This window comes from the organism of the source record quoted next, unplaced genomic scaffold (assembly GCF_019419815.1).
Source record: "Pyrus x bretschneideri cultivar Hongxiangsu unplaced genomic scaffold, Pyrus_bretschneideri_v1 Contig47, whole genome shotgun sequence".
In the NCBI taxonomy this organism is placed as follows: Eukaryota; Viridiplantae; Streptophyta; class Magnoliopsida; order Rosales; family Rosaceae; genus Pyrus; species Pyrus x bretschneideri.
In genome coordinates this window covers 1,027,875-1,086,529 of record NW_025999784.1, presented here as the reverse complement: position 1 = coordinate 1,086,529, position 58,655 = coordinate 1,027,875, and the positions used below count along the sequence as shown (strand labels likewise).

General features: G+C 37.5%; 4 protein-coding genes, 1 non-coding gene and 1 pseudogene across 6 annotated transcripts in view; 2 read left to right on the top strand and 4 right to left on the bottom strand.

Annotated features, from left to right (window-relative positions):
- The first annotated feature begins 1,804 nt into the window (after positions 1-1,804).
- On the top strand, positions 1,805-3,673 carry LOC103929496 (UPF0481 protein At3g47200-like). Its single transcript, XM_009338704.2, has one exon. It carries the CDS (start codon positions 1,807-1,809, stop codon positions 3,373-3,375), a length of 1,569 nt encoding a protein of 522 aa, XP_009336979.2. The 5' UTR covers positions 1,805-1,806; the 3' UTR covers positions 3,376-3,673.
- Positions 3,674-17,480: 13,807 nt separating this feature from the next.
- LOC103929472 (heat shock cognate 70 kDa protein) lies at positions 17,481-21,508 on the bottom strand. 2 transcript variants are annotated; one of them, XM_009338679.3, is made up of 3 exons: positions 21,268-21,508; positions 19,867-20,091; positions 17,481-19,062 (listed from the first exon to the last, which is right to left on the bottom strand). In XM_009338679.3, the coding sequence occupies exons 2-3, from the start codon at positions 20,075-20,077 to the stop codon at positions 17,732-17,734; spliced, it is 1,542 nt and encodes a 513-aa protein (XP_009336954.2). In that variant the 5' UTR covers positions 20,078-20,091; positions 21,268-21,508; the 3' UTR covers positions 17,481-17,731. The 2 variants fall into 2 exon arrangements, with proteins under 2 accessions (XP_009336954.2, XP_048423863.1); XM_048567906.1 differs by lacking the exon at positions 21,268-21,508 and adding an exon at positions 20,302-20,499.
- Positions 21,509-24,709: 3,201 nt separating this feature from the next.
- On the bottom strand, positions 24,710-26,621 carry LOC103929497 (annotated as a pseudogene).
- A 518-nt stretch (positions 26,622-27,139) lies between these two features.
- TRNAM-CAU lies at positions 27,140-27,211 on the top strand. The gene has a single exon. It is a non-coding gene; the product is annotated as a tRNA-Met (tRNA).
- A 5,164-nt stretch (positions 27,212-32,375) lies between these two features.
- Positions 32,376-33,678, bottom strand: LOC125469880. Its single transcript, XM_048567935.1, has 2 exons — positions 32,547-33,678; positions 32,376-32,395 (listed from the first exon to the last, which is right to left on the bottom strand). The coding sequence occupies exons 1-2, from the start codon at positions 33,676-33,678 to the stop codon at positions 32,376-32,378; spliced, it is 1,152 nt and encodes a 383-aa protein (XP_048423892.1).
- A 24,197-nt stretch (positions 33,679-57,875) lies between these two features.
- LOC103929477 (putative polyol transporter 1) overlaps positions 57,876-58,655 on the bottom strand; it is a 2,592-nt gene continuing 1,812 nt past the window's right edge. The window contains exon 3 of the mRNA XM_009338686.3: positions 57,876-58,655. This exon is cut by the window's right edge and continues 548 nt beyond it. Within this exon, the coding sequence (XP_009336961.2) occupies positions 58,127-58,655 (529 nt within the window). The 3' untranslated portion in view covers positions 57,876-58,126.

Sequence of the window (58,655 nt, the reverse complement as noted above, 5' to 3'; positions counted from 1 at the left end):
AAACTTAATTTATGAATACCATAAAATTATAAATAAAGAAGAGAGAAATTGAATACATATACTGGCATAAAGTAGTCTAAGGACTAAAATCAATTTTTAATCTTATATAAGATATTTTTCTAAACTTATCTTATTTAAGAATTATAATCTAATTGACGAATTTTAAAAGAGCGCATTGCTTTTGTAATTGAATCTTGAAAGATAATTAAAGAAAGTACGTTGAAAAAGCACTGTATTAATCTAATGTTAGTGAATTGTTCCATCAGGCTTTTAATGGAACTTTCGTGGCCCTTGGCAATGGCATTCACTTGCAACGACAAGAGATGCATGGGAACTCCACAAAAGTCAACAATGCTATATATATATATATATATGGGCAAAAAACTGTTTATTACCCTTATGTTTCGTGGTTTTCAACATTTAGTACATCAAATTTTTTTCGTTTCAGAGTCATACCTAAAGTGTTAATTTTGGGACAGTCTCATACATCCGTTAGTCAAATTGTTAATTCTCCCATTAAGTGATGACCTGGTGCCCATGTGGACAATGGCTGGGCACCACGTGGCGTTACAAATATTAAAATAATTAATTAAATTAAAAAAAAAAAAAACAAACAAACCCCATCCCTTCTTCCCCGCGCCCCCAACCCAGAACAAGAACAAGAATCCAGAAGAAGAAGAAGAAGAAGGAAAAAAATAATAATAAAGAAAACCCTAGTCCTGGCCCTAACCCAGAAGAAGAAGAAAAAAAAAACAAACCCAGTTCGTTGTTTCCAGATCTAGTTCAAAAATAATCTCAAACTCAAACTCCCCATCTCAAAGTATTTTCGAAATTCACCCACACTGAAAATCCCAAAAATATGGAGTTCATTGTCTGGGTTTGTGGTCGTGGTCGCGCCCGGGGGGGGGGGGTGGGACGAACTGGATTTCTGCTTCTTCTGGGTTGCAGATTCGGTTTTTTTTTTTTTTTTTTTTTTTTGTTTTTTCTTCTTCTTCTTCCTCCTCTTCTGGGTTGCAGATTAGGTTTTTTTTTCTTCTTCTTCTTCTTCTGGGTTGGGGGCAGGGGGAGAAGGGATGGTTTTGTTTTTCCTTCTTCTTCTCTTCTAGGTTGGGGGCGGGCGTAGATGGGATGGTTTTTTTTTTTAAATCTTTTATTTAATTAATTAATATTTTTAATGCCACGTGGCGCCCAGTCATTGTCTACATAGGCGCCACGTCATAACTTAACGGGAGAATTAACAGTTTGACTAACGGATGTATGAGACTGTCTCAAAATTAACACTTTAGGTATGACTCTAAGACGAAAAAAACTTAATGTACTAAATGTTGAAAATCACGAAACATGAGGATAGTAAACAGTCTTTTGCCCTAGAGAAAGAGAGAGAGAGAGAGGGAGACTTTAAGGAAAAGAGATCTCTATTTTTTTTATAAAAATAGAGATTAGTTGTGGGGTCAAAAATCATTTATTTTTCAAGTTGTACTTCATAGATCATTCTTCCAAAATATTAGCCAAATTGGAAATGTTTAAAACATCTAATTGGGTTCAAAGAAATGAATATAAGAAACAATGAAATTTGATCTTGATAATTAAATAGGCGAATGGTTTCAGATTGAATTAAATTTTTGCAAGGATGATCTATGAATTGAGACTTACAAAACGGTTCAGATTGTTAAAATTCAATGTGGAGTGGGCCCCACACCTAATTCTTTTTTCTTTTTCTTTTTTCAAAAAATGAGGATCCTTTGCATAAAGGGCCTATATATTCTCGACTTAATAATTAGCCGTTGTGTGTGTGTGAGAGAGAGTATGGATACTGATCTTGAAAAAGGGCATGGATTAAGCCCTCCAGCTTCTGCGGGAAAGCACAAAGAAATAGAAGCAGCTCCCGATGATAGTAAAATAATAGATCACCCTGGCAATGAAAAAGAAGAAATTCCAATACCCAGGGATGGGACCTTGGTGTCCATATACAAAGTTCCTGCCAGCCTTGCCGGACTCAGTTCCAAAGCCATTGAGCCAGAAATGGTCTTCATGGGGCCATGCCACGGCGACAAGAGAACGTCGTCGGAATTTGAGAGCTACAAGCGTTGGTATCTTAGTGCACTCCTTACTCGATCAAACCGTCTTCAAACAGAGTACTCCGAAGCCATGAGAAGGTTGGAGGGAAATACAAGAAGTTGCTACTCTGAGGATCATCGTGAGTTCATCTCCAAGTTGAAGGGAGAGGAATTTGTAGAGATGATGATGCTTGATGGGTGCTTTATCATTGAGCTTTTTCATCGTATGAATATGGAAGATCTCACGGACGAAAACGATCCCATCTTAAGCAGGCCATGGTTGATTCCAATTGTCACCAGGGACCTCCTCAAGCTTGAAAATCAGATCCCTTTCTCTGTCCTCCAAGAATTACACAACATCTCCACGAATCAACGTCAAGAAGGCTACTCTCTAGTCCTTCTTGCGCTGAATTTGTTCAATAATTCGTTGCATCGGCCTATTGAAGTCCTTAAAAAGTCACAACCGTCAGAGGACCCCAAGCACTTGCTTGACTTGTTTTACTCTAGCCTTATTCCGCAAAATCCAATTACTGATCCAAGTGCGTTAGCGTGCAAGAGCTTGCTTCACTTCTGCTTCCGTTCCCCAAAACAAAGTACAAATCCAAGTGCACAAAGTATTGATCCAAGCGAGTCAGAAGGCAAGCGCTTCTGCTTCCGTCCCCAAAAACAAAGTACAGTTCCGAATGGTCCATCGACCCGAAAAAACAAAAAAAAATATCCAAATGACCCTTCTCAAAAGTACTGTCCATCCTCCGAGTCAATCCAGTGTACCGTACAACTAAGATCCTCCGGTATAAAGTTCAAGCCACAAAGAGCGGACAGCTTCTTGGAGATCAATTTCCAAGGTAGCGTTATTAGCAGGTGTAAGGAACTACAAATCCCACCTATAACAATCAACGATTTCACCACTACCCTCTTCATCAACTGCATGGCCTTGGAACAATGCCGCCAAAACAGTCACACGTGGTTCACCACCTATATTGCTTTCATGAGCAGTCTCATCACATCACCTAGAGACGTCACATTCCTTTGTTCTGATGGGATCGTCACTACTGGCTTCTCATACAACGACCAAAAAGTGGCAGAGCTGTTCAAAAAGTTGGGGGAAAAAGCTGGCTTCAACATAAGAGAATGCTACCTCTCCAAGCAATTCACAGATGTGGAAGCATATTACAGCAGCTGTCGGGCTACTTTCATCCGAAATTATTTTAGCAGGCCATGGTCCTTCATCTCAGTTCTCTACGCCGTCTTCCTTTTTGTTTTAACTCTGGGCCAAACTGTTTTCTCTATCTTGAGCTACATAAACGACCGCAGTTAGAATTGCACGAATGCATGTGGGTAAAGCCCCTCGCTTTGTTCTTGTCTTTGGATTTCGCTGGGAACCTTGTGAGTGTGTTTGATACGGCCTAGGGCCTTTTGTTATTTGCGTGTTGTGATGGTATATGTGACTCTTTTCCTTTTGATACTTATTGAGTTGTTAATATGTACCTATTAAGGTCCGTTTAATTTCGGATCACCAGAATTATAGAGGTGAGATTGGTAGTGGTGATGATGATATAAAGTGAAATCAAACTAAATAAATCTTAACGAGTACCCATTAATAATTCAATTAGCTGATTTGCCACCCCTACTGATAGCACTTACTACCTAGTTAATTAGGATTGTGAGCAAATTTGCACTCTGAGAAATAAAGGAGGTGCCAAGGCCTGATTCCATTTTTCTTCTTGGTTTTTTTTTGACATCGAGCCCCCATCCCGACAATCCCTTCCAATAAACGTTTATGTATACTTTAATGCCCTCAATCCCCCTTCCAGTTATAGGTTGCAACTCCCATCCTCACTAACTATATTTACTTTGATTATTCGGCGGCAACAAGTATTGTTTATGTTTGTGCAATGGTGTTAAGACCATCTCCAATGGTTGGGTTAAAAGCCAAATTTTTTAGTCCGGAAAATTTAGCTTTTAGCCCAGAAACATATTTTCTGCTCTAACCGTTCTAGCTTAAAATTTTAGCCTGAGATTATTAAAGAATGAACTTAGGCTTTTTTTTTTGTTAAATTATTTAAAAAAAATAAATAAATATGTAGACTATCGTAAATTAATTTTATGAACATTTTAATTTAAAAAAAAATTTAATTCCGATAAATATTGGGTAGAGTCCACTCCGATTTCTGGGCTAAATGTTGGGGGAAATTTGGCATTAGTTTAGCATTTAGCATTTAGCCCCTTGGATTGGAGTGGGTTTGGGAGGTAATTTGACTTTTAGCCCACCATTGGAGTTGGTCTAAGGCTATAAGGATCTGCACGTCGTTCTTTGATGAAGATGAGGTTCACAATAGTGTTTACATTAATTAGTCACATGAACTAATATACATTTAATTGTTTCTACCTGCTGTAGGTGCATAATTATGCTTAGGTACATTATGATGTTGTCTTTCTACAGATAGATAATGCTATTATGCCTATGCCAAAGGTTGATAATAGTATTCTACTTCTTTTTGAAGATACACAATTCCTGTAGCGTTGTTTCTTCTCTACGATAGTTAATTATTTACTTGTTTTGTTTTGTTTTTTTGTTTTTTTGTATTATCAATTTGTATCGTACCTCTTCAATGAATAGGTTTGATACATATGCATAGGTAACGTATATATATGATTTGTTTACTTGTTGATAATTTTCTTAAGAATTGAAGTTTTTATGGCAGCAATGCAAGGTTTCAAAATTTAATGTGCAAATAATGCATTTAATCAAGATATTCAAAATTATTTTCCTTATTTATCTAAAGGGTAAGTTCTTGAGTGAAAAAAAAACATTCAAAATAAGAAATTTAATAGACATTAATTAACAAAATAATTATTTTGAGCTTCCTCTAAAATGTTGTGTGTTGATTAGGTCTAAATGAAAAGACCCTCAGATTTAATTAAGCCTATTTCAAAAGAGGCACCTGACTAAATCGATCTGGCGATCCTAAAGTTGACATTACGAATCTAACGTCAAGAAAATAAGAGATTTTATATGTGTTTATAAGTAATTGAAATCATTATATATAATTAAGTAAATTACTTAAAACTAACTCAATTATAAGTCACACCGCAATCTCATATCTTATCTTTTAAATATTGTAATATCATACCTCGTCTTATGAATTCATTACAATGTTAAACATCTGTTAATTTTTCTGTTATTTTTTTTTTGTTAAATAATTATATGGCAAACAAGAAGCCCACTCCTTGCCTATAAAAAAATTAATTAAATATTAATAAACTAATAATTTTTTATATAAAAAATGAATAAAAAAATCTCTCCCTCTTCTCTCTCCTCACTTCTCTTCTCCCAGAACGTAGAATGTGCTTTTTCCCCGAGCCACCGAATGGAACTTGACCAGCTCCGAGCCCGGGACCGAGTCAGGCACGCCCGGCTCTTGCAGAAAGTAGTGGGCATTGTCGAATTTTCAGTGGAAGGAACCTCTGATGTCTGTAACGGCGTAGCAAGACGGAGATGGGGGTCGGGCGGTCGAAGGAGAATTGTGCGGAATGGGTGGAGGGGGCGACGTTGAGGTGCCCAGGGGGGGAAGAGACGGCGAAATCGGTCAGTTAAGCCATTGATGGCGAAGTCTGGAGATTGAAGGGGTGAATCGAGATCGAATCGATCACCTGCAAAAAAAATTCTGGGTTTTTTTTGTATCAAAATTTGTTTGTTTCTGGGAAGAGAGGAGAAGAGTGGGGGAGCGGGATGAGTAGCCGGGGAGGTGGGGTGAGGAGGGGAGGGGTGGGGATGTTGGCGCGGGTGGGATCTGGGTTTCTGGTTGTGAAGGAAGGAGGGAGGTAGAGGGGGGTGATGGAAGGAGTTGGGGAAAGTGAGGGTGATGGGTGGTAGGGGTGGCTCCCATAATTTTTTAATTTAAAAAATTTTAAATGTAGTCATTTAATTAATATAAAATTAATTTTTTTAAATTTGAATAGGTGAGGATGTGGGTCTTACACTTGCCACTTTATTACTTAACATTCAAACTGAACAGAAAATTTAACTGATATTTGACATTGCAATGAATTCATAAGATGATGCATAACATTACAATATTTAAAAGATGAGGTATGAGATTGTCGTTCGATTCATAGTTAACGTAGTTTTATGTAATTTACTCTATATAATAGGGTTTTAGAGCAGCATAAAATAATCAAGTATTCATTTAAGAACATTTTAGACAGTTTTGGGGAGACTAACAAGGCTTTAATACACAAATTGGAGATGTTAGGCGGCGGAATCAAATTGGCCCTTCTATTCGTTGTATTTTCCTTATTAATATCATGTAGTAAAGGCTTGAGGGAAGACTTTAATTAAAAAAAAAAAATTTGCTTTTCCTTATAAATATCATGTACTAAAGGCTTGAGGGGAGACTTGATTAATTAAAAAAATATATTTGCTTTTCCTTATAAATATCATGTACTAAAGGCTTGAGGGGAGACTTGATTAATTAAAAAAATATATTTGCTTTGTGCAATTGAATTGAGTAATTTCTTCTTTCTCAAATCAAACGTTTGATTTGGTCATATCATGTACTAAAGGCTTGAGGGGAGACTTGATTTATTAAAGAAATATATTTGCTTTGTGCAAAGTGAGTGATTTCTCCCTTCTTAAATCAAGCATTTGGCTTGGTCATTTTGAGTGAATTTCATGATTAACAATGTTGATCTTGCTCTATTGTCTCTGGTTGAGAGATTACTAGGTCATCTATCTCTCATCTACTCGAGACCCTTGGCTCTTCCTGCATCAAAATTGGATCAAAACATATGACTTCAAAATGACAACAAAAATGTACAATATATCCTTTCTTAGAACAACATATATCACGACCTTCTAACTGAAGGTCACATTACAAACTTCCGGACAGCTAAATGATGTCACAATGAACTTGGGGGTTTCGATCCAAGATCTATTTGCTCTCTTCTAGAAACAGTACCACCATTCAAAAGCAACGATCTAATTACGAAGAAGAACTAGAATTGTTAGTACAGCTGCATTGGGTCCCAACACTTCCACATTTTGGGCATGACTGAAGGTCACGTCTACATTCCGAACATGTCTGCATGAGGAAGATAAAGTGAATAGAAATAGCAAATAGTATTCTCCTCTAAATCCACGTGAAAAATTATTTGTATTTGAGATAAATATTAATTCAAATGAAACAAACTACCTGACGCCCACAACCAAGGGCCATGCCTTTTGGATTAGCAAGGCAGATGGGGCACCAAAACTGTTCAACAGTATAAAAAAAGTTAGCCCCAGTGATGAACAGTCGGAAACGCAACGAATAACAGTAGGAAGCATACAACTGCGTATGCATACAAGAGAGTGTAATTGGCCTATTAATTAACAAAAAACTTCAAGGATACCATATGCAAAATATGGTAGAAGAACATACCTTTTCATCCCCACAAATCAGTTTTTGTTTGGTAAGTATTGGGGTTTGACAACGTGGGCAATGATAAACCTTCTGTTCGTATGTGCTACATGTCTGCACCAAAAGATGAATTACCACACAAAAATCTAACCCCTCAACTTTCATTCGAAACCTAGGCTTTTTTCGGTCTCAGTTGGGAAAAAATGAAGTGGGAAAAATATAATTCAAATGAAAATACCCGATGCTTGCAACCCCCATTGGATTATCATATATAGCAGATCGTGCAAACCTGTTTAAGACCATATGAAATGTAATCCTAGTCATGAACACCCAAACCACGATAAATTGTACCACCAAACATAAGCATCAATGTAGCAAATACTCATAGTTACCACTTACCACACATAAGTTTAGGTTCTTAATTTCTTGCTCAAAAGTACCATTTTCATGTTCACCCAAAAAAAAAAAAAGAAGTACCATTTTCATAAACAAATCAAAATATTTTATTGCCTTTAGTAAGGAGTTATGAGGCCGGCCCTTCACTTCTCCTAACTCTCTCCATTCCCGTTGGAGAATCCCCATGTTGAAAGTAACTGCGTTACCGTTATAACTAGCATGGCCAAGAATGGATACTCTCATATTAGGACTTCAAATATCCTGTATGGCATTTTTCACCTCCGGATCATAAATTCTCTTGATCATACAAGTACCAATTGTTTATAAAAAAACTGTGTGAACAAAATCTAGATGTGCCAGCTTAGAAGTCTCACTACTAGAAAATGTGTTATTGAGCACCGATTTGAGGGCACCATTCTCTATCAGTGGCTTTGTAAATGTATGTGTCACCAAAGTCATATTGTTTTGCTTTTTAACTTAGGATTCAGTTTTGCTCTCCTCTTTTTTTTTTTTTTTTTTTTTTTTTGTCAAAAATAGTTTTATATTCATTTAATAGTATTATTCCACATATATTTTCACATCCATATAAAATACAAAGTTATCAAACCCTAAAAGATATTTTCAACATCCGCTGCTATTCATATTTCTCTCAATTCACTCCCACTTTTTCATTCTCTGCTTCTTCCATATTTCTCTCCTCTCTCACCGCTGACAACCCAAAACAACCATGGTATTTGCCGATCTCATCTCCCACTCTCCGCTCTCTCTAGAGCGCGACAACAACGAAATTTACCTCAACCCTAATTTTCAACCAGTCGTTCTCTCTATTTGTCTCTCTCCTCCCTGCGCTTAGCCTCTCTCCTCCTCCCTAAGACCATCTCCATTGGTGGGTTAAAACCTAAACTTTCCCTTCCTCCCCACCTCCCCCCCCCAAATCCACTCCAACCTATGACCTAAAATAAACCTAAAACCTAAAACCCAAATGGGGGTCAAATTCCGGCCCAATTTTAGGCCACAAAGAAAAATGGGCCCCACCAACTGAGAATGAAACCAGGGCTTTGAAGCCCACTTCCCAAATCCAACTTGCCTACGTGATGCACGCGCTAGGCTTTGTTGAAAGGGTGACAACCCCACGTGGGGGTGTTCCCCCGGTTGTCAAAGTAATAAGTAGCCTAACGGCTACTTTTTATCATCCAAGGGTCTTCATTAAATGGGCCATTGGTTAATCCAACGGTCCAGGTTCAAATATTTTTTTTTAGTTTTATATTTATATATTTATTGAATCCAACGGTTTAGATCGAATATAATCAAATCTAACGGTCCAAATTTAAATCCAACGGCTAAAATAATTTTAAAAAATTATTTAACTTAAAATTCAAGCAAAAACTCTATAAATACCTATGTATTTGTTCAAACATCCATACAAAACTCACTTTTCTCCTACAATTCTTCCAATTTTTCTTTCTACCATTTCTTCTCATTTCTAAATTTTTCAAGATGGCAAAAGAGCATGTTAGAGGTCGTAATTGGACCTTTGACGAAGATATTGATTTATGTTTGGCATGAATTTCTGTTAGTGAATATGATGCCATCAGCACAAATCAAAATAGAAAGGTTTTGTGGGGTAATATCGTTGATAAGTTCCATGAAAACTCCAACGCCAGTTGAAGGGAAGTTGGTGGTGTTTATGATCGGTGGAAGATTATCAACAAAGCATGCACTTTGTGGAAGGGAAGCTTGGAGAGAGCCACGGTTGACATGCCTAGTGGAATGGGTGCCTTAGAAATTGTGAGTTTCTTTGTTGATATTTTAGTTGTCATGTACATAATAGTATTTTGCAACTAATTGTTTTTATGCATTTGTTGCATAGGGTGACAAAACAATGACAATTTACAAGACAAGAACTACACCAAAAAATCAAGCTTTTAAGTTGCATCATGCTTGGAACATCCTCAAGGATTGTCCAAGCTGGGGAACTGATGCGAACCAACAATGTGGAAGATTATTTCATAGTGAAGCCCCACCCCTAAATGATGTCAATGAAGGTGTGAATTTTTTCGACAATGAAGGTGTCGAACAAATGACCCTAACTTCTTTTTTTGCGAGGCCCCCGGGTAAAGATAAGCAAAAGGAAACAAAGAGAAAAGGGAAGTCCCAAGATCCGATACGTGCACAATTTGCTAGCGAAATGGTAAGATTGAACGAAAACCATATCTCTTAGCAAGAAGACTTAGCCTAAATGTGTTTGGCCATGAAGGAAGAAGGGGATAGGGAGCAGGAAAGGTTTGAAGTTAATTTGATGATGGAGGACCTCAACAAATACACTCTAGAGAGGAAGAAATACTTACGTGGTAAGCAAATGACATTTTACGAAGGAATATATTTCAAGATGATGATTCAGCTCAAGACTATCACCCAAGTCCATCACCAAGTCAAGATGGTGCATATCATTATTAAGTTTATGTAGTCTATAAGTTTTCGATTGTATTAAGTTTATGTGGTTTATTAATTATCATTTGTATTAAGTTTATGTAGTTTATTAAATGTCGTTTGTATTAAGTTTATGTGGTTTATCATGATTTTCATGTATTGATTTAGTGATTTTTCAAAATTTATCGGAATTTAAATATTTTTAGGTTAAAATGTTCATATAATTAATTTAGGATAGTCTACATAATTTTTTTTTTTAAATTAGCTTTAATTCATTCTTTGATAATCTCAGGCTAAAATTTTAGGTCAGAAATGTTAGAGCAGAAAAACTGTTTCTAAGCTAAAACCTAAATTTTCTAAACTAAATATTTTTAGGTTTTAGGTTACCAAGAGATGGTCTAGACCTAGCTCCCTTACCCTTTCGATTGTAAATCTTTCTTGAGTCCTCGCTTTTACGTGGTGTCGTAAGGCTTGGGGATCTACATTCTCAATGTTCTTATTGGATTTCTCTCTCCTTAGGTCAACCTAGAGATCCACGACCTCTCCTCATTGACGTTTCAGACGTGGACGGTTCACTCGTCAACTCGTTTGCCGAGGACAACATGTTTTCAATTTTAGATCCTTTTCAATTTTATGATTTTTTTTCTCGATTTTTGAGATTTATTTTCCCTTTCAATCTAAGAAATTTCAATCGGTTTCAATTCAAAATCTCCGGTTTCAGGTCCCTTTATTGCCATCTTCTCCGTACACATCAGTGATCTCGCCCACTGAGCCCAAACTCGTATGTATTGTCGATCTCCATGCCTCGACCTCGCCGACTCGCTGCTCCAACTCACCCTAACTTGTAATCTCTCCGCCACTTCTGGCTCTTGGAGTCTGCAACTCAGGTGATTTTCCTAATGGGGTTTGCCTGTGTTCAATTTCTTTTGGTCAAATGCCTATGTTCAATTGTGTTTTCTCGGTTTTGTCTGATTTGGCTATTTCTAGGTTCGAATATGAGATTTTGCTGATTGGGTTTTGTTCTCTTGGTTGTTGAGTTGGGTTTTGTCTCTGTTCAATTGGATTTCGATTAATTTTTCTACAATTTGGTATTTAGGTTTCGATTAATTTTTCTGCAATTTGGTATTTGGGTTTGATCAATTTAATTTATATGAAGGTGTCATCTTTTTTTTTCTAGAGTGGCGTTAGCTTTATTAGATTGTCTGACGTCTTGAATCCAAGTGATAAAGACCGTTGAAAATAATGGTCGTCAAAACAGAAAATTTGTGGCTGCCTAATAATGCCATGAATTTGTCAGGTTAAAATCCAAGAATGGTTATCTTAGAGTAACTCTAGCGTGGGCTGGTGCTCGGGGGACGGTGGACCAAATAGGGCCAGGTAGCCAGGCCTTGAAGCTCCAGCGTGGGAAGCCCGAGAGAGAGTGAAGGCTCGAGCTCTAGGCCCGTGAGGAATTGCCAGCCTGAGAGCTTGAGTGGATGTGACGCAAGGGCTGATATTATCCTGGCATCAACCCAATTTTATAATTTTTTTCTGTCAAGCGCGTGCGCCTCACTCGTGCATGGGGGCGCGTCAGCCGACAACTCTTCAGCGTATGGGGCCCGCGTAGCAATCTACCGAGGTTATCGTTGGGAAGCCACGTGGCTTCCCATAGTCCATTTGATCTCAACGACTTTTTAAATCGGACTGTCCGATTTGCAACGGTAATAAAAAAAAAATCTTATTTAATATCAACCGTTGGATATGAGATCAACGATTGATATTATTCTGCTTTATAAATAAATAAATAAAATAAAAAATAGTTTTAAAATTAAGAAAAGTTACCGTTGTGACACGTGGCACAATCTGGAGTGTTGGAATTCAATTTTTTTTTTAAATCCAATGGCAGAGATTAATTAGTTCAATAAAAATTAAAAAAATATTGTAAAAAATCCGAACAAAAATCTGAATTTTTTTTAAAAAATTGTTTTTACTTTTCTATAAATACCTTCTCATTGTCATCTACCTTTACACCACAATTTCATATTTTCTCAACTACTTTCAATCAAATTCCTATCTTTCTCTCAAAGTTTAAATCCAATTTTTTTTCAACAAAATGTCTACTGATGCATGTACAAATTGGACGCTTCTTGAAGATATTCTGTTGTGTACTAGCTGGGTTGAAGTTACTCATAGTTCGCTTATGGGCTAATGAGATGCAGTTGCGAGAAATGTGGAGTCTTATTCATACCAATTATCTTGAGAAAATGGGTGGGAAAAGAACCAAAGAATCGATGTCTAGTCGTTGAAAATTACTTAACCAATCGTTTAGTACATGGAGAGACGCCTTGGCACAAGCCAATAATAATATTTGAAGTGGGGAAAATTACGCTGATCAGGAAACAATATATTATTTATTTGTTTGTATTATTTATTTGTTACCTACTTTCATTATAATTATTTGTTTGTATTATTTATTTGTTACCTACTTTCATTATAATTATTTGTTTGTATTATTTATTTGTTAACTACTTTCATTATAATTATTTGTTTGTATTAATTATTTGTTACTTACTTTCATTATAATTATTTTTTATCCCGCATTGTGTAGCAACTTCAAGCACAAGCTTGGTATGGTGCCAAAACCAAAACAAAAAATACATCATTCAACCGGTAGGAATGTTGGAATATTGTCAAAGATTGTCTAAAATTCAAAGTTGTGCATGTCGGTTCAGAAGTTTTCATGAACAGCACCCCTCTATACTTTACACCTGGTCATGGCTCGCATGTTCATGAAGATGAAGCAGAAGAAGTGCCCGAAACGCCCCCTCTGAACAAGCGTCGGGATCGACCCGTTATCCAATTAGGCCTGAAGGTAAGAAGGCTTCAAAGAGAAAAGGGAGTACTTCGAAGAATGATTATGCAAAGTATATGGAACAACTTGCTCGCCAAGGTGAATCGACTTTGGCGTGAGAAATGGCGAAATTTGAGGCTGATAAGGCTAGAGAAGAGGCAAACGCTGCAGCTGTTGAAAGAGCATTTCAAGCTAATGAGAGAGAAAGAGAGCTACTTAGGCAAGAAAGGGAACAGGTTAGAGAAGAAAGAATGACTCAACGAGATCGTAACATTATGAACATGCCTTTAGAAGGGAAGTCTCCAAATTCTAAATATTTTTGGAAGTCGGAGAAAGCGGATGTGGTGCAAAGGAGGCATGCAAGAGAAGGGAGAGCAAGAGGAGATCGTCCTAGCACGACAAGAGAAGATCATCCTAGCACCACAAATTGGTTAAGTGATGATGAATAGAGTACTTTTTGTAATCGGAACTCATAATTTTCCAATCACTTCGGGTTGTAATTTCTTATTTATTGAATAGAGTACTTTATGTTGTTTCCAATTTATTGATTTTAGTACTTTATTTAATTTGGTAATTTATTTATACTAAGAGAATCTTTATTCAAAAGACATTTAAACACACCAAATAAAATTACATAAACATACCAAATAACAAAAAACTCATTAAATGAACTAAAAGAAACACACCAAATAAAATTAAATAAACACACCAAAAAAAAAAAAAAAAAAAAAAACAAACCCACTAAATGAACTTAAGTATCTTGAGATTGTTTCAATTCCTGCTGGTGCTCTATCAAATCAATTTGCTGGACATTGTGCATATATGGCCTTTGAAGTGCAGTATATCGTTGAATGATCAATTCATTGTAACGTCCATCCCTTTTTAATGGCTCATATTGCACGGGTTCTTCGGTGGTGTCATGAGCACAATATATACATGTTCTTGAATTGTTCATCGTGTCTGGCTCATGTTCATCAACGACATCATAATCATACTAATCTTCCACAATGAATAATGATAGAGATCTTGAGAAAATTGGTGTGAGATTTGTGAGGATGGATAGTGGATTATATAGATTATTCAAAAAGGATTAGGTTGTAGATAATACCACGTGGCATGCCGTCATTCGTTAAAACTCTGATGGAAATCTATCCTCAAAGATTGTAAACAGATTATGACACGTAGCGTTATGTGGTTGGTTAATAATCTTATCGGAAATCCATCACCAATAATTATATTTTCAGATAATGACACGTGGCACAACAAGTACAATTAAAAATCTTATCGGAAATCCATCACCAAGTCTTTTCAGATTTTATGACAAGTGACGCAACGAGAATAATTAAAAATCTTATCTGAAATTACAAATAAAATTATTTTGTATTATTTTTTAACTTTTCAGATAATGACACGTGGCGCAACAAGAACGATTAAAAATCTTATCTGAAATTACAAATAAAATTATTTTTTATTATTTTATAAATAAAAAAAATACTAATATTTTATTGCCTATTACTAGGGCTATTGAAGTGCAACGGTGGAGATACAAAAGGCGATTACTGTTCATTAATGGCAGTTACTGTTCACTGGGTGGATAGCATAATGTATTGCCTGGGGGGAGGGTTCCCACGCTGAAACTGCCCTTATTCTTTCCCATTGGGGTTTTGTTTTCGTTGATTTATACATTACCTCTTTAAGTAATTTCCTCTTTAAATTTATTTAGCGTTCTTAGTTTCTCTTCTTTCATTGTTGTACATTTGAGGGATAAGAGAACTGCACAGGTTTGTGGCTGAACGTAAAAATTCCTTTTTAATTTTCAATTTTTTTATTGCACACACTTTTTGCTTAAGTGACTCTAGTGTTTAACTCTCATCTGTAATTTTAATTGCTGTATATTTTTTTCCTTACTCTTTTTTTTTTTTTTTTGGGTAAGGATATCATATATGATATTAGGTGGGTAATGTAAGGACCAGTTTTTTTGGGGGGGGGGGGGGTGTGGCGATTATTTTGTCCTTATTGTATAGCTTGTGAAGCAAAAAAAAAAACCTGAGCATGATAAAATTACTTAACAAATTTATCTTATTACTTAGTTTTCAGAGCCACCAAGTCTATCTATATTCACCAAGTTCATCTCTATTTCTAGTGCTTAGTTTCTAAAGGCGAAGTTGAGCCAGGTTGAGAACTCTCTCTTTCTCTCTTTACCTTTTGTTTTATTTCTCAAGGAAGTTGATTGGGTTGAACAAAAAGGAATAAAAATAAATTGAAATTTGTTGGTGCTTGTGTTGATGTTAAATTTGTAATATATTAAGACCCAAAAATTAGATAAATGGTTCATTTTGATGTAAATTGATAACATCAAGCCATTGGTTCAAAACAATGAGTCTTACCTTTAGAATGTTTTTGTGATGTCATAATAGATAACCATATCCAATGATCGAAAATTTATCTACTTGCAAGTATATCACTTGTGAAATGTTGAGACTCATAAATGTATCTGCTAAAAAATTGATCTACTTGCCACATCAGTTTTTCGTGTGGAATGTTAGAGACTTTTATGCAGGTTGTAGGAAACAATAAAACTGTAAAGGCATACTTTTGTCTATATTTTAGTCATTTGATCCATGTGCTTATGTGTTTGCAGGTAGAGATAGCAATTACTGAGGCTCAAGCATTACGAGGAGCATGTCACTCTTAAAAAACATGTTAGGAGGCGTTCAAGAAAGTGTTAAGTCTTTTAAGTGGCAATTTCCTTCAAATTTGGTGCCTGTTACTAATTAAGATGAGTTCAAGGCACGTTAATGGTTTAGAGGCACTGTTTGATAACCGGTTTATTTTTTATATTTTTTGCTTGAGATATGAGAAAAGTATATAGAGAAATGAGGGTTAAAGAAAGGTGATAAAGGAGAAAGGAAGACATAATTAAAAAAGGAATGAAAACAAAATCTTGAAAGTATAAGCAACTTAAAATATTTTGAATTTTTTTTAGTTGTAAAGTAAAAACTAAAAGTGATAAATAAAATGATTTTCAAACGAGCCATGACAGTAAACCCATAAAAAAAACAAGTACAAAAATTTCCCCCTAAAGATGGAAGCTTCAAGTTTGGTTCTCTCTTGTTTTTCGTATTTCAAATGCAATCAATGTGTAAGATTGTTAGATTGTATGTCGATCAAGTAACTTGATATCCATTTTAGTTGATACTCAAGTGATCTTCCAGTGTCGATGATGGAATAGAATGAGTAGAGGAGAGAGAAGATAAGAAGGATCTGGTTTGAACATTTATGCAAATTAAAATTGTTAGTGTCTAAATTCAAACGGAGTCCGACTGGATTGAACACGTATTACGAGCTTAAGTGAGGACCTAGTCCCAACAATGGTATCGCTTCTTAGAGGAATTTGAACACATTACACAATATATTCAAATTAGACCCACACAATATAGCCGCTCGGACGAGACGGAGAGCCCAAACCTATACAACAAAGTAGACCCAATCAAAAGTTATAGAAAGAAATCTCAACTTTGTGACTTCGCTGTGCTAAAAAGAAGATCCCGCGCTTTTATTTTTATTTTTTAGTTATAGATAAAATGATCTTTGAGATTGACATAATTTATCATTTTGGTTATTCCATAAAAAATCTCTATTAAACAATGACCAAACTTACAAAATTATCCTCAATTTTGTTAAATCATTTTGGCCAACCCGTCATGTGTGGGGTTTTATCACAAAAGACCTCAGTATTAGTTGGAGTGAGGTAATCCTATTTAAAGTCATTGCTTTTCTTTACCCCCACCGACGTGAGACTGCTAACATTTCTTTTTTCTTTTTTCTTTTTTTTTTTTTTTTACTCACAAAGAGATATTTTTCTGATAATGATTTCAGCACATGGGACAGATAATAGGAGGCACTATGGAGCTTTCTAAGGGGGAAAATGAAACAGAGTTGGCGAAGCATATACTCGGGCACGCTCGGAATTTGAAGAAAATGGTCATCCTTCATTCACCACATCAATCCAATGTTGGAAAGATCACTAACAGAAGCAAGATAATCTCCAGTAGGGCCTCAGTTATCTTTCGCGAAAAGCAAAAAGGACGGAAAAGAAACCATTTGGAGATATCCAATTATCCATCCTTCATATTCTCAAGAATACAATCAACTTGGAGTTTGAATTCCAATCAAACATTAAAGATGAGCAAGAGTACAAATATTATAGCATTTTAAGCACTTGATAGAGAAGATTTAGCAATCGGAATATGATAACATGTGCATCTATGTCAGGCATTTTGTATGCGTCTAGCATATTGTGGTCTAGTGATTTCTTGCATAATTAATTATACTAATCCGGCAGGCAAGTCTGCTACCAAAACAGGGATAAAAACCATGAGTATAGCAAAGAAAGCCAACATGTCAAAACAATGCACCAACAAGAAGCAAAATGGGTACCCATCGACTTCCACACACCAGCAGATTCTTAACAAACATGGTATGACTAAACCAAATGATGAAAAACTACAAGTAAACCAGTAGCGAAATGATTTCACAATGGAAGTATGTATTTTCAACTTCAGTATGCTATAATTATATGTCATTACTTACTTCATCCTGTAAATTCCCAAAGTTCATCTTTTGATTGTAATCTCTTTCTTCTGGCCCGTGGACATGACCTCAGCAGAAACATTCAGGATACCATTTTCATCAATAGAAAAGCAAACATCTACTTTAGCAACACCCTTAGGAGCAGGAGGAATGTCACCGATGGCAAATCCACCCAAATAATTATTATCTTTGGTTAGCTCATTCTCACCCTCGTAAACTCCACAGAAGACAGAACGTTGGTTGTCGCAACAAGTTACAAAAGGATAGTTCTTCTTGGTGGGAATTTTGGTGTTTCTTGGAATCATAACATGCATGAGCAGTTCTCCTTCTTCACCATAATCTGTCCCAAGTGACATAGGAATGACATCCAAGAGAGTGAAGTCTTGAAGCTTCAAACTTTGATTACCATTCAAGACAGCAGCTTGAACAGCAGCACCATATGCCACAGCCTCATCCGGATTAATGCCATTGGACACCACCTTGCCGATGAACACGTTCTGTAATAGCTCCTGCACCTTGGGAATTCTAGAGGAGCCACCAACAAGAACAACATCATCGACATTGCTTGTGTCCATTTTGGCATCCTCCAAACATTTCTCCACAGGCTCCATGCACTTGTTGAAGAAATCCATGTTTAGTTGTTCAAATTTTGCACGGGTAAAAGTTGTATAAAAATCAACACCCCGATACAAACAATCAATTTCAATATCTGTCACAGACGTAAACGAAAGTCTCCTCTTCGCTTTCTCACATTCATTTTTTAACCTCCTAAGAGCTCTAGGGTTTCCACTGACGTCCAAACTATGCTTCTTCTTAAACTTCTCAACACAGTAATTCACCATATTGTTATCAAAGTCTTCACCACCAAGGTGAGTATTTCCAGCCGTCGCCTTCACTTCAAAGTCACCAGAACTTATGGTAAGCAGTGACACATCTAAAGTACCACCACCCAAGTCAAATATCATAACATTTCTCTTGCTATACCAACCAGCCTTATTGTCAATTCCATAAGCAATGGCTGCCGCAGTTGGTTCATTGATGATTCGCATCACCTCTAAGCCAGCAGTGACACCAGCACATTTTGTAGCCTGACGTTGTGAGTCAGTAAAGTAAGCAGGGACAGTAATAACTGCTTTCTTCACACTTGAGCCGAGGTAGGCCTCAGCAGTCTCCCGCATCTTTGTGAGAACCATAGATGATATTTCTTCAGCAGCAAACTGTTTCTCTTGACCCTGGTGGGTAACCACAATCATGGGCTTGTGATCAGGACCTTCAGTGACCTTGAATGGCCAGAGCTTCAAATCATTTTGAACAGAAGCGTCAGCAAATCTCCTTCCAATTAATCGCTTTGCATCTGTAAAATGAATGCCAAACTTAGAAACTGAATCAAATAAAGTGAAGTGGAAGGATTGCAAACAATGGTGTAACATAAACCAAATATTTTAGTTAGCTATATCTCTATTTATTTGTAAATGTCAAGTAATATAATGAAAAATGTTTCACTTTTTCCAAGTTTCTCATTCAGTCTGACTGGATTGTAACTAAAAAGATGATGTTATCAAAGTTATATAATGTCATTCAGTACCTAAATCATTTAATTATGTCTTTTACATAACTAACCTCATTAAAATGCAAAAACTAGTTAATTTGGGTATTGTAAGTCTGTTACTACCCAAGAAATACCCATAGGATATATTGGGGTCAATTTAGTAACTGATCGATCATTAAACATTAGGAAGGATTAGATATGCATCACGTTAAAAAGGTTTGTAAGAGGGATTTATAAACACCTTGCAAGCAAGGGTTGACAAATCTCTCTCACATTGCTTTCTAATGCTCATATGGTGCTTTTTTAATCCCTCTTGTCAATCAGATCCATTCCTTGCTAACTTATCCTCAAACCCTCGAAACATGAAAATCCCTCACCCAACCATAGCATTAAGCACCCATTAGCAGGATCACAAAGCTCAGGTTAAGAAAAGTCAATATTTAGCTAATGAAAAAAAATGATGATAAAAATAAAAAATAAAAAAAAAAAAACACAAAAAAAACACAAAATAGTTTATAAGAGTGCAAACACTTGGAGCCTCGAAGGGTTTGAGAAATAAATTAAAGCCGTCTATTGGTATATATGTAGATGTGAGAAGATTAGCCTTACCAAAGATTGAGTTTGAGGGGTTTCTAATGACCTGGTTATATGCTGCATCACCGATTAACCTTTCAGTATCAGTGAAAGCAACATAAGACGGAGTTGTTCTGTTGCCTTGACCATTCACTATGATTTCAATATGATCATATCGCCACACTGCTACACATGAATACGTTGTCCCCAGATCGATTCCAATTGCGTGGCCTTCTTTTCCACTCATTCTCAACTCAGGAACTGGAAGAACACAAAACAAGTAGAAAAATTATTGCAAAGCGTGTTGAATGAAGAATGCCTGGGGTAAGTACAATCCCCGGCTATGTCTTCAAGTTGTGAAGTAAGGTTTCACAAATAAAAGCGGCAATGAAATTGTAAACAAATGAAATAAATAGCTTATCATCAAATGACAATAGCATGAAGAGAGGGAGTAATGGAAGAAAGAACAACACTTGGTGGGAATGAAGCTTCCTGTCCTGTGTTTGGAAATGCTGGGAAATAGGGCCATGAAATACCATTTTCTTCCATTCCCATGTTTGGTTTACATTGTCATGTGAACCAAAATATGTAAGTTTTCTAGTAATCCTCTTCCATTAAATGCTTTACATTGGTAATTTTGGTATCACATGGGAATGTGGGAGTAGTGAAGGTAAGAGACATATCGGTGAAAAGAGAAACCTTGTAAGGGCTCATAAGAGGTTGGAATACTCCTAATATTACCAATTGGTTTTGTGGTGGAACATCAACTTTTTTCGTAGTATTAGAGCAAGTTGGCCCATGTGTGAAGTCTAACGGCCATACCTCACCCAATTCATGTTGCCCACGTGTTTGGCTTGAAATTTTTGACGCACGTGATGGGGCGTGTGAGGAGTGAAGGTAAAAGAGTAGCATATTGGTAATAAGAGAAACTTTCAAGATCTTATAAAAAGTTAGACTACTCATGTTACCAATTAGTTTTATGATGAAACCAACTTTCTTCGTAGTGGTATCTCGCATTGATTCACTAATCTGCGAACCAAACGTCGGGTTGAGATACACGACCGGTCCAATCTATGAGCAGTAAAGACTAAAGAGAGGGTGCACACGCCCCATGGCCTTAAATAAAATAACACTAGGTTGATGGGATTAGTTTGATTTTTAAAGGTATTCATCAATTTATACAGCCTTTAAGCAAATACGTATACAAATCACCGACGGTTGATCTTCTCTACTGTTTCTAAAGCATTCCATTTCAAATAAGCAGCGGTTAACTGAAGCAACGAATTTAAACGATGAAATCAAAATAAGCAGGAGTTCCTGCTAATTATTCATCAGCCAAGCAAGTTCTCAAAAGAATTAACGAGAGAGGGATTCAAAAGCCCTTACCTTTAGTAGTCTTAAAACAAGAAGAAAAAAAAAAAGTTCTTAGTTTCTTACCTTTAATTTCAATAGATTGCTGAAACAATCAAAGATCATGAATCCAGGAACAATCGCGACCAAAACGTGAGAACTGGAATTATTTTTTCCCGCTTTAGTGTTTGGCGCCCTGAAGAGTAAACGAAACGAAAATACCCCCGGCACTCCACTAATAATGATTATATATAGAACCGATATTTTTCATCATATTCGATGTTTAACTCATGTTCGACTTCTGATAACAAAAGTTTGATACTTGAGCTTCCTCGTTAAGAAATAAAAAGAAAAGAGATCAGCAATAAAGTATTTTTATTACCTTTAAAGTTTAAAGTTTCCTTTTAAAGTTTGGCTTATTTTTAGCTACGCCTTTTGAAATTAAATTTGATTATATTTTGTCTCTTTTAACTTAAAAGTTATCATTTTATTTACTAAAATTCAAAATTTATTTCACTTTAATTTGTGAACTTTTTTTTCTTTTTTCTCCTAAAACTTATAGGTTGCTTCCTGAGAGATATGTGGCACCCAATACTTAATAAGATTATGCCACATGTGCAATAAATAATTTAAATATCCATTTTGAGTTAATATTAAACAATCAGAGAATATTAAACTTAAAAGAAATTGAAAGAGATGAAAAAAAAAAAAAAAAAACAAAAGAAGAACTGATTAGCTCTTGCTCATCCAAATCAAATCCACATAAGAAACTAGCATATCTAAGGCAATGTGAATTGAATTTTGAGTTTTACAGAGGTGGCTTTCAAGTATCAAGGGCAAATTAGGATCAAATCAAGTTCCAGGGGACAATGTGGAGCGAATTATGAGTTTCAGGGGATAAAGTAACGACTTTTGAGTTACAGGAAGTAAAGTGAAATTAAAATTGAGTTTCAGGGGACGTGTAGCTAAAAATAAGTGTTAAAGTTTTAACTCATTATATATGGCTTATGCCCATTTGGTTTTGTGGCATTTCTCATTTTTGTCTCCGAGATAGAATTGTTTTTTACCTTTTTCTCTCATCTCTTTTGTCTTTTCGACCTTAATCCTTATCTCTCTCATCAATTTGTCCTTGTCAGCATATAGAGACAAGGAAAGAGAGTGATTAGGATTTCATAAGTTGGGATTTGGCATTGAACAAGGGTAGAGAAGGCATCACCGAGGAAGTACGGTCCTCTGGTAATGGTGTTTCTTCGAGGTCCAACATAAAAAATACATGTGCTCATGTTGCATTGTATCTTTTTGCAACTTTTTCTTTCTTTTTTGCAACTTTTTCTTCCTTCTGTTGTAAGTTGTGCTTATTTTTACCTAACCTATAATATTTTCTTAGTTGGAAAGGAACCACACCGACAATAAATTTTGTTGTATCATATATCATGCCTCAATATTTGGGTCTCACTATTTAGCATATGATATATGTAAGAGGGGAAGAAAAACCCTTATTCTATAAAAGTAATATTTCACCCTCACTTTAGGGATAGAAAAGATAGCAAACCATAGTGTCCCTAGCAACAACAACGTAGCTCTTATTTTATATTGTGAACTGGATCGACACCAATGTGGACGTAGCCTCAACTTGGGGTGAACTACAATAAATCGTTTGGTTCTTGGGTGTATGTATGATTCACAGTCAGATTTAAATTGGTCCAAAATCAACCTGATTTTGTGCATCAACAAATTTTATAGATTTGTGTATACAAATATTGGTATTTAAATAGACTTTTGGCATTGGATAAGTGTTTTTGGCATTGACTTAGGATTTTGGCGTTGAATAAGGGTTTCTTGGTCTACCGATACATCCTCAAGTGACAGTAGACATGAAAATTTGGCATTGAATCCAACACTTCTTTGGATGCTCAAATAATAAGTCTTCATTTACTTGGAATATTTGGCACTCTTAAGATTAACATGGTTTCTTTAAGTTCCCTGGTAACAGTTTATCATACATTCAATCTACCACAATAATTGAAGACCAGAGAGTATGATCATGCTCAAAAACCTTATTTCAGCATTTTCTTTTAGATTTATTAGTTTAACATTTGAAAGTTGTAAAATGGCATGTGATCTCTAAAAACTAATGAATTTGGTAATTGGTTTGGCAGCTGACCCGGACAAATTCAATTTCAAAATCCACGGTTAGATCATTCAAGGGAAGTCATGAAAAATAGATTGGAGGTGAAGTTATTTTCTTAGATTGGGTTTCATGAAAAATACATCAGAAGGGGCAAAGGCATGGGAAGAAGAAGAGGTAGGGGAATAGTATCTAGCTCGCAGCCCACTGCACCCTACTCCACAAGTTCAAGGGGTAATGCTAGAAAGACTAAATTTGGAGACAAAATTTGAAAACTAAATGATGTGTCACCAATAGAAATGAGCATGTTTATCAACGTTTAAGTCATAAATCAATTCACTTGCCCTTTACCTTTTGTTTTAGCTTTTGTACTACTTATTCCTTAGTTTTTAGAATTTGTTTTTGAAATGTCATTATGAACTTATGCATTATTTTTAATTTGTTATATAAATTAAGCGATTTGTCATATCAATTCATTCAAAATCATTAATTTTTCATCTCATCCTAACTCTGTTAAGTTTTCCATCCAAATAATTGTGTTCAAGGTTGTTTTGGATGTTTACCTCTTTTGCACAAGTTTTGTTTGTATACAAAGATGTATTAACACTAGAGTGAGGGAATTAATTGGAGATAATGTGGAGATATCCATCCTTATGATAGGCCGTAGGTTTCAAATCCTTATCCACAAGGTTGTTTGCTGTGACTCCTTCACTGAAGATGTCGCTGCAAAGAGTTGTGATTTCTTTCAACTCTTCATGACAAACTCTCTTGTATTATCTCCTATATTTGGGGATTTATAGAATTGTTATTTGTGATAAGTTCTGCTTATAACTCACTGATGTAAATGTCTCCATAAATACAAGCATACGAACTCATCAGAATTAACTGAATTGAGCATCAACAACTCTTATAGCCTCTTCAAATTTGTGTGAATATTTCTCCTTTACCTTCATCTTCTATACAAACAAACAACTTGGAGTTTGAATTCCAAACAAATAAAGATGAGCAAGAGCACGAATATCATAGCGTTTTAAGCACTTGATTGAGAAGAGATAGTAATCTGAATACGACAACTTGTTGTGCATCTGTGTCAGGCATTTTGTATGTGTCTAGCATATTGTGAATTAATAGAACTCCAAAAACATGATTTCTTGCATAATTAATTATACTACAGTCTAATGTTATTTCTCTTCACTTGTAAATGAGAGGTCTAGCCAAAGACGAATTTGAACCACATTATTGCTAGTCCATTGTGAGGCTAAACCCACCCTCCTTCCCCGTGTAGATAATATTACTTGTTTAAAAAAGATCATTCCCAATGTAGATGATATCGTTTGTTTAAAAAAGAAAATTATACTGATGCGGCAGGCAAGTCTCTTACCAAAGGTCCAAAAAGGGGATAAAAACCACGGCTCTAGCACAGAAACCAACATTTCAAAACAATTCACCAACAGGAAGCAATGGGTGGGTGCCCCTCGACTACCACACGCGCGCATATTCTTACCAAACATGGAATGACAAAACCAAATGACGAAAAGATAAAAGTAAAGTATGCATTCTAAACTTCAGTATGCTATAATTATATGTCATTACTTACTCATCCTGTAAATTGCCGAAGTTCATCTTTTGATTGTAATCTCTTTCTTCTGGCCGGTGGACATGACCTCAGCAGAAACATTCAGGATACCATTTGCATCAATAGAAAAGCAAACATCTACTTTAGCAACACCCTTCGGAGCAGGAGGAATGTCACGGATGGAAAATCCACCCAAATAATTATTATATTTGGTTAATTCATTCTCACCCTCGAAAACTCCACAGTGAACAGAACTTTGGTTGTCATGACAAGTTAGAAAAGTACGGTTCTGCTTAGTGGGAATTTTGGTGTTTCTTGGGATCATAACTTCCATCAATTTTCGTTCAACATTCGTCCCGAGAGACAAAGGAATGACATCAGAGAGTGTGAAGTCTTGAAGCTTCAAACTTTGATTACCATTCAACACAGCAGCTTGAACAGCAGCACCGTACGCCACAGCCTCATCTGGATTAATGCCCTTGCAGAGTTCCTTGCCGACGAACATATTCTGTAATAGCTCCTGCACCTTGGGAATTCTAGAAGAGCCGCTAACAAGAACAACATCATCGATATTTCTTACGTCCATTTTGGCATCCTCCAAACATCTCTTCACAGGCTCCATGCTCTTGTTGAAACAATCCATGTTTAGTTGTTCAAATCTGGCACGCGTAATAGTTGTATAGAAATCAACACCCTGATACAAACAGTCAATTTCAATATCTGTCAAAGACGTAAACAAAAGTCTCCTCTTCGCCTTCTCACGTTCATTTTTTAACCTTCAAAGAGCTCTGGAGTTACCACTGACGTCCAAACTATGTTTCTTCTTAAATTTGCCAGCACAGTAATTCACCATATTGTTATCAAAGTCTTCACCACCAAGGTGAGTATGTCCAGCCGTCGCCTTTATTCAAAGTCACCAGAATTCCATAAGCAATGGCGGCTGCAGTTGGTTCATTGATGATACGCATCACCTCTAAGCCATCAGTGACACCAGCACATTTTGTAGCCTGACGTTGTGAGTCGGTAAAGTAAGCAGGGACAGTAACAACTGCTTTCTTCACACTTGAGCCAAGGTAGGCCTCAGCAATCTCCCGCATCTTTGTGAGAACCATAGATGAGATTTCTTCAGCAGCAAACTGTTTCTCTTGACCCTCGTGGGTAACCAGAATCATGGGCTTGTCATCAGGACCTTCAATGACCTTGAATGGCCAGAACTTCAAATCATTTTGAACCGGAGCGTCGGCAAATCGATCTCCTTCCAAATTTAGAAACTCAATCAAATAAAGTAAAGTAGAAGGATGGGAAACAATGGAGTAATATGCACCAAAAATTTCAGTTAGCTATATCTCTATGTATTTAAAAATCCCTCGCCCAAATATAGAATTAAGCACTCATTAGCAGGACAACAAAGCTCAGCTAAAGAAAATTCATATTTAGTTAATGGAAAAAAAGATGATAAAAAACAAAACAAAAAAATACAAAATAGATTATAAGAATGCAAACACAGAGAACCTCGAAGGATTTGAGAAAGAAATTAAAGCTGACATATTGGTAAATATGTGGATATGAGAGGATTAGCCTATTAACCGTTCAGTATCAGTGAAAGCAACGTAAGACGGAGTGGTTTTGTTGCCCTGATCATTCACTATGATTTCAACATGATCATATCGCCACACTGCTACACATGAATACGTTGTCCCGAGAACAATTCCGATTGCATGGCCCCTTTTCCACTCATTCTGAACTCAGGAACTGGACGAAGAAGCACGGCAGTAGCGATAAGACCCCGGTCCAGTGAGTAGAATAGGGGAAAATCGCAGTAGAAACGGATACCAAACGTTAAACAACTGAAAATAGAGAGATAACAAAACTAGAATCGACGTGTGAATGAAGATAATTGAGTTCCCAAGAAACTCTTAACCTAAATTCTGGAATATGATTGATAAAAAAAAAACTGAATAAGAGTCTTTTGATAACCTGTTTATACAAAAGTAAAACAGCCTAGAAATCTAATACTTGTCTACCTAGACATCCAATCCAACTAAGACTTACCCCTTGACAAAACAAACTATGACTCAACCAATTAATCCCACTAAATAGGTCTCTCATGCATCATTTCAAGGTCCTAAAAAGATTTGAGTAGTATGATTTTTACTGTCGGCCTATACATATATACAAGGAAAAATGCCCCATTGTTATACCTCACGCCTTTGGGTATTTGTTAAATAAGGTTATGTAGCCTATAAAATTAACTGATCAGAGTGGCGCAGCGGAAGCGTGGTGGGCCCATAACCCACAGGTCCCAGGATCGAAACCTGGCTCTGATAAAGAGTGGCTTCCGCGTTGTTTTTTTGCACTACCTATTTTTACATTTATCTTGTTTTTTGGCCATTTCCAAATCTGCTTGTTTTTCTTTTCAACAACACAAGCGCTTTTCGAAGCAATTGGTGAGTGTGTGTCCATATGTATAAATTTAGGAAGGTTGAACAACCTCCCATGGGACTTCCAGTAGCCATAAAATTCAATGATTAATCTAAAGGAAACATGGACAATCTTGTTAGGGTTCATCATGTGATCGTTCTTTCGCCTACTCGGGTTCAAGCTGAAGGGGCAACCGTGCTGATATTTATGAAATCAACAAGAAATCTCCACGAAATCAACAGAAAGTTTTCAGAGAGTAGAGAGAGAGAGAGTAAACAATGACGAAGGCTTAACTAGGCTTGACTAATACTTTGATTGAATCTCAAATCTCCATGAATCAACAAGAAAGTAATCAAAGAGTACAGAGACAAGAACTGTGACGAAACCTTTTTTTTCTTTTTCAATAGTTTTGTAAGAACTCATTACAATATCATTACATAATTGATAATTCACAGTTGAACTAATAATTTTGGTTATTAGACTTCACTAATCACAATAAACCCTAACTGGCCAAGAGAGCCGTTACCAGGTGTAGTCCTCTAAGGCTTTAACAAATCTAGCCATATCAGTTTCTGATATGCTATCTATGAATTCTTCTTTTGATTAAGATAAATAAATCCAAGCATGTGATTATCCGGCCGAATAAATTTATTTAGAACACACAAAAATGTAAACGGGAAGTAAACGGATTAAAACATCCTATAACACAGTGAGACGTAGGAGGATTTATCCATATCTTACAGGGTTAGTACATGCTTCTTTAGAAAAAATTTTCTACGATATTTGTGGTTTTAACTGCACCTTTCATTCTATATTTATACTTTCACAACAGTACTATCAAGTAATATTTCTGCAGTCGTTGTATGGAAATTATTATTCAGTACTCCAAAAATGTCATCATGCATTTCTTATAAAAATATATAAGAATTCCTAGTACATATCAACTCTCACCACTAAGTGAGTGTTGGAACCTAAATTGATCCTGGTTCCATGGATTGATGGCTGCAAAGTGAAGGAGTGAAGATGAAGCTGTGCTGCAGGCTTCGAAACAAGAAGAACAAAGGTTTTAAACCCAATGGTTAGTTTTTTAGTTAAAGCTTTAGTTGTGTAATCAAGTGCCAAGCGCACACTCCAGATAAGATCACTTAAAACCCCAATGAAGGGCTAGGATCAAATCTGGAGAATGGTTAGGTGGATTAATAGTACATGTTTGTCATCAAGAACATTTAGAGATAGGATTGTGAGTTGGCAATGTACCAAAACCCTACAATCCATTTCATATATAAATCAAGTAATGGTTGATGTGTTGACTGATATACACATAAGCAACATACCACATCAGCAATCCACATCAGCAAGGTTGTTATCCACATCAGCTAATCTGTTAGTTAGACAGTTGGGATTGTAGGAAGTTATAAGGTTGTTATTAGTTTGTTAGAAACTTACTAAGAAAGCAAAGAGCATGTATAAATAGAGAGCTTCTCTATCTGACTTGTATCAAATTCATTCTGCAATATACAAATCCTTATTTCTCTCTCTCTCTCTCTCTCTGCAACTTGGTATTACCTTGTTCTTGTTCTTCGATTCATAGTATAGTGTTAATATGATGCATTGGCACAACCTCATAGCCGTCATACTTGGAAACTCTCATGATTCCTTTTGTTCATTCTCGGAACCACCAAAACCAATCAAACAGTAAATAAAAAATACATCAAAATTACAGAATTAAACAGCGAGTGCATGCTTGCTTAATTATAGGATGATGAAACGACTGTTGGGGTTTAAAAATGCTTCACTACTTTGGAGATGTTTATCTCACAAAGAAGAATGTAACGCAGCGGAATTGATAGGCAAGAGAAAGAAATAATTCTCAAAGTATTACACAAGGTTTTATTCACTCACAAACTTAGTACAAAAGGAAACACTCAAACACTCTTAGAAGCTTTGTTGCTTCTTCTTATTTCTTACTTGACACTCTCACTTCTTGCTACTTGCTATCTTGGTTGTTACAAATGGTGTGGATGCCTTCTCCTTTTATAGGCATGGATGGAACCTTGGAGAAGCATGAAAACATCATGCTAGAGATATCTAGATAATTCCACTACCTTCCTAAGCTAGAATTATCTACACTAATCTTGTATGTTGGTGGAATCCTCACCATTCTTCTAGACTCTTCCACCAACTTGAACACTTGAACTTTGCTAGAATTCTCTAGCATGTGCATGGATCTTTCTTTGTGTATGGGCCGGATCAATTATCTTTGGGCCAAGACAAGATTACAATTCAACATCCCCCCTTAATCTTGTCTTGTGACGCCAATTGAGTTTCTTAGTCTGACAAAGTCTTCTTGTTTGAGTGGCTTGGTGAATATGTCGGCAACTTGGTCTTGAGACTTCACGTATTCCACTTGCACATCCTTTCTTGCAATGCACTCTCTTATGTAGTGATAACGGGTATCTATGTGTTTGCTCCTGTCATGGAATACTGGATTCTTTGCTAGAGCTATTGCAGACTTGTTGTCGACATAGATCTTTGTTGGCTCTTCTTGTCGCATTCTTAATTCTTTGAGCAAGTTTCTCAGCCAGATTGCATGGCAGACACATGAAGTAGCAGCTACATATTCAGCTTCGCAGGTAGAAAGAGTGACAATCGGTTGCTTCTTCGACATCCATGTGAATGCAGTGTCTCCCATGAAGAACACAAATCCAGTAGTGCTTTTTCTATCGTCGGAATCTCCTGCCCAATCACTGTCGCTATATCCAACAAGTTTGTAGTTATCAGAACTTGAATAAAACAAGCCAAAGTTAACAGTACCTTTGAGGTATCGAAGAATTCTTTTGGCTGTTTTCAAATGTGTAGTTGTGGGATTCTCCATGTGGCGACTGATTAATCCGACAGCATAGAGAATATCTGGTCTTGTGTAAGTCAAGTAGCGCAAGCTTCCAACTAGGCTTTTGAAAAATGTTGGATCTACGCTTTCTCCTTTGTCATACTTGGTTAGTTTGACTCCGCACTCCATTGGCGTGCTCACGGGCTTGCAGTCGTCCATTTTGAACTTTTTCAGTATCTCCTTTGTGTAGCTTTCTTGGGAGATGAAAATTCCTTTTTCGTTCTGCTTGACTTCAATGCCTAGGTAATATGCCATCAACCCGATGTCGGTCATCTCAAATTCTTTGGTCATCACTCTCTTGAACTCTTCAAACATGCTTGGATTACTCCCGGTGAAGATTAGATCATCCACATATAAGCACACAATCAAAATATCTCCATCTTTGACTTTGACGTAGAGAGCATGTTCATGAGGGCACTTGATGAAGTTGTTTTCTTGAAAGTACTTGTCGATGCGACTATTCCATGCTCGTGGCGCTTGTTTTAACCCATAGAGGGCTTTCTTCAGCTTCAGAACTTTGTCTTCATGCCCTTTGATCTCATAGCCTGACGGTTTCTGAATGTAGACTTCTTCTTCAAGAACTCCATTTAGGAAGGCGGACTTCACATCCATTTGTTGAATCTTCCAACTGTTTTGAGCTGCCAAAGAAATTAGTAATCGTATAGTTTCCAACCGAGCAACGGGTGCGAATACCTCATCATAGTCGATTCCGGCTCTTTGACTATAGCCTTTCGCCACTAGTCTTGCCTTGTATCTTTCGACCTCTCCATTGGCATTTTTCTTTGTCTTGTACACCCACTTGACTCCGATGGCTTTGTGTCCTTTTGGAAGAACAGTGAGTTCCCATGTATCATTCTTCTGGATTGCTTCAATTTCTTCATCCATTGCTTTCCTCCACTTAGTATCTTGCATTGCTTCTTGGAAGTCGACTGGTTCACAATCAGCAAAGAGACAGAAAAGTGTAGGATTATCAAGTCTTTCAGCTACCTCATAAAGATCTCGTATACTTCTTATGCGTGGTACTTCTCTTTCATTTAGACTCCCACTTGACAATGCTGATGCTGATGAATTACCATGATTGGTTGATGTTGGTGAAGCAGGTGGAGTAGTGGATTCTTGTTGAACTTCTCTTGCTTGCTCCATCATCCCTTGTTCATTCTCTTCTTCAAATTGAGGAAAGAAGTGAAGATCACCTGCATGCGGGCCAAAATCCCATTCTCCTTCTTCATCGAACATCACGTCTCGACTGATCACCGTCTTCCTATTGTTTGGATTATACAGCTTATAGCCTTTTGAATTGGTGTCATAGCTGATGAAGATGAACTTCTCACTTTTGTCGTCGAGTTTGGTTCTCCTCTCGTCTGGTACGTGTACATGGGCTATGCTTCCAAAAACTCTTAGATGAGAAATACCTGGTTTTCTTCCACTCCATGCTTCTTGCGGAGTTTTTCCCCACACACTCCTTGTTGGAGACCGATTGGATAGGTAGACAGCACATGCTACAAGTTCTGCCCACAATTCCTTAGGCAATTTCTTGCTTTTGAGCATGCTTCGAGCCATGTCGAGGATGGTTCGATTTTTTCTTTCTGCCACTCCATTTTGTTGAGGGGATCTTGGAACTGTCAAAGGTCGACGAATTCCATTTGCTTCACAAAACTCTTGAAATTCCTTCGAAGTGAATTCTCCTCCTCGATCAGATCTCATGGCTTTGATCTTGCAACCACTCTCATTTTCTACAGCGGCTTTGAACTTCTTGAATGCTCCAAAGACTTCTGATTTCTGCTTCAAGAAATACACCCAGGTTTTTCTTGAAAAATCATCAATGAAGAGAAGGAAATAATTATTTTTACCCAAAGAACTTGGTTTTATTGGACCGCACACATCGGTGTGAATGAGCTCGAGTGGCTTCTGGGCTCTTGTGGTCGACTCCTTTGGAAAGCTTTTCCTGAACTGTTTCCCAAGTAAACATCCTTCGCAAACTTGATCAGGGTGGCTGATACACGGTAAGCCTCTCACCATCTCCTTCTTGGATAATAACTCCAATCCCCCAAAGTTAAGATGCCCAAAACGAAGATGCCAAAGCCAAGATATGTCTTTGTAACATATCTTGAGACACTTTGCAACATCATTTTGAATGTTCATGGGAAACATCCTATTCTTTGACATTTTCGCCTTGGCAATTAATCTTCCTTTGTCATCTCTAAGAAAAAGGATATAATTTTTCGTATGAAAATCATAACCTTTTTCTAAGAGTTGACCCAAACTCAAAATGTTGCTTTTCATATTGGGCACGTAGTAGACATTTGAAATTAATTGGTGACCGCCATTTTCCAAGGGAATAAGGATGTTACCTTTTCCTTTTACGGGTATTTTGGATTCATCTCCAAAAGAAACGTTGCCACTCACTGATTCATTGAGCTCTACGAAGATGCTTCTTCTTCCGCACATGTGGTTGCTGGCACCGGTGTCAAGGTACCATGTATAGTCTTGGTCTCCATCATTGTTCTTGCATGCTAGTAGCATAACACCATTCTCTTCTTTCTCTTCTTTCACATAATTGACCTTCTCATCAAGTCTGCTGTTTGGAGCTCTACATTCCCAAGCATAATGCCCAAACTTTTGACAATTATAGCATTGAACATGAGATTTTTCATACCTCGAGTTTGAGCGTCCTCTTCCGCGACCTTTTGTTGAGCTTTCTCCTCTTTCGTAGTTGCTATGGTTGTTTAAGTTCCAACCACATCCACGCCCATGTCCACGTCTGCGACCTCGACCACGACTTCTTCCGTATCGGCTTCTCTTGTTGTCGAAGCTTGCTTCTTTCTTCTTTGGCTGAACATGCGTCTTAAGGAGCTGCTCATCATTCCCTTGCCTCTTCTTATGTTTCTCTTCATATGCTTGTAGTGAACCCATTAATTGCTCTATACTAATTTCTTCCAAGTTTTTAGTTTCTTCAATCGTCACGACAATGTGCTCGAACTTGGGGTCCAACGAGCGTAGTATCTTCTCCATAATTCTAACATCTTCTAACTTTTCTCCGTTTCTTTTTAATTGATTGGAAACGGCTAAGACTCTTGAGAAATAATCAGAGATTGATTCAGACCCTTTCATTTGTAGAGATTCGAACTCACCTCTTAATACTTGAAGACGAACCTTTTTCACTTGTTCGGCTCCTTTGTAAGAGGTTTGAAGCTTCTCCCATGCTTGCTTGGCAGAGGTTGCACTCGAGACCTTCTCAAAGCCATTGTCATCTAATGCTTGGTAGATGAGGTAGAGAGCCTTCTTGTCTCTCTTTCTTGAATCTTTCAAACTCTCCTTCTGGGATTGAGACAGAGTAGCTTCATCTTCTGGCTCAGTGTAGCCTTTCTCCACAACTTCCCAGACATCGTGTGCACCCAAAAGGGCCTTCATTTTGATACTCCAATTATCGAAGTTGTTATCGAGCACTGGAACTTGGAAGGCTGCCATAGCATTGCTAGCCATAGCTCTGGTACCACTTTGTTGGGGTTTAAAAATGCTTCACTACTTTGGAGATGTTTATCTCACAAAGAAGAATGTAACGCAGCGGAATTGATAGGCAAGAGAAAGAAATAATTCTCAAAGTATTACACAAGGTTTTATTCACTCACAAACTTAGTACAAAAGGAAACACTCAAACACTCTTAGAAGCTTTGTTGCTTCTTCTTATTTCTTACTTGACACTCTCACTTCTTGCTACTTGCTATCTTGGTTGTTACAAATGGTGTGGATGCCTTCTCCTTTTATAGGCATGGATGGAACCTTGGAGAAGCATGAAAACATCATGCTAGAGATATCTAGATAATTCCACTACCTTCCTAAGCTAGAATTATCTACACTAATCTTGTATGTTGGTGGAATCCTCACCATTCTTCTAGACTCTTCCACCAACTTGAACTTTGCTAGAATTCTCTAGCATGTGCATGGATCTTTCTTTGTGTATGGGCCGGATCAATTATCTTTGGGCCAAGACAAGATTACAATTCAACAACGACTGCACACAGGATATCGATCACATAATGGTGCAAAGAAAACTAGCTGCTGCAGCACCTACAGCACTTCCAAAGGCCCAACAGCTATTGAAATCATTTATTGCTTTAAGTACAATGTCCTGAAATAACAATAACCTCCATCAGAATAAATCTTCTACTTCTATTTTTTTTCCTGCTGAAGTAGTAAATTCTCTCTAATTACTATGCAACTATACATATTTATATGTTCCATTGGTTCTCAAACTTAAATGTGAGATTTAAGCATAGAGAATGACATTATAAGTAATGAAAGAGCAAACTTACAAATCTAGATGGTCCAGATCGGCTAACTTGATTGGACTGCATCAATAAAACGCTTTCAGTTGGTATGAAACTATATTTACAGTTATATATAAGTCAAAGGAAAATGATAACCAAACAATGCATTTGATATTTATTCAATCCGATAACCAGAGAAGAAAATGGTGTATGATTATCATTTCCCTAAGTCAAAATATTACTGATTATTAATTAAAGAGACGCATATAATTTCAGTGTACCTGAAGTTCAGTAAGTAATACTGTTAGTGACCCCTTGGAATCCAGTAAGATGTAGAAAAGAGTTATAAATTCCTCAAACTCCAACTTCCCGTTTCCGTTTGTGTCCAACTCCTGGAAGGAGATCCTCTGAGAGATTATCATAACAAGCTGAAGCAGTCTCACGTATTTGTTGCATCTCGACCTCTTCAATCTTTCTAGCTCTAGATTTCTATATATGTAGATGCCTGTCGACAACTCCAACCCATACAAGCGCTTTAAAAAAATTACTAATCCCATAATTAAGTTTTGTCATTCCTTTTCAGTAATCATTTCTATGTATAGTAGACCTTTTCTCTGGGTTAAGAGCAGACTTCTGTTTTGGGAATATAGTTTACCAAGTTGCTATTGTCGTTGCTGATTCCTTTTCAATGAATAATTCAATCTGTATACTAAACTTTTTATTGTTTTTATTTTATTTGGGGGATGTAAACGGATGTTTATTACCTAGTTGCTGTTTTTGCATGCTGATCATTTCAATAAACATTTGGTGTATTGTGATAGGATTTTTACTACCTGCAAAAGTAGGAATAAAAACACTTAAAAATACTTGCAAGAGTATAAGGTTGTCGTAGTATGGCAGTTCAAGCAAAGTCGTTTTCCACAGAGATTGAATGAATACTTTGTGTTTAAAACCAACTCTTAATTAATTATTGAAAACAAAGTTTGGAAAATGTTGATTTTAGAATTTAATATAATAAAAACGAATTTTAAAATAAAACAATTAAAGAAATTAACTAGAGAACAATTTAAAGAAAATCAATTTGTAAAAGCCTAGGGTTCCGCCGTCCCTTTAACAATCCTACGTAATTTTACCAACTACTTATGAATTTCCACATTCATGCTTTGAAGGTTAAGTTTTCCTAATACATATTTTCCTCATGATGTTTAAGCGAAAACATATATCTAACATGCAACCCGTATGTGATGTTCAGATCAAATATAAACATGCAAGACTCATTAAGCTTTGTGAAAACCCCTTGAAAAACCATGCAACCCTTAAGAGCGTGATGTTCACCTTAAGTGAACTTACAATTACTAATCACAAGAAACCCTCCTCAATTTCAGGGTGATGTTCCAACAGAAATTGCATCAAATTACTTGTCTAAAAACCCTAATGGTCGCGAATCACTAAGACAATTAGATAGTTTTAATTGCGGTGATTAATAATTCAAAACAAGCATGCATCCATTCATAAGCAAATTAATAAAATCACATATTCATGCTAAGGTTCAAGGCTTCACCCTAGCAAAAGAACTTAGTTATGGACAATCATAAAACAAAATATTATAAAGAACAAGGATAGAAAACACCTATAAAATAAACTTGAATTGTCAAAGGCTTGTGTGTTTCCTCCTCTCCTCGCCCCAACCCTAATGGCTAAAAAGTCTTATTTATACTACTACAAAATAAAACCCTAAAAGGTCTTAGAATAAAACTAGCAAACATAATAAAAATAATAAAACAGAAATTAAAGGTTTCCTATTTGAACTAAAATTCAGACTTCTCAGAAAATTAGACTTTTGATAGAACAAATCAACTCCGATTTGGTCCCAAAAGGTTTCTTTTGAAAGCTGGAGACGTCCCCTACAAATCCTCAGAAGGAATCTTCCTCAAAATATGTCATCTTGACCTCCAAAATACCCAAAACGTCCAGAAACGTCGATCTGGAAAAGCTGCGCGTTGGGCATTTATTTCATTGCCACGGTCAAACGGCTTGGTAGAAAAATCTGAAACTTTGATACAATCATCTTGAAAGAATCAAGAACATCCTCCAATTGGAATCACTCTAAAATTCGTCCGTTTGATCACTTTTTGCTCTAGAGGAAGTCGCATGTCCTACATTGAGAATATATAACAAAGTATCAAAATTCTACCAAAATAATCAATAAATTAATACTAAGATTAGGGTGAAATATATAGTATAATATGAACTCATCAAATACCCCCAAACTTAGCTTTTTGCTTGTCCTCAAGCAAAACAAAACTCAAAAACAAATATAAAAACTAACAAGCTAAAAAACTTTATTAAAACTCAACTAAGACAAAATTTTCCTCTTCAAGTTACAATCCATAGAAAACGTTAAAAATCAAAACATCTTTCCAAAAGTTCCAACTAATCCCACCACAGAGTCTAAGTCATTTAGAATTAATTAGAAAAGAATTCATAAACTTTTTTTGGTGTAAAGTGAACCAACATGGTTAAAGAGACTCGACTAAAACCCCCTACCTTTCGTCCTCTTTATTCATACTTCACATACTAACTTCACATATTTTTTTTCTTTTTCAAATTCTCTTTTTTTTTTTTTTCATAATTTTTTTTAGTAACAGTAGTGGTTGTGTAATGTTAGTTCCATTAAGCTTTCGATCCAACCCATGTAGCGAGCTTTAGGTCAATGACTCCCAAACCATAAAGGCTTTAGGGCACTAGGTGTAGAACACCCCTAAGGACTTAATAACTCGAGCTAAAAAGGCTACGAAACCAATTAACCAGCCTGCGCCATGCCAAGACTCTACTGTTTGATGCGAGAATCATTGTTGATCAGGCAGGACTGGCCTTGTTACTAAGCAAAGTCTCGGGTGGAACAATTATTACTTTATTGATAACAACTAACTTTACTTTATTTAGAACAAAAATTAAAAATTTCTTAGACGAAAAGTAAGTTTTCCAATCTCACTTCCCACAAACCATGTTGGTGTGAATGTGCAAATTTTCAAAGTATAATTCATGAATTAGTGTCCAAGTAACGATAAATAGAAAAGACTCTAGTGTAAGATTAACCTTCACCATGTCCATTTGTTCTAACGTTTAAAATAATCTATGGATATTAACTTAAAAAGAATGAAAATTTTTATTTGACTCAAAAATTAAAAACCTTAAAGTTTACTTTCCCACCCCCAAACTTAAATCACACATTGTCCTCAAAGTGTGGAAACAAATAAAAATAAAAATAAAATAAAATTACTCCTTACTACTAGAAAGTCCTAAGACACAAACATAAACGAATCGAGACAAATAAAAGAAATACTGAAATGAACCAAAATATAAAATAAACAACGAAACAGCAAAAAATATAATACAACAAATAAAATAGAAAAACGAGAAAAAGAACGAGCTGACCTGGAGTGGAACTCAAGACCTGGTGGCATCAGCATAAGGGGCTGGACATGGAACCCCCAGGGTTGAACCACGTGTGAATAAACCCACATGCTTCGCTGTACAAACACACTAGGTAGCCCATGCTACTCCATTTCTCATTGAGGTTGAGAAAGATAAGCCTGCTACCCAATAATAGCCACAGCAGGCGGATCAAGACGATGACGTTCAAGAAGACACGCCGACAGAAGGAAAAGGACGGAAGCCAGAAAAGGACTCCGAATACATCATTCTTGATCCCGAGCAGCTGGAGAAGACGGCTAGAATCGGCTCACGACTGAGCGCAGCCGTACTAAACCACTTCCTCTCGCACTCAACTGATCAATGCAAGCCCTTTTTCAAAGCCATCAAGAAGGCACAAAGAGACAAGTGGGATGATGAGTGCGAGCAAACATTTCAAGACTTGAAGATACTTGACATCACCTCTGCTACTATCCAAGCCGTAAGTAGTTGAGGAATTATACATCTACTTGGCAGTCTTAAACATAGTAGTAAGTTTTGGCTTCATACGAGAAGAGTTGGGGGCCAGTATTCTACACTTATAAAGCTCTCATCGATGGGGAATAAGATACCCAAGGATTGAAAAGCTAATTTTGGCGCTAATTATTGCACCTAGGAAGCTCAGACCATACTTTTAAGCGTATATGGTCGTTGTCATGACTCAGTATCCCTTACGATCTATTCTACATCGTCCAGACTCTTCTCAACAAGTGATGAAGTAGGCTTTAGAACTCGGCCAACATGACTTGGTTTTCTGACCCTGCACGGTGATAAATGCACAAGCCTTGGCAGACTTGATAACGGAGTTCACCCCGACTTAGCAGACGCAACAACGTAGCCAAAAGACAGCCCCGAAGCAGCTGAGCACACCCTGGCCGTACCAACCCTTGCCGACAAGGACTTTTAGCGCTTGAACGTAGTTGGTTCATCAAACTACAAAGGTTCTGGAGTAGGTTTGGTTCTCGTCACCCCAGACGGTTCAATGCTCGAACAAGCAATCGCTCTAGGTTTCAAGGCATTAAACAAAGACGAAGAGTATGAGGCCTTATTGGCAGGCTGCCGAATGGCATAAGATTTGGCAGTTAAGAAGCTCATAATCTATTCTGATTCTTAGCTTATCATTAGCCAAACTGCCGGGGAGTATGTAGCAAAGCATCCAAGGATGGGATTATACCTCAAGATGGTACTCAAGTAGCTTGAGGCATTTTAGACTTATACCCTCACACAGATGCCATGGGCATACAACGCTCATATAGACGCCCTGGCAGCATTAGGCTCCGTTGTAGACTACTAATTCAGACGCTCCATCCCGATCGAGTATTTGGGAAAGCCGAGCATAAAAGAAGTACCGGTAGTCGAGTTGTTACAAGTCAATACAACCTCAAGCTGGCAAGACCTTATCATCGACTATCTAGTCAATGGGATACTCCCTGTAGAAAGATTAAAAGCTAGGAAGCTCCAATTAAAGGCGGCACGCTAATACATATGGAATAACATTCTCGTTTGAAGATCATTTTCAGGCCCACATCTCTGTTGCCTAGCACCTCCAGACGACTTGAAAGTTTTGAGCTTGATCTGCAAAGGAGTTTGTGGAAACCACTGAGGAAGTTGATCCTTAGCATAGAAAGTCTTCAACGCTAGCTATTACTGGGCCACTGTGCATCAAAACGCTAAGGAATTTGTTCAAAAATGTGATAGCTACCAACATTTCAAGCCTGTACCTGCACTGCCTACTAGCGAACTCCACCCACAGACAAGCACATGGCCATTCATGTAATGGACAATCGACCTGGTAGGGCCTATGACGCCCGTTACTGGGGGCAGAGGTATGATGATCATGGCTATCGACCACTTCACCAAGTGGGTAGAAGTAGAGCCTATGACCACCACTAGTTAATCAGACATAGAGCACTTAATATAGAGGAACATCATTTGTCGATTTGGCATTCCATAATCTATCTTCACCGACAACGGCTTGCAATTCGTGGGCAAATACTTGGTGAGGTTCTTCAAAAAATATGGCATCAAGTAACACATGTCTGCGCCTAGATATCCCCAAGGCAACGGGCAGACAGAGGCATCCAACAATATAATCCTAGACTACCTCAAGAAATCCCTCACAGACAAGCAGGGGAAATGGCCAGACGAACTTTCCGGTGTTTTATAGGCCTATTGCATAACCAAACGGCGAGTAACCGATGAAACTTTTTTCTTCTTGGCATTTAGTTTAGAAGCAATCATCCCTCCTAATGTCATTATGCCGAGCATCAGCACCATACTGCTAACTTTGGAGTAGAACAAAAAGAAGATGGCCACTAATCTAGATCTGGCAGAGGAAGAACGTGAGAAGGTCATCACTCGCATTGTAGCCTACGGGCAGCAGCTCCTCTCCAGCTACAACAAAAGGGCAAAGATTTGGTAGTTTCAACTTAGAGATCTAGTCATAAGAAAAACATTCATCACTGCTCGAATAGACGGCTCCAAAAATATGAATCCAATATGGGAAAGTCCATACAAAGTTAGCAAAGCAGGTGGCAAGGGTAGTTACACCCTCACCACCATGAATGATAAAGAGATTGATAAACAATGGAATGCTTACAACCTGCGTAGTATTACACATGACCTCCTACTTCTCCCCAAACACTGCTTGGACGAAACAAAGCTCGAAGACTCAAGCAGCTCGACGAGCAGTACCTAGCAAGCCGAGGACTATCCAGTTGTTATGCAGTTTCTACCTTCTAGCTAAGTTCGATATCCTTCTTCTTTTTTTTCAATAAAGATTTCTGAAGTCATTCATTACTTGGCTTGGTTGCGTATTTGCAACAACTCTTTACTTCAGCTCTCATTGAATATCATGCCCAATCAAAGACTTATCCTAGGAATTGCATCCCCCCTAGGGACCAACCTTGCTCTCTCTTTGGGAAAGGGTAAACTACGCACTCCGAATATCCAGACATGGATGGGTCAGGCTGCCCTGGTGTAAATAGAGCATGATGTATTGGAAATGTACCCTAAAGCCAATCATATAATGATACTTTATGAACATTTCACATGTTAAACTAATCCAGTTTACTATAAAGGGCAAAGATTATTGTTTAAAGCTGTCTCATATAAATGTCATATGCTTAAACTATAAATCTAAAGAATATGTAATTGGGAGAATGTGATCTAAAGCAGTTAGATTCATGAGACCATTCTCTTTTGTATACATATCCTAAACGTTCATGATCATAGGATTGCCAATTGGGCATTGACAGTCCGTTAAGATCAGTACGTACTATGTCTTCTCTTTGAGAGAGTGACTGGTATCGAGTAATTGGTGTGATTGACACCAAGACAAACATGTAGGTGCTCAATAGAGAATGAGTCCACTGAACACGATCAACGAGGAGTTCTCATACTCATGTCACATGAGAACTCATGGTTGAGATAATACAAAGTAGTCCTTTGACCTGAGGCATTATAGTTGTCTTCTGGTTAGGTCCTTGATCTTTGACTATGACAAAGTCACTCCATCATGGGGTGTCCACGGCATAGTTGGGGTTAAGCCACTTAGCCATGGAGGCAAATGAATGCGCAACAAGGGATCTCTAACCTTCAAATCGTTTGAGGGAGAATACTCTATGATATCATTAAGAATCTCTGGCCAGAGTATGAACGAGATTTAGGAAGTCGTTCCAAATCACATTCAAGATAATCATATAAGTAAGAGAATCACATTGGATAGGAGACATGAATAAACTATCAAACCAAACTATGTGGTCAAGAGTATTGTATTAGAGAAAAACCGTATTGCATTGTAATCCTAAAGGTGAGTAATCACTAAAGGGAGAATTGAAAGTAAGTTTCAATTCACAATCAATTTAAAGAGTTCTAATTGCACACTGCCTCGCTAAAAGGAACCTAATCGCCCACTGGATCGTACACCGAGTAAGGTAAAAATTGAAGAAACAACGAAGATAAGTAAGGATAATTAAATGGTTTAGCTATTTAAGGCTAGGATTAATTAAATATGTTAATTAATCAAACAAATATGTTCGTTATAGACCTCGGGTTAGTTTTGGGCCGCAAAGCCCAATGGGATTTGAATGTAAAGCCTATTAACTCAAGTTGTATGACAACTTGAAAGCCCAATAAACCCTTAAGGCCAGTCACTTTAGAGGATGAAGGGTTTTTTTGGTTCTTTTGTCACTTAATTGAAAGGACTAAATAAAAACTTTATAACATTTTCCTCATTAAGGTTTTCCTAGAGGAAATTAGAGAGAACACAAGTTCTCATTTTCTCTCTAAGAGGTCGGCCACCCTAGAGGAAATTAGTTAGCAATCTTACTTCCTCTAGGTCATTCATCTCTTCATCAATGCTCTCCTTGGTGTGGAGACTTAGAGGTTATCTATTTTGGGAACTTGGAGAATCCATTCATCCATCCTCTTCCAAGAAATCCATGGAGCTAATAAGTAAGGAATGAAGGCTCTCTCTATTGGGTGATTCACCTTTGCTTATGCAAAGAGGAATCAACAAAGGTATAAGATTTCTCAACTCACTTTGTTTTGAGTTGAGTCTTGGTTCACCATAACTATTAGGCTTTGAATTTCATGGGTTAAGTTTTGTTTTTGAGTGCATACAAGCATGATTCTGCCTTTTAATTGTTAATAACATGCATTGATGTTGCTCAAATGAACTAGTTTTCACAAATATTTCCTTCACGATGGCCTGCGCCAGCATCCATAGAAGTAGCCACAATGGTCTTTTTTCAAGACTTAGGGATCCACCATCGACTTTCATGTCCACATACACCAAAATAGAATGGCGTTGCCTAATGCAAGCATCACCATATTTTTGAGATTGGTCGCACTTTATTACTCACTGCAAAGCTTCCACACAATTTATGGGTTGAGGCTTTCACGACTGCGATCTATATAATATATCGATTGCCTACTTCTGTTCTTGCTTGGAAGTCTCCCTATCAATGTTTATTTGGACATACCCCTGATTATTTGGCACTTCGTGTTTTTGGTTGTGTTTGTTTTCTGTTTCTTGGTGATTATATAACTAACAAGTTGCAACCTAGATCGGTATCTTATGTTTTTATTGGATATAGTGCTCAGTACAAGGGATATTGTTGTCTACATCCACCGACTGGCTGAGTGTACATTTCTAGACACGTCATTTTTGACGAGGAGGAGTTTCCTTACGAGCAACTCAGTCCCTCCACTTCGGTGCACACTCCAGACTTGGAGTTTGTACCAAATGTCACAATACTTGCTACTGCCTCTTCATTTATGCCTTCCTTTTGTGCCACGTCATTGTCATCTACTACACCTACTCCAGACATTGTTTCTTCTGCTCCTATCACTCTTCCCACAATGGCTACATTGCCTTCAAGTTAACCATCTTATGACTTGAAGGCAATGTATTATCTGCAGTGCAAGTTCTTTTCGTGGCTTCCACTAGTAATGAGTTACTTTCAGTGCAAGTTTCTTCCATGGCTTTCACTCATGTCCTCAGACTCATTCCAAGTCTGCATTTTTATGCCCAAAGTACGCTTGTTCTTTGTGTCTCGACATCCTCTTTCCGTAGCGTTCACTACTCTTATTGACAGTGATCAAGAGCCTACATGCTTCAGCCAAGCATCGCAATCTCCACATTAGCGGTAGGCTATGGTTGACAAGTTTAATGCCTTATTGAAACAAGGCACCTGGACCTTCGTACCTCTTGTGCTGTATGCCAATACCATTGGGTATAAGTGGGTTTTCAAGTTGAAACGTAAGTCCGATGGTTCGATTGAACGGTACAAGGTGTGACTCATCGCCAAGGGGTTTCATCAACAAGTTGGAATAGACTTTTCTTGAAACTTTTAGTCCTGTGGTCAAGCCTACTACAATCTGGACAGTGTTGAGTCTTGCGGTTTCTTTTGGATGGCTTCTTCGTCAACTAGACGTGAAGAATATGTTTCTCCATAATTCTCTAATGGAGGAGGTGTACTTGACGCAACCCCTGAGATTTATTGACCCCAGCTGTCCAAATTTTGTTTGTAAATTGCATAAAGCAATTTATGGCCTTAAGCAAGCCCCACGAGCATGGTTCCAACGTCTCAGTACATTCCTCATACAGTCCGGTTTCGTTCAAAGTCGTATTGACACCTCCATGTTTACTTTTCATAATGGCTCAGCCATCTTCATCTTTCTTCTTTATGTGGACGATATTGTTTTGATGGGTAATTCTCCTTCACTAATTCAGTCCTTTATTCGTATGTTGGGACTTGAGTTTGAACTGAAGGATTTGGGCAAATGAAATTTTTTTTTTGGAGTTGAAGTTTCCTATTTGGATACTAGCCTACAATTATCACATATTAAGTATCAACTTGAATTTCTTAAGCGAGGCAACAGGCTTAAATGCAAACCATGTTTAACTCCCATTGGCGTCAAAACTCAACTTTCTACTCATTCTGTAACTCCCTTACCAGATGCCACTGTTTATCGACATCTTATCGTGAAATTTCTGAATTAGATCCTAGTGCTGCCATTGTAGAATCCAGGATAAAAAGAATAATTATCCATGGATTGAGACCCGAATATCAAGCCTTCATTGTTGCTGTACAAAAATGGCCGACCTAACCATCATCTGTTGAGTTTGAAAATTTGCTTGCCAATCAAGAAGCTTTGGCAAAGCAAATGGGAGGGGTCTCGTTAAAAGGTGAAGAGGAAGAGCTCTACACCAAAAGTAAAGGTAGTTTCAAGCAACGTGTTGGTGGAGGATCTAAAACAAATGGTGATAAGGCGAGGTCGTCAAGGAGGAGGGAGTTCTCGGCCAAGGGGAACTCCAAAGTATCACGAAAATCATGGTAAGTCCCAGAATAATAAAAGGTTTGAGGGAAAGTACTACAACTGTGGTAAGAAGGGTCACATGGTGAAAGATTGTTGGTTTAAAAAGTCCACAGAGAGTAATGTCGCCAACTCAAAGGAGAAAATTAAAGATGATTGGGACGTCGTTGCGTTTCTAGCCTTGAAGGAAGAATGGAACGCTGAAGCATTCGTTGTTTTGGAGAAGCAAGAGTTAGCTCTCACAGTAGCAAGTCCAGAATCGATTGACTGCCAGAATGATTGGATCGTGGATTTAGGCTATTTAAACCATATGACAGATGATGAGAAAAAATTATAAAGTTTGACTGAGTACAAGGGAGGTCGATTGGTGGTGATGGCTAACGACTCGAGGTTAACAATTGCTTATATTGGTAAGACACAAATTGTGCCTCGATACAACACTAACCAAGTGTCGTTTCAAGATGTCTACCATGTTCCAGGTATGAAGAAAAATCTGCTTTTAATGCCTCAACTGACGTCATTGGGAAATTATGTCTTGTTTGGTCCACGAGATGTGAAGCTGTATTGACACCTCAAGATCTTAGGGATGCCAATAATGGAGGGACGGAAGCTGCAGTCAGTCTATATAATGTCAGCAAAAATTGCATACGTAGACAAGACAAGAAAGAACGAGACAGCAGATTTATGGCACATAAGATTGGGTCACGTTAGCTATCACAAGCTAAATGTGATGATGAAGAAGTCAATGCTTAAGGGGCTACCTTAGCTTGACGTGGGAATATATATGGTTTGTGCAGAATGCCGTATGGTAAAGCACATCAACTACCATACGAAGAGTCGAAGTTTAAAGCAAAGGGCTATTAGAGTTGGTTCATTTCGATGTGTTCAGGCCCATTAAGCAACCATCAATAAGTGGGATGTGATACATGGTGACGTTCATTGATGATTTCTTCAGGTATGTATGGATTTTCTTTATGAAAGAAAAATCTAAAACATTTGCAAAATTTAAGGAGTTTAAGGAGACCGTTGCAGGAGAAGTGGGAATGAAGATCTGTTGCATACACACGGATAATGGAGGAGAATATAGCTCGAATAAGTTTTCCTAGTATTTAATAGAATGTAGAATACATCACTAGTTCACCTGTGCCAATACACCACAACAGAATGACGTAGTGGAAAGAAAGAATCTACATTTTGCAGAGATATGTCGAAGTATGCTCTATGCCAAGAATGTACCAGGAAGGTTTTGGGCTGAAGCAATGAGAACTGCAGCTCATGTGATCAACAGGCTTCCTCAACCAAGGTTAGAATTTGTCTCACCCTTTGGGAAACTGTGGGATATGAAACCTACAGTTAGTTACTTTTGAGTATTTGGCTGTGTGTGTTATGTATTTTTTCCAAGTCATTTACGTAGCAAGTTCGACAAGAAGGCAATCAGATGTATCTTTATGGGATACGACAGCCAAAGAAAAGGGTGGAAATGTTGTGATCCTACGATTGGAAGATGTTACACATCATGAGATGTGGTGTTTGATGAAGCATTTTCTTGGTGGTCTTAAACAAAAGAGGCATTGCCTAATTCGAGAGAGATTGAAGATAAGCTGCAGCAGAAGATAGGTGAGCAAATTGTTCGAATCCAATTGAGACCTGATGAGTATGAGGATTTACTTGATGGTGATGATGTTAAGCAAGCGGTACCTTAAAACCCTTGGCAACCTGGTGTATATTAACAACCAAAAGAAGAAAGACTTGGTGAAGTGAAAGTATCAACTCCACAATCACAACTAAGGAGGTCAACAAGAATCCGAAAGCCAAATCCTAAATATGCCAAAGTAGCTATAGAAGAAGAAGCAGTTTAACCTGAGTGGCTCAAAGTTGGGAGAAGAGGTCACTGCAGTGAAGCTAAAGCAAGCTTGGAATCTCATGCTAAAGCGAAGAGATGTGAAAATCATATCACCCAAATGGGTGTGCAAGAAAAAGCTTTGTAGTCAACTCGACATGGAGGAAAGAATGAGTTGGTGTTTAGGAGGAGTGTTGAAGATCAACACCAGCCCAATTGGTGTTTGGATTCTAGAAAAGTCTAGCAAATACAAGCAGCAAACTTGGAAGGCAGAAGCTTCTAGAGGACTTTGTCCAGCTGCAAATGAACTAGACCATTCTAGTTCAAATCTGCATGTTAAGTCGATGGGCTTGCATAATAAGCTAGAAAGTTCTAGCATCTTGTAGTATTGTATGGATATTGCAAAGACTATGTCGGTGATGGTGCAATGCATGATAAGTAGCTAGAAAGTTCTAGCAATACCAAATTCGGCAAACCTCACACTATAAATATGTGAGGTGCTAAGCTTGTAATGAAGAAGAATCAAGCAACCAAGCAACCAAGTGAGAATGAGAAGTAAGAGTAGCCTTCTAAGAGTGTGAGTGGTTTGGAGTGTGTCTCTAGAAAGAGTGAGTGTCATAACTTCTAAAGTTGTGTCCTTGTGAGTGTTGTAATATTTTGTGTGTGTAATACAAGTAATTTGTTTACTTGTTTTGTCTCTCCAACACTTGTGTTAGAATTGTGTACTCTATTTTTTGTTGTTGTCGTGAATCCTCGATCTAGATGTCAAATGTCATTTTTGTTTCTTTTAGTTGCAAGGTTTGGTCATTCTTCAATGTGAGACTATGTTTTTCACATTTTCACATGATCACCTATGTGTGACAAACTTACAAGAGCCTAGCATTAAGACAAGAGAAATTTAGTGACTTGGACGTATGACTATGGAGTTTCACACGTGAATCAATTTGACTCTATTATCGTATTAAAGTGTGAAAATATGTTCTTCAATTAACTGGCAATACACAAAGTAGTCTAACTCTCTTTAAGTACTTTCAAGACTTGGCCATTCTCTGACGTGAAAATTATATTTAGGTATTTGGACTATTTTATTTATTTTATATTGATGCTATCTCTTGATGTCACAAGAATTAACTAATGTCTCTTTTTAAAAGAATGGAGGGGCCATTATCCATCGCAACTTTTTGGTTGTTTTTTGCCAAGTGCAAAATGTGATCTACCCAAATCATTATTAAGTACCTATAGTTTTTTCGGATCCGAAGAAGGTGAATAATAGTGACTTACCACTAGCTGTTTTTAAAAAAAAAATAAAAAATCATTATTAAGTACTTCAAGCAAAATTAATGATAGGATAAGGGGTACTAGAGTTTCAAAGGGCCTAACGCATACCAACTACGAAGTCAATGAGGGATAAGAAGTCATACGTCCCCACTTTATTTTTTAATTTCAAAGTTGCAGCACCCTAACGTGCTTGACTTGTATATTTCCTACCAATGCTCAATGATCGTGGGCAAATAGGATATGGATCCTTAATTTTTTTTTTTTTTTTTCTTTTCATTGCTGGGTAGGAACAAGATATCCCCGTTTGTATATTTCCTACCAACTACATAAGTGATATTGTCAAAGCAAGACAACAACTTAGGTGTTAGGAATTTTTTTTTTCACATACAAAATTATTAAATGATCCTTAATCTAGTGATATTTCTATTCATATTAGAAGATGTCCAAATTCAATATCAGTGTTTTTTTTGATAAAAAAGAAGAAGAAAGAAGTTGGAGTTTCATCATAAAATCATATGAGAAGAAGTTAACTTATAATCTCATGCAAGGTCCATCCTTCATCAATGTGAGATTCATTCTCAATACGCTCTCTTATGTGTGACAAATTGTCAAGCCAAACATGTGGAGAACACAAACGAGGTGACTTGGAGCATATGTGGTCTTTAGACTTCATACATGATACAACCTACTCTAATACCTCGTGCCTTAGCCAGCGCGTGGACCACACGCGCCTCCTCTGAAGGTACTATGTTCCGCTGTTGTCCACAAACTTTCCGGCGACCTATCTCGGGGTGTGGCGGTGCGTGTGGTGGGGGGTGGCTGTAAAGGCCGCCGCCCTATGGTGGCGTGTGGCGGTGCATGGGGGAACCCGAGGTCTCTCCTTAGGTTTTGTGACATGTTGAATCCAAATATGCTGTCCGTTTTTCCAAATTCCATCTTTTTAGTAGAGTTTTACTAAATGGTCTGTATATGTGGTTAGGTACATTGATTAGGAGTAACACCACCCTTACTAGTTCGAGCGGCTCCCATGCAAAGGAAAAATCAGTGAGTGGACCATTTCTCAAATGAATATTTTATAAATCCTTGTGAGCTTTGATGTTTTGGCATGAGTTTTGAGATATGGTTTTGGTTAATATCCAGTGGGTTATCATACAACACATCCACACAACACGAGTATAGATATATGTGGCCATAAGACACAGTTGATAAGGATGAGTGAGATATGACATATGTTATACCCCCAGCTTCACTGCCGAAAGCAGTGTAGGACATGATACCCCTAGAGAGTACAGTATGGACGAGATTTACGTATTTTCCTTTGGGCGGTTTTACTACCATCTTCGAGCATTGTCTTACATATACATGTTTTACAAATGTTTTTCAGTGCATGCTAGAGTTCTTAGAAAACTTACTATATGTTTTTCCGAGCATTGCCTCCTCATGATTTAGATTTGAGGGACATGATTCCAGTGTCAGGACACTTCTGCATAAATATTCTCAAGTCTTCTCAGTATAAGTATCATTCCTTTATTCGTATATTTTTCTTAGTAATTCTTCCATATTATTCTTAGTAGTTGTAAGCTTTGAACACGTTCCTCCTTTGGCATAATTGTTCTAATTGCATATCTTTTATTTGCATGCATGTTTAAAATGGCTTCGTCACCTTCGGGTGTCGGCCGGCACGTGCCTACCTTGGTATGTGGGGTTATCAGGGTTAGAGTGTGTCAGTTTGGTATCAGAGCATGGTTTGTTCAGAGCATACATAGGATATTCTCTTACTCTAGTAGTGTGTCGACCTTGATATAATTTGGATGTCACAGCTTCCGTGTATTAAGGTCATTCAGCATGGTTGTGCAATCCTTATTCTGCGTGAATAGTCATATCTTATTTGAAGTATGAAAAATTCGTGTCAGGATTGTGCCTTAAGTTTGGCATACTAGGCTATGAATGACTTTGAAAATCGGACCGTTACTCTGCAACATGTGTCCCCTAGAGATGGCGGGAAGAATCGGATTTACATAGAAATGACGTGAAATAGAGAAATCTTAATGGGAGGAAGTTTAGTTTGGATTAGTTGAGGAAATTAGTTTCATCGGGCTTGTTTCATCGTGTTGGAGGAAATCAGGGAAGTACTAGATGTAGGTGAAATTAGTAGGTATTCATGGAGTAGACCAAATTAGTTTCATCAGGCTTGTTGTTTCCACTGAAGGAAATTCGTGTAGACCCTCAGGAAATTTCTCAGCGATTGTTTCATCGATAATATTCTTGTCTACTTTGACCACGAGGTCAATTTTGTAAACATCAACAATCAGCCTTATACCAAATTCCTGAAATGTTGACCTTGCTTAGATTTCGTAACTTCTTTAGGAAATGTGAGTGTAACAGAAGGTCTTCTTACCAAATCCAGGGTTGTGGCAGTTAGAAATCAAAAATCCTTTTGCGTGCCTTGAATTACGAAATATCAGTGGTCTTGTCAATTTTATCGACAGTTGCCATTGATTATTTGACCATGATCTAAACTCTCATTCTTTTGGCTAAGGAAGAAGTCAATTTTGTTCGAGGTGTTGTCTTATACTACCATCCTTCTTACACTTTTCATTGACGTCGACCAATCTCAAATCTTGCAGTGATGTCTTACTGAATGGGTAGTTGTGCGCTAATGCAGCATGAACAAGTGACGCTTATGCCTTTCGACGATCAGAAATGCATGAAGTGAACTGCCCTATCCATGACCTAAAGTCAACGGCTACCATCTTAGCTTGAAAACCCAATGACACCCTCCGTAGAGACTTGGGTAACGATTCAATGTTTGTCGCTCATTTCACTTGGTGTATTAACCATCAATCTATGAGGACTATACCTTGAACCATTTGGTCGAATTCCTCATTAATCTTTCAGACTCTTGGACATTTTGGTCCATGTCGACTTTGTTTGTAATCTAAATTCACCTTTTGGCACTAAAAGAAATCTTTGTCAATCTTGGGTTGTTCTATTGTTCTTCATATCATTTTGAAGTAGACAGACCGTCCAGGAGGACCACTCAGATGTCGAGTTTTTAGATGAGGTCGTCAGTCCTTGAATCACCTAATCAACACCCTATCGAGCGAATCTTCACCACTGGTGATTTATTATTCCATGAGCTACCGTTATAACGAATCTTTGCAAATTTTGGGTCAAAGAGAAAAATCTAAATTTTTGTATGTTCATTTATTAGACTATCGCAAACTTCTTAGTTATATTTTCCCTCAGAATGAACTAAGTCTCCGGTGACGGTGATTGATAGAGTATGTCAATGTTTACGACTGCACCTTCGTGTACCACCCCGATTGTGCAAGCGTAGTTGCGAAGCACCTCAGTAGAAAGATACATCGATACCCAAATATTCTTGCATTAGTCCTATTTCCACCTTATGTGTAATTCTCAAATACTTTTGTGACATGACTTTTGAGCATTAGGAAATCGAATTAGCAGATTTTCAATTTCGACCATTTCAAGTGTTGCTACCCAATCAAGTTGAGTACATACTTACATTCAAGCATCGGAGTTGTATATTCAAATCCCAATATCTGGTACTCTAGATTTGGTGGATTTATTTTTACCCTCAAATTTTGAGTGTTCTTTAAGCCTTCTCGACATGGTTTCTCGCTCAATCCGTAAAGAATTCATGAGGGATTGACTCGACTAAAGTGTGCCCTCAGGTTAGAAGCATAACCTTTTCACAAGCTTACCAGATTTACCAGGAAGAGTTCCAGGTGGGTGTGAGGTTCGAGCTGTCTTTTAATAAGAGATTGGTGAAGATAAGAGTGCAGGTGGTTAACGGATTGCATCACCAATCACTATCTTCACGCAGAAATGAATAGTCATCTCCTATTATCTTGCTACAATTCATAAGCATCATATCGTACTCTAGTAGTTCTTTTCCAACGATATATATATATATATATATATATATATATATATATATATAGAAGTTCATTTGCTCAAATATTCTAAAGGTATCTTCCACCCAACCCTAACATACCTTTTATATGCATCTACTGAGATTAAATTCCCATCTTGGGTTCCAAGCCTGGTGATTGTGGGGCTAATTTCTATGAATGGGTTGTAGCTGCAACTGTTACTCGAAGGAAGTAGTTAGAGTGAAAGTTCCTCTAATACAGGTTTCAAATCTTCTACCTCTCAACCAGGAGTGCAATAGTCGCAGTTAGCCACGAAAGGAATGTTTTATGACATGTGTTCGTCTCTACGCATCTTTTAGTTATTTCACTCCAGGACTTTATCGTTCATGTGTACGTAGATGTTGAAGCACTTCTAGTAGCTCTAATTGGTAAGTTTAGGGATAGTACGGTAGCGCGATTAAGGCGTAGATCAGACGATTTAGGCACATTCTCACAGTGAGGAGCGAAATGGTATTTTGGAAACTTCGGAACTCGGGAACTTCTCATTTGCTTACCGAGACAATGATGAGTTATCAGCATTACAGGCTGCAGATTATAATATCGATGGCTTAATTGTTGGGTTTGCTAAGAAAGTGTGTAAGTCGGCTCGTCTACGGCAGGAGCTGTTGGTTAGTTATGATAGGACCCAACTCAAGACACACCCATTCTCGAAGTATGTGACATGACAAATGTTTGGGCAAGGCTCATTTTCATTATTGGTTTCGATTTTCAAAGAAGCTTAAAAACAAACAACATATTTAGTCAAAGAAGTTTAAAAACAAATGTTTACGGTATATTTAATTTGATTTTCTTTTTCTTTCTTTTTTTTCAGGAACATTGCTTTATTTTTTATGTAACTAAAGGGCAAATTTGTTTACAAGAGATCATGTTGTTGGGTTAACATAGACAAAATGGGTTATTAAAATCTAAAAGGGTGAGTGTAATGTTTAAAATGTGAAGGAATTTTGTGAAAACAAAATAAACTTCAGAGGGTATTTGTTGACCCTAAAAACTACCAAGCCTACGTGGCGTGTAGACCAAGTAACTAATGAGCTAACTTGTCTTTCGTTTGACGCGGGGTGTGCCAACTCGGCCGAGGAGTAAAATTTGTTGATGTTGTGTTGAGCGAGTTGTTGACTTCTTGATCTTGTGACTGCGGCCGAGGAAGGAACATGTCTCGGCCTTCAGGTTCTAGAGCCTGAAGACAAGGCTACTAGTTCTGCGAAAGTTTAATATCAAATTCGGCTCTCATGGTGCTGAATGTAGTAACCTGGAAACACTTCACTTCGCCGAGAAGGCTAATGAGATGACCTCTGCCAATAAGTATTCGAAAATCCTTCTCGACCGAGACTTGGATAGATAACCAGTCGGCCTCGATGCAGTACTATTTATCCAAACTGAAGGTGCTCCGGGAATGGCTGATTCTACGGCAATAGTGCTGTTTATTCAAACTGAAGATGTCACCGGTTTCCTTCATAGTGTTGTTTATCCAAACTGAAGGTGTGTTGGCAGAAAAAGAAAATAGAAAATCTCAAAGTGTTTGAGAGGTTTGCATAGGGCAATTTGTGTGTTGAATTGGAGGGGGTTTTTCTGTTGCCACTGCATATGTATTTATATGATTGATGTACTTGCTTGGCACGGCTAGATAACTGTGTAGAGTCCGACTGCAACTCTAACTCGCTGAATAACTTCTAATCCGTGGCATAGGCCAAACATATCCTTCAGACTGTAGTTCGTGACTTATCAAACAAGATAAAAAAAAAAAACCTATCTAGGCAAATCATATCACATTAGAAGCCTAGATCACCTAGACTTCTGATCTCATAATAAAACCTCCATCAGAAACCTTTACACCCATTTGATCACTTTCATCACCATGCAAAAACAAAAAACCTAACCTACCTAGGTTTCCTATGTCATCATAACACCACCACCACCAAAAACATAGTTTTCTAGGCTTGTCTCATCATCATCACTCAAAGTCACCATTTTCTTACCCCATTGTCGCATGCATCCTCACCCCATGAATATTAAATTCATTTTCAATTATCACCATATTTAAATGGATAATAATTTGTTCAAAATCCAATCCCATTAGTAGTTTCCAAGTGACCTCCTAATATCATCCTGTTCTGCATGCTTCATTATTTGATGCCGTGCATATCTGTTAACCAAAACTGATCCAAACCACACACCCATATGCCAAACATCCACATCAACCTGAATTGTCTTGAATTGTGCCGCCTGTTTCCTAGCTTGGAGATATATTTTTTTTCATAAAAAAATGTCAAGATAAATCATTTTTAAAAGATAATTATGATAAAAATCATAATGTTATCTTTTAATATTAATAAAATTATCTTCATTTTTTCATCGACGGTGTGGAAGCACGCTTACTCAATGGCCTTGATTACTCGGGCTGAGAGTGTAATTTTGGGTCCAAATATTGCGCCCCCCCCCCCCCACACCGCGAATTTCCTTGAACTTCAGCTCATAAGCCGAATGATTAAGGAAATTAATTGTTCATAACCAACAAAATCCTGTTGTATTGCCGAAAAAGAACTTTGCTCCTCGGCAGTAAATCCCCTGTTCGACCATCCATCTAATACGGTCGAAGGACCCAACACCTGCCAATGGGGTCGAGATAAATTGGGGCTGAGACAAGCCACTCTTGGTAGCTCGGCCTGTCATCAATCAACGCTAGCAACACAGCTTGCATATATATTTACTGCAGGCCGAATGACCCCATGGCTAATACTGTTGGCACTCTTTCCAATTTCTATCATTGTCTCCAGCATGACTATTGACAAATTGGGTCTACAATTTGAATGACCTCAACAGTTGGCTATATATATATATATATATTTATATACACACACACTCGCCCATTAGCTGCAAGAATGTATTGAATGGCGTTGGCAAGATACTTTTTTGGCTTGGCATAACAACCTTGGGATTTATTTATTTATTTTAACCAACCACGGCCAAAACCAATCTCGCCGAGCTCAGCAATACAAGACCTTGAATCTGCCAATGCCTGTATGGCCACCATAGCATCTTCCCGACTCTCGGCCTCAGCCTAGACAACCGAAAGTTTTTTTTTATTTTTTATTTTTTTATTTTATATAGTTTGATAGTTTGTGTACGAGGCATTGCCCTCCTATTTTCTTATGCATCGGCTTAATTAGCCAAATGATTAAGAAAATAATTTATTCCTTTTCTTAATAAAAGAAAATGAAAGTGGCCGAACTAAAGAATTTGCTCCAAATATTTTTAACTTGACGAAATATTTTTTATTTTCGGCCGTCGAATGTGTTGAACAATTATTATGCCCCCCAGGCATAATTTCTTCGCCAATTTCGGCTTTCAACTCGAACAACTTAGACAAACGGGATTTCTCCATATCGGCTTTATCACCAATAATCATATCGATTGGCGTAGTTTCGGTGTCTAAAACCATGTCTCCAATTACCATATCAATTGATGTGATTTTATGGTCTGAAGTCGCGTATTGGTCTTGTTCGTCATTGGAACATTCCTCTAACAAATCATTTTCTGAGTTAATTTTTGGCTCAGAAACTTGAACATTTTCTTCTAGGCCTACCTCACTATTAGCCTCAACCGAAAAAATAGGTGGCCTTTGTTCTTTGACCAAATTAACAATTTTCTTAAGCCGATGTCTGATTATGGGCGAAGCGGAAAATTGCCCACCGGCCTTTTCAACCAACCATTCCTCAAATGGAATCGATTTGTAGTCGAAAATGTAAGGAAAATATTCTTCATCTAGCCAAGTATTAAATCGAGCCCTGTCTTCGTTTACCCATTGCTCTTGCAGGGTAATAGGAGTTTTTTTTCTCAGCATGTAAGCAAATGACTTTTGCATCTCTTTATGGCCATGAAGAACTTTTTCTACTTCCAAAAGATCTTTTTCGTTCCTCATTGTGCTTTTTCAATTCCTCTAGGAGCTCATACAATCAGCTACGTTGAGCCAGATTGGAATCTTGATATATCATATGAACTTCGTAGTTTTAGCATTGGGTCCTACTGGGCGTGCCAAAATGTTGACCCTAAAAACTACCAAGCCTACGTGGCGCACAAGCCGAGTAACTAATGAGCTAACTATGTCCTTAGGTTGATGCAGGGCATGGTCGAGGAGTAAAATTTGTTGATGTTGCGTTGATCGTGTTGCTAACTTCTTGATCTTACGACTGCGGTCGAGAAAGGAACACGTCTCGGCCTTCGGGTTCTAGAGCCTGAAGACAAGGCTACTAATTTTGCGAAGTTCAATATCAAATTCGGCTCTCAGGGTGCCGAATGTAGTAACCTGGTAACACGGTCGAGAAGGCTAATGAGATGACCTCTGCCAATAAGGATTCGAAAATCCTTCTCGACCGAGACTTGGATAGATAGCCAGTCGGCCTCGACGCAGTGCTGTTTATCCAAACTGAAGGTGCTCCAGGAATGGCTGATTCTACGGCAACAATGTTGTTTATCCAAACTGAAGATGTCACTGGTTGCCTTCACAATGTTGTTTATCCAAACTGAAGGTGTGTTGGCAGAAAAAGAAAATAGAAAATCTCAAAGTGTTTGAGAGGTTTGCGCAGGGCAATTTGTGTGTTGAATTGGAGGGGGTTTTTCCGTTGCCATTGCATATGTATTTATAGGACTGATGTACTTGCTTGGCATGGCTAGATTACTATGTAGAGTCCGACTGCAACTCTAACTTGCTGAATAACATCTGATCCGTGGCATAGGCCAAACATATCCTTTAGACTGCAGTTCATGACTTTTCAAACAAGATTAAAAAAAAAAAAAAAAAAAAAAAAAAAAAAAAAAAAAAAAAAACCTATCTAGGCAAATCATATCACATCAGAAGCCTAGATCACCTAGACTTCTGATCTCATAATAAAACCTCCATCAGAAACCTTTACACCCATTTGATCACTTTCATCACCATGCAAAAACAAAAAACCTAGTGTACCTAGGTTTCCTATGTCATCATAACACCACCACCAAAAACCTATCTTTTCTATGCTTGTCTTATCATCATCACCCAAAGTCACCATTTTCTTGCCCCATTGTCGCATGCATCCTGACCCCATGAATATTAAATTTATTTTTAATTATCACCATATTAAATGGATAATAATCTATTCAGAATCCAATCCCATTAGTAGTTTCCAAGTGACCTCGTAATATCATCCTGTTCTGCATGCTTCATTATCTGATGTCGTGCATATCTGTTAACCAAAACTGATCCAAACCACACACCCATATGCTAAACATCCACATCAACTTTAATTGTCTTGAATTGTGCTGCTTGTTTCCTAGCTTGGAGATATATTATTTTCATAAGAAAATGTCAAGATAAATCATTATTAAAAGATAATTATGATAAAAATCATAATGTTATCTTTTAATATTAATAAAATTATCTTCACTTTTTCATCGACGGTGTGGAAGCACACTTACTCAACGGCCTCGATTACTCGGGCCGAGGGTGTAATTTTAGGGCCAAACAGTATTATTGTGATTATCCCTTCAATACTTTGCTACTAATCGAGAAACGACTTTAATAGCCAAGTTCAAAAATTGTTCAAAATTGTCAATGGCAATAGGAGACTAAATGATGTGGCACCAATAGAAATGTCCACGTTTGTCAACGTTTAAGTAATAAACCAATCATCAACTTCCATGTCCTTTAATTTTCAAAATTAATCTCCCTAACATTACCCTATAGAAAATCTTTCATAAATATTCATATGCATTATCATTATTCTTGGGCAAATCCTATTATTATAGATCGTCTCATCCGTGACCTAGTGCCATTCCATTTCAGAAAAAAAATAAAATAACTACAAACAGGATGATTAAAATATTCTTTCAGAAGAAAAAAGAAACATATCTAATCCCATCTTAAATTCATTTCCTTCATTGTATAGAAGAAAACAAAATAAGAAGAGATACACGAGCATCCGATAGTTCATTCTATTAAAAAAAATAAAAAAATAAAAACAAAACAAAACTGTTGTGGCCTATATTTACTAAAGAGATGCGGCAAAGGGAAGAGAGAGATTGGGGAATTGTGTGTTAATTCCTCAGTCCTCGTGCCTTTATTTATAGTAATAAGGATGAGAGAAACTTGTTCTACAAGTAATACAAAGTATATTAGGAAAGATCTTCTAGATCCAAAAGATTCCTATTCTATTTTTACTTAGGATTTACACAATCATATATTTATAAGAACAAATGTCACAACAAAAACCAATTACTTCTACTAAACCCTAATAAATCTTTTCCAGTTATTATTCCTAGCAAACTTGGGCATTGTTGTTGTCATCACCATCAACTTGCTTTCTCTCCTTGAGCATTGCATTGGCTTTTCTCCACCTGTGGAATTTACCAAACAGGACCTCCATATCTTCTAGGGTTCTGCCCTGTGTTTCCGGCAGCAACGTATAAAAGAATATCCAGGCAGCAGCAGAAATTCCGGCATAAAGAAAGAAGGCCCCGCCAATCGTGATGGCCTTGTACAGTGAAATAAATGTCGTAGAGACGACCCCACTCGTAACCCTATTACAAGCCACACCGATACTGACTCCTTGAGCGCGTAGCTTCAAGGGGAAGATCTCGGAGCTATATACCCACGTGATGGGCCCTAGCCCGATTGAGAAAAATGCCACATTGAAATATACCATGGCCAGGCACAATCCGATGGCCCAGGGGACTGAACTTTTGTGATGGTCGACGATTGTAAGGCCAACTCCGAGAAACGTGAGGGAAAAGACCATTCCGGCCACGCTGGTCAGTAGCAACGGACGCCGTCCGAACTTGTCGAGG

Excerpts from the sequence above, each read along its gene's own strand:
- LOC125469880 (XM_048567935.1), bottom strand. The coding sequence starts at position 33,678 with ATGGCTAGCAATGCTATGGCAGCCTTCCAAGTTCCAGTGCTCGATAAC. Across the intron at positions 32,396-32,546 it reads AATACCCGTAAAAGGAAAAG|AGATGACAAAGGAAGATTAA; the intron begins GTAACATCCTTA and ends CCTTTTTCTTAG.
- LOC103929472 (XM_048567906.1), bottom strand. The coding sequence starts at position 20,359 with ATGGCCCTATTTCCCAGCATTTCCAAACACAGGACAGGAAGCTTCATT. Across the intron at positions 20,092-20,301 it reads AAGCTTCATTCCCACCAAGT|TTCCTGAGTTGAGAATGAGT; the intron begins GTTGTTCTTTCT and ends GTGTTCTTCCAG. Across the intron at positions 19,063-19,866 it reads CCCCTCAAACTCAATCTTTG|ATGCAAAGCGATTAATTGGA; the intron begins GTAAGGCTAATC and ends TTCATTTTACAG.
- LOC103929496 (XM_009338704.2), top strand. The coding sequence starts at position 1,807 with ATGGATACTGATCTTGAAAAAGGGCATGGATTAAGCCCTCCAGCTTCT.